At 42.0% G+C, this 72,089-nt stretch overlaps 1 long non-coding RNA gene across 1 annotated transcript; it reads right to left on the reverse strand.

Annotated features, from left to right (window-relative positions):
• Positions 1-7,437: 7,437 nt before the first annotated feature.
• LOC134356532 (uncharacterized) lies at positions 7,438-53,871 on the reverse strand. Its single transcript, XR_010020381.1, has 3 exons — positions 53,769-53,871; positions 50,070-50,176; positions 7,438-7,562 (listed from the first exon to the last, which is right to left on the reverse strand). It is a non-coding gene; the product is annotated as an uncharacterized LOC134356532 (long non-coding RNA).
• Positions 53,872-72,089: the final 18,218 nt, after the last annotated feature.

The following is a 72,089-nucleotide window of genomic DNA, read 5'->3' on the forward strand; positions in this document are numbered from 1 at the left end:
ACCATCTCTAAATAAATAAACAGAAGAGTGTGTTGTTAGATGAGCTGAAATAAGATGGCAGGAGACCTGTGTGACAGGTAAGTACAGGTATGTCACTGTTGCTCTCAATCATCGTGGCTATCCCTCGAGGTCGAGGATAATGGTCCTCGTTCTGAAGAAGTGGCCCACAGATTAAAGACGCCTGTGCATGTATTTGTTTAACGTGTACTTGATGTTGCACTCCAAGAAACACAAGATACTTTACAAATCAACCAACTGATTCCAATGGCATGGAAACCATGACGATTGGACCTGATGGATTTGTTGCAGCCTTCATCCGCCTTCACAGCTGTTGAGTTTGAAGTAACTTCGTCCGCCTGTTCCACCGTTGAGGTCTTGGTTGGATTGTTCTTTGTCAGGGACCTCACCCTCGACCTTACCACCATGGGTGACCCTACCAGGAGCCTAGCTCCAGACGGCATCGCTCTCGGGATCACAGGACCACACAAGCTTCTCTGTGGATTGTCACCTTGTTGTGGTGCTCTCAATGGCCTCTTCTGTATAATTTTACATTTACTTTCATAAGCCTCTAACTTGCAAAGATAGAATCTCTTTGGGAGTTCTGAATGAGCTGTGTCATTAAAGTGAAAAGAGGAATTTGCAAGGGTCTTAGAAACACAAGAATGTAAAATTCTGAGGGATTGTTTGTACTGCCTTCTCTCCGCTGTATTTCAAGTGGAAAAGGTCCCATGAGATCCCATTTATGTGTTGCTTTTATGAACTAAAAATGATTTGCCCTCTATCAATGTTCACATGGAATTCGGCATCAATAAAATCAATGCATATGTCACAAATATTGTCCGTGGTATCTTGCCGATGTGAAGGTTCATGCTGTGCAACCTTCAGTTCAAGGCCAAAGTGCCATAGGTGACACAATCCTGGGAATTTCTGTGACAGCAAATGCAGACTTTGATTTCTGATAGTATGTCGTCTGTAAAGATTTTGTGGAGCAGTGAGAGAAGTATTCAGAAGTCAAGTATCATTGCGCACACACACACACACACACACACTCACACTCACACTCACACTGCTCCACTCCTTTTGCAATTTTTGCTCATTTCTTTCTCAATTCCTGCTAAAACATTGTTTACATTGATTATATTTACTTTTACATCATTTATTATTATATTGCAATTTGTCCTTTACTGCGCCTATTGTCTTGTTTATTAATGATTGTACTGTCTTGCACTGTTTTGTGCACTTTATGTAGTCCTGTGTAGGCCTGAAGTCTAATGTAGTTTTGTGTTGTTTCACGTAGTCTAGTGTAGTTTTGTGTTGTTTCAGGTAGCACCATGGTCCTGGAGGAACGTTGTTTCATTTTTACTGTGTTCTGTACCAGCAGTTATGGTTGAAATGACAATAAAAGCCACTTGACTTGACTTGACAGTTACCTGATTTAATTCTTTTTGTTTAAACGATACAATTTTAACTTAGAAGTTATCTTTGCCTCAGTGGATATTGTGCTGGCTAAATGCGAAGAGCCATGGAGCAATAGGAGTATCAGGTATCTCAGTGCCATTTCCTAGACACCAACATGTTGTTTCAGCAACATAACAGCAGTGGTTGTAATTCACAAGTGATTCATTTGATATGAGCTCTCTCCCAACAGTCCCAGACTTAATAAACATGAGAAATTCTTCAGATACTGGAAATCCAAAGCAACGCACACAAAATGCTGGAAGAACTCAGCAGGTCAGGCAGCATCTATGCAAATGAAAAAGTAGTTGACGTTGCAGGCCAAGAGACAAAGGGAGAAGACACCAGAATAAACAGGTGGGGGAGGGGAGAGGGGAAGGAGGACAATAGAAAGTGATAGGTAAAGTCAGGTGGGTGGGAAAGGTAAAGAGCTGGAGAGGAAGGAACCTGATAGGAGAGCTGTGGTTGCAAGTCTGGGTGAGTATATAGTCCAAGCGTCAGAGGGCAGTAGAGATCACAGATGGAGAGCCATGAAAGAGGACCTTACTGAACTCCCATTCAAGAGACGATCTAATTCATTTTACCTCTCCCGAGGAGGAAAGTATAGGACAGTTGAGAATCTGGTCACGTGGTAATAAGCGTTCTCCGGTATGATTGGACAATAGGAACTTCGCACAGATTAATAAAGCACATTACAGAAGCATTTTCTTGCCTATAAAGAACTCTGGGAAATCCTGAAGTCTGAACGGTAGACTATTAATGCAAGTTTCTTTTAACTGTATGAGAGACGTTTATTTTACACCATCAGGTTTAAGGACAGTTACTTCTGGCACAACTCTAATTCCTAAAGTTTAGCAGCATTATGATCACCTTGATTTACTTCGCACGAAAGTGAACTATGTTTTTTTTCCAATTATGTTCTTTCTTGTAAAAATTGTGTATAATTTACATTTAATTTATGTTTTTATAGTGATCGCTGATTCCATGATGCTGTTAAAAGTAAGATTTTCATTGCACCTGCTCATACATGCACTTGTGTATAAAACTTGACTTTGACTTTGACTTTGAAATCTCCTTGACCAGCCTACACTTGAAAGGCGCCGCTAGGTCACAATGATGAACTGAGACTCAGGCTATGGGCCTACTCTGGCTGTTCTGGGATTTGGGACTAGGGATTCATATTGGTTCAGGACACCATTGTTTGCTTGATTTGAGTTTTTTTCACTCTTTCTCTGCGCATTGGGTGTTGGTCTTTTTATAAAATTAGGTTCTTTCAGGTTTCTTGCTTTGTGGCTGCCTGTAAAGAGGCGAATCTCAAGATTGTGTACGTTTATAATTTATACGCACCTTAAATTTACTCTGAATCCTTTGAATCCTTTTGAATCCTTTGAAATGGCCTCTTCCTCAATGATGACCAGACAAAAGAGATGGTTATTGGCTTCAGGAGAACTCGCACCACTCACATCCCTCTTTACCTCAGCGGCACAGCAGTGGAAAAGCCGAGCAGTTTCACACTCCTGGGAATGCATGTCTCACATAACCTCTCATGGTCTTTGAACACATTCCACACAATCAGGAAGGTTCACCAATACCTCTGCTTTGCGGAGGCTGAGGAGGGCTGGGCTATGCACACCTATACTCACGCCATTCTGCCGATGCACAGCAGAGCATCCTAACAAGTTGCATCACTGCATGGTACAGAAACTACACTGCAGTGGACAGGAAGGCTCTACAGTGGGAAGTCAAAACTGCTCATTGCATCACTTGCACCAGCCTCCCTACCATCAACAACATATATACATAAAGGTGTCAGAAAAGGGCTGTAACATCATAAAGGATCCCATCTACCCTGCTCATGGACTGTTTGTCCCACTCCTATCAGGAAGAAGACTACATAGTGTCGACACCAGAACTACCACACTAAAAAACAGTTGCTTTCTCCAAGCAGTAAGACTGATCAACACCTCCACCTCTCGCTTAAATGGAAGAATTTCTGATTCTAATCAAGATTTTCGAACACTATGGGGACACTTTCTGAACTATTTTGAAAATCTTTGCATTGTTATTGTTATTAAAGTATAGATCTGGGCTTGTATTATAAAACACTATATGGTAAAGTCCTCTTTTTTTTGTTTTTTTACCAACCAGCTTTGTCTTGGTAGTGGGTGTAGTTTTTTTTATATAGAGTAATTAACCATATTATTGTATTTCATAATCCAATTTATTTTCTATGATTGATTATGAATATGGGATACCATGATTGTATCAGTGTGATTTATATATCGTGCATTTTGTGCTACCTTATTTTGATTTATAATAAATATCTTTATGAATTCTGTATTTGTGTATATGAAATTTAATAAAAATATTGGAAAAAGAAAGAATACTTCCGTCCACTAAACCACCCCACCAGACCCCCTACCACAACTACTTTATCACTTCACTCTGCCTGTACCTAATGTCATTCTATGGACTTATAACCAATCTTCTTCGCTTCTTCTCCATCTTGTTTTACGGCGGTTGGCACCCAGCTTAATGGTGCATTACCGCACAATAATCAATCTATGTATATAAGCTATCTTATATATTTATAATTATTGTGTTCTTTATCTTACAATGTTTTTATTTCTGCTGCATCGGAGTAACAATTATTTCAGTCTCTTTTACATGTGTGTACTTGAAATTACATTAAACAATCCTGAATCATGATAGTGCAGACAGGTAAACTAAAATCCCGATCCAGCCGCCCAGAAGTAAGGATGAGAGGGCAGTCTGGGAGACAACCTCTTCTCTCTTCTGGAAGAGAACGTAGGGGGACTTGATTAGTAAGGGTGCAGATGACATCAAAATTAGTGGTGTGATGAACAGTGAGGAGGTCTGTCTAAGGTTACAACAGGATCTAGATCAACTTGGGAAGAGGGCTCAGCAAAGCACAAATAGATGTAATATGGAAAATTAAAGCATGGCAGGACTGTGCAGTAAATATGAGGTGCATGGAGAGTGTTGTAGGAGAGAGAGAGAGACCTAGGGAGATAAGTATGTAGTTCTCTGAAAGTAGTGATACGTGAAGACAAGATGGTGAAGAACTCATATGGTATACTTTCCTATAATGGCAGCTAAACTGACTGGTATATCAATTCCGCCCACAGTCCCAAGGGCACTATTCTTAACTGTGCAGACATAGTTCACGTCACTGGTAAAACCATAGATACCATGAATGTGGAGCACACTAGCCTGTGGAGTGTTGTGTTTGAGGTGTACATATCAATAGATGGGAAAAATTTACAGATATATAGTTAGAATTGGTAAACATAGAATGGAGAAGTATTCAACTGGAGTACAATCATCAACACCAGAAAATGGCAGTCTGACCCTGGGGAGGATGTCTGTAGATTTGTATGTTATATGTTCTATGGCCCACTGATTTCCTCTGGCAGTTTGCTTATTTGCTCTATATCCCAGGATTTGCAGTCCCTTGTATCTCCCTCAACTGATTTGGTAGAATGCTCCTGTGTTGCCAGAGAACTAGAGATTCAGGCCCCTCTCAAATTCTACTCTTTACTTTATTATTCAAATGAAGTCCATGCTGGAGAAAGTATGTGGGTCATAGTGAGATCCTGGTAATGGAAAATACCAAGGCAAAGGCCCTCAGCATAGTCTTCATTTTACAAGTATCTTTAATATCTCTTTCAAGCATGTAATAGAGATGGTTATTGACTTCGTCAAACCAAAGGACTGATCTTGGACTTCAAGAAGTGGAATGGTGCATAGGCTCTCATTGGCATTAATGTTGCTGAGGTGGCGATGGGTGAGACAACTGGTTAGGAGACATATTTTGGGGCCCAGATTTGTTGAGAACAGGACTGCAGCCAGACAATGGAGAGGGCACTCAATGATGTCAAAATAAATGGAACACAATTTTTCTTCTTCATATCAGCCCTGCCTCCCTCCTTCCACTCTCACTCTCCGCAACTGACTCATGTTCAGGAATGGCTGCACAGGGACACAAGCACATTCTGGAGCCTCATCTGAGTTTAGGCACGGTATGATAACAACAGGTGTAGTGCACCTGAACTCAACACATACAAACACACCATGTGGATAGCATGGAGGACTGTCAGAAGTTACAGCGGGACATTGATAGGATGCAAAACTGGGCTGAGAAGTGGCAGATGGAGTTCAATCCAGATAAGTGTGAAGTGGTTCATTTTGGTAGGTCAAATATGATGGCAGAATATAGTATTAATGGTAAGACTCTTGGCAGTGTGGAGGATCAGAGGGATCTTGGGGTCCGAGTCCATAGGATGCTCAAAGCAGCTGCATAGGTTGATGGTGTGGTTAAGAAGGCGGACGGCGTACATCAATCATGGAATTGAATTTAGAAGCCTAGAGGTAATGTTGCAGCTATATAGGACCCTGGTCAGACCCCACTTGGAGTACTGTGCTCAGTTCTGGTCGCCTCACTACAGGAAGGATGTGGAAGCCATAGAAAGGGTGCAGAGGAGATTTACAAGGATGTTGCTTGGATTGGGGAGCATGCCGTATGAGAACAGGTTGAGTGAACTCGGCCTTTTCTCCTTGGAGCGACAGAGGATGAGAGGTGACCTGATAGAGGTGTATAAGATAATGAGAGGCATTGATTGCATGGATAGTCAGGGGCTTTTTCCCAGGGATGAAATGGTTGCCACAAGAGGACACAGGTTTAAGGTGCTGGGGAGTGGGTACGGAGGAGATGTCAGAAGTAAGTTTTTTACTCAGAGAGTGGTGAGTGCGTGGAATGGGCTGCTGGCAACGGTGGTGGAGGCGGATACAATAGGGTCTTTTAAGATACTTTTGGTTAGCTACATGGAGCATAGAAAAATAGAGGGCTATAGGTAAGCTTAGTAACTTCTGTGGTAGAGGCATGTTCAGCATAACTTTGTCGGCCGAAGGGCCTGTATTGTGCTGTAGGTTTTCTATGTTTCTATGTTCAATAGTTCAATAATTCCATTTAATATCAGAGAAATGTACACAATGTACACCCTAAAATTCTTTTTATCGCAGACATCAATGAAAACAGAAGAGAGCCCCAAAGAATGAGTGATAGTTAAAACATTTTCCAGAACAAGGGGTCACAGTTTGAGGATAAAGGGGAAGCCTTTTAGGACCGAGATTAGGAAAAACTTCTTCACACAGAGAGTGGTGAATCTGTGGAATTCTCTGCCACAGGAAACAGTTGAGGCCAGTTCATTGGCTATGTTTAAGAGGGAGTTAGATATGGCCCTTGTGGCTACGGGGATCAGGGGGTATGGAGGGAAGGCTGGGGCGGGGTTCTGAGTTGGATGATCAGCCATGATCATAATAAATGGCGGTGCAGGCTCGAAGGGCCGAATGGCCTACTCCTGCACCTATTTTCTATGTTTCTATGTTTCTACGTTAGGACTCCAAAGCCCCCTCTGCTCCCACCTCTCACACACAAGCAGTAAAATAATAACCCTCCCCCACCCCTACCCAATTCCACAAAAAAATCAGCACCCTCTGCTCACCAAGCATGAAATAGGAAAGTTCCCAATAAAGACCATGGTCTACAGTACAATAAACTAGTCATTGACCCAACAACTGAAGTGCCACAGGCTCTCTCTCTCTCTCTCTCTCTCTCCTCTTAATAAAGGGAAAAAGAAGTGTCCTCTTTCACAGCGAGAGGGGAGACATAACGAAACAACTTACTGATTCATGGTGTTAAAAGTCTGTTGCACCGCCTGATTTTCCGAGTTCTGTGTCCCGAGAATTGGCAACAATCTCTCACCCACCAATGAGGGACAGCGAGGGGGGGTGGGGGAGAAAGCTCAACTCACCAAATACACAGTCTGCCTGCAACAGCTGACCTACTGTTCCTGATGTTTCGTTCTCTCCTGCGATGCTTCAGTCAGCAGCACCGGTTTAGAATTACCAGGTGCACAGGGCTGTGAAACTTCAGAACCTCGAAGATGTACTCGTCTTCTAGGCCACGTTCTTGGGATATCGAAATGCGTCCAGCTGTGAGGCCTCAGGAGTTAGTCTCACCATCGCAAAGAACTAAAGTCTCAATGTAATTCCAGATCAGGGTCTTCAACAGAACCCCATCCATCCTGAAAGGGAAAAAGAAGGGCATCAAATGTAGAAATTAAGCTGCTTTCGTAGATGAATATGAAGGAGTTACAATTTAAAGCCATCATGTCTCAGCCTCTGCCTATATCTCCATGTGGTACACCCATCAGCAACCATGGTTGATTTTTTTCTCTCTTAAATACTAGATACTGAAGCTACTTACTCTGGTTTTGTGGGAGAAGCCAGAGAGTTGTAGTAGGTAGTTTCCTCTCTGATTGGAGACTGTGACTCATGGTGTTCTGCAAGGATTGGTGCAGAGTCTGTTGTTGTTTGTCACCATACCAATGACCTCAATGATAAAGTAGTAAACTGGATCACCAAAGTTGTGGGTGACACCAAGATTGGGTGTAGTGGACAGTAAGGATCCTGGCTAGCTGGAAAAATGGATTGAAAAATGGCAGATGGAATTTAACCGCAGACAAGTGTGAGGTGCTGCTCTTTGGGAACACAAACCAGGGTAGGATTTACACAGTGAGTGGTAGAGCACAGAGGAGTGTGGTAGAACAGAGGGATCAAGGAATACAGAAGCATGATTCCTTGAAAGTGTTGTCACAGGTAGATAGGATCGTAAAGAAAGCTTTTGGCACACTGGCTTTCATAAATCAATGTACTGAGTACAGGAGTGGGGATATTATGTTGAATTTGTTGAAGACACTGGTGATGCCTAATTTGGAGTATTGTGTGCAGTTTTGTTCACATTGCTATAGGAAAGTTGTCAATAAGTTTGAAAGAGTACAGTGAGAATTTACAAGGATATTGCCAGGACTTGAGGGCCTGAGTTATAGGAAAAAGTTGAATAGTTCAGGAATTTATTTCACAGGATGTAGGAGAATAAGGGGAGATTTGATAGAAGTATACAAAATTATGAGTGGTATAGATAGGGTAAATATAAGTAGGCTTTTTCCAGCGATGTTGGGTGAGCTGAGGAGCAGAGGTCATGGGTTAAGAATGAAAGGTGAAATGTTTAAGGGGAACAGGAGGAGCAACTTCTTCACTCAGAGGATGGTGAGAGTGTGGAACAAGCTGCCAGGGAAGTGGTAGAAGAGGGCTTGATTTCAGCAGTTGAGAAAAATTTGGATGGGTACATGGATGGAAGGGGTGTGGAAGGCTATGGTCCAGATGCAGGTCAATGGGACTAAGCAGATTACTATTTCAGCATGGACTAGATGGGCTGAAGGGCCTATTTCTGTACTGTAATGTTCCATGACTCTACAACTCTAAATGACATTATTATCAAAATGGATTTCTTGGCAAAGCGGTCCTAAAGTAATATCATTCTCTTAAGATGTTAATTGTGTTTCTCTCTCCACAGATATTACTTAACCTGCCGAATATTTCCAGCGATTTATGTTTAAATAGCCTTCAACTGAAATGCCACAATTGCAACAAAACACACCTACTTTCGACAGGCTTTAAGATACAGAGGTTTTGAAAGCTGCAGATAAACCAATAAATCAGCACATAAGTGGTGAGGCAGAAATTCAATTCCAGAAAAAGTGAGCAGTTAAACAGGGTCAAGTATGTCTTATAATGCTTCAGGCACATAGGCACAATGCCAGGCATGGAGAAGGCAGGTGCAATCCATATGGTTGTCCAAACCCTAAGGCTAAAGGAACCTTATGTAATCCTGAGCTAAAGCTTTTTCAGTTTGGAAGACGAGAGCTTTGCACAAAAAAATAACAACTTGCATTTATGTGGTACAACTCATCAACATCCCAAAATTACACAAAACCAGTGATGTGACCTTTAATTGCAGTGACTGTTGCAAAGTTCAAGTTTAAGTTTATTGTCATCTGACTGTACATAAATACAACCAAACGAAACAACGTTCCTCTGCTATCACGGTGCGGACGCAAAACGCATATCACACACAGCACATAAAATAAAACACTACCACAAGTAAGTTAACAAAATATAATTCAAAATACACTTGAAATGCGCAGAACAGGGAAACAGTAAGTAATACAGTCAACAGTAAACAGACGTGAAGGAAGTCTATCAGACACTTTTGCGACCCTCAATGCTCGCAGAAGACCCAACACAAAATTTCAACCAATTTAAATCTGTCAGCCCTTCTGCTTAACACTCATAACTGTACAGAAACAAGAAGATAAATTTTACACTGAAGTACTATACATTGTTTGATAATCTGTAAATCACCATGAGGTAATTCCTGAGGAAGTGGGCCTCCACCGAGAGCTGTAAAGTGTGCTGACTGGGATTTCATGTGATCTTCTTTTGCTCATTAAAAAAAAATTACAGATGCTCTCTGTTCTCTGGGATTATTAAGTACTGTCTCCCGGTACTTTGGAGACAGAGTTGTCTTCAGTAATTTCTGCAAACTGAAATTAAACCTGCATTCTTCTATTTTTTAATTATCTCAATAGAACCCAGAGCAAGAGGAGAGGGAAACATAGGAAGGGGAAGAAAAGGAAAAGAAATCTAACAAGAAAGAGGGTGAGAGAGAAAAAGGCAAATCTAGAGAGGCAAGTGAGGCAAAAGAAGAAACAGGGACATAAAGAAAAGAGAAAGAAACAGATAGAGTGAAAAAGAAGAAAATGCATATTAGGAGGTTGAAGTGAAAAGAGAAAGAAAAGACAGATGAAATGAGATAAATAAAAAAAGAAAGGGAAAATAAGAGAGCGAAAGAAATAGGGTCAGAGAGAAAGAGGGGAGGAAGGGAGGGAGGGAGAGAGAAAGAGAGAGAGAGAGAGAGAGAGAGACAGAGAGAGAGAGAGAGAGAGAGATCCAAAACAGTACAGCACTAAATTTGTTTCAGCTTGTTTTTAGTTTTGGAATTGTTAATAACTGGGATTTTGAGCAATTTTGCAGACTGTACTTTAAATGGAGCAAAGTAAGAAAGTTTTTCCAAAGAAGTATTATTATAGACGCTAACAGCAGTTCCCAGGGTTCCTGAGTGTAATCGGTGCAGCTCAGAGCCTCTGTTATTTCAAAGCAAATGTTAAGGAAAACTCTTTGGAAACATTACCTCATTCCATCAGCTCCTGCAGCACCACAGCACTGAGCAATCATTTATCTCCAGCAGAGGGGAGAGCAGTACAACTTTGGCTTTCCGTGCATTTTTTTTTGAACGTTGCATTCAGCCAGCAGGGGATGCTGAAGTGTGATAGGAGCCAAAACTCCTGCCATTTCATTTCCCATCATTGTGTCACTATAATTCCCCTTCTTGTGCGTGTGACAGCACAAGGGCAACTAACATTTGGCCTTTTGTTCGGAAAGCTGTCAAGCTGATGCTGGGTTAACTCAATGTCACTGGACAGGAGCAGAAACACGAAGGCAAGACTACAGGGCATCATGGCAATGAAATGTACAATAAATAACCACAGGAAACACAGGAACAATACGAATAACTTTGAAAAGTTAACTCAATTCTTAATGTTATTTCTTTATCTTACATAATGAATCAATCACAGGATTCAAAGTAAATGGGTGGATATCTTCCATTCTCTGTCCAGTGCTGCCTGAATGTAGACAATAATGCAAGGAGAGGCATTCGTTCAAAGTTCAAAGTACATTTTATTATCAAAGTATGTATAAATTATACAGCCTTGAGATTCGTCTGCTTACAGGCAGCCACAAAACAAGAAACCTGAAAGAACCTAGTTTTTAAAAAAAGTCTAACACCCAATGCGCAGAGAGAGAAAAAAAAACAAATCAAATCAAATCATGCCGACAGTAAAGCTAGCATTCGCATTCAGAATGAAATTGAGGCCGTAAACCGAATCCGGAGCAGCCGGAATGGGCCCGTAGACTCAGTCTCAGTCCATCATACAGAGAGGCAAATCGCCACAAAGCTTGCAGACACCAAGCCCGGGGCAGCCAGGGCACGACACAGCTTCGGCCTCAGCGCCGAGGACAGTGAAGTAAAATGTCACGGAGCAGAACTGTTCCACCCTTGCCTCCGGTCCCAGCACCTTTCCTTTGCAGTCCACCTGGCCCAGTGTTTAAATTGTCCAAGGACCAGGACGTCCCCCACACTCGGATCCGGGCCCCTCCTCAGTGATACGCTCTAGACACTTCCACTCCATACCTGACCATTTCATATCGGCATGGCTCTTAGGTGCTTCAAACCTCATCCTGGTTTAGGTAGACAAGCTCTGAAGCAACTCTGCTTCAGCATTTATCAGTCTACGAGTGCTATGCCAATCAGATGCCCCCTCATTATTCTAAACTAAAAGAAGGAAGATGGATCTGTACAATTTGCAGAATACTATGAGAGTCTGCACAGTATTACATAGCAGAAAATATCTTGTACTAAACCAAATGATTTTTTGCCAGAATACCAATATTTTTCCCCAAATCTTTTCTTTTCTGTGCACTTATTTCCCACATTTTGGACTTGAACATCCACTTTAAGATCTCCTTTCCTTTTCCAATGGAGCTTAAATAAGAATCACAGTGGGGGTTGAGGGGGGACATAGGCCACCCTGGCAGAGGTCAGTCAGGCAGAGCAAATTTATTATCAAATTTTACTAGGATTATGCTCTGGAGTACATTTCCATTGGAAATTCTGCATCGGTGTAAAATTTATGGCAGCATTAATGCCAATTTTGTGAACTATTATCCATGGAATCAGATTAGTTTACAGCAGTCTTTAGTTGGCTGTTCTGACTAGTCATTATTGGATCTGTGCATGCACTGACGTGACGGCAACCTTATACGTTAAGCATGTTGGCAGGCTTACATTAGTAACTAAATCTACATAAGTGATGTCTGATGAGGATGATTACTAAAATATCTGTGGTTGTATATGAGCCTCACGCTGGGAAAGATAGTTACAGGAGGCAGCAGTAAATATTAGAGTTTGGCCATAAAACCTGCAGAACCATCGAGGGTGACTTTTGTTTTCAGTTGTTTGTCGTGTCTCAGGCATACCCACATTTATTGCTCAGCCCTGATCAGCTCTTCACTGTATGGCTTTTTAAGCCATTTCAGAAAGCGGTTACTTGTTCAGAGTTGTAGGCCTAGGGTCAAATACATGTCAGACCAGGTAGGAAAGATTGATTTCCTTCTCCAAGGAGCATTGCTAGGTTTTTTAATGACAATCCAGTAATTTCTTGGTTGTCTTTCTTGAAACTAATATTTTCATTAATTATCTAAAGTAAAATCTAATTCGATTGCAACTCAGATCTCCAGATTCATAGTTCAGGTCTGTGAATAGTGAACACTAATTTATGAATTGAGCCACAATATTACTTCACCATAATTTCTTGTTAGAAAGTATCTGGATTAATTCCTTAACTCTGTAAGTCCAATTTGTAAAAATAAAGGAAAGGCAGAAAAATAGGAAAACAGAAGTATTTACAATCACAATATCCAGCGGGGGGAACCTAATGAGCGAATAGTGGTCAAGGAAATCTACATCCTGCATCCGTATTGCGCTGTACCCATATCTGTTACATCCCGATTAAAGTTCATTGAGTCAAGGGTCAGGCCTGGGTGAATCAGGTCTGCAGCCTGTGGAGAGTACAGCTCATGTACCAATCTGCCAGCTAGTCAAAGCTAAAGATTTGTAAGGCATTGGTCAGACCACACTTGGAGCATTATGAGCAATTTTGGGCCCCTTATCTAAGAAGGAATGTGCTGGCATTGGAGAAGGTTCAGAGGAGGTTAATGAGATTGATCCCAGGAATTAAAGGGTTAATGTACAAGGAGTGTTTGATGGTTCAGGCTGTACTCAATGGAGATCAGAAGAACAAGGGGCTGGGGGATCTTACTGAAACCTATCAAATATTGAAAGGCTGAGACAGAGTGGACGTGGAAAGGATGTTTCCTCTTATGGGGGAGTCTAGGGCCGGGGGCACAGCCTCAGAAAACAAGGATGTCCCTTCAGAACAGAGATGAAGAGAAATTTCTATAGCCCGGTGAATCTGTGCAATTCATTGCCACAGATTGCTGTGCAGGCCAAATGACTGGGTATATTTAAAGTGGATGTTGATAGTTTCTTGATCAATAAGGATATCAAAGATTATGGAGAGAAGGCAAGAGAATGGAGTTGAGAGAGATAATAAATCAGCCATGATGGAATAGAGAGCAGACTTAATGGGCCAAATGGCCTAATCCTGCTCCTGTGCCTATGATCTTACTCTGATTTTCAATCGGCAGGACAACAGGTGAAGAATATGCACAAGGAGATGTGTGGAAGGTGCAGTGATTTGTGAGACTGGAGGACATTACAGAATAGCAGGCTGCTGGGGTGGGATGGCTGTTGAGACGATATAAGAATTGGAATACATGGATGAGAACTTTAAAACAAAATGAAACAGGATGTTAATGTAGATCAGTGAAGGCAAGTAATAAGGGAACAGGAATTTGAAGGAATTATGACACAATGTTAACAGACATCTGCATGAGTTGAGGAACCTGGAAGGTTTGGGTAGGGATCAGTCAGGCGAACAGTGGGATGGCTGGATTTAGATGCGACAAGTGTTTGGATCAGAGTCAGCTGGCACAGCTGAATTGAGACAAATGATGCTGTGTGCAATTTTCAGGAGAAGGCAAAAGCTGATGAATTAGAATCTGAGTTCTGAGAAAGCAGTCCCTGGACAAAAGAAACTGCAGGCACTGTAATCTGAAACAACAAACAGAACACTGCAAGAACAGATCTTGTATTCAATTCTGCTCACCTCTTTATAAGGATGTGGAAGCTTTAGAGAATGTGCTGGGGAGGTTTATCAGAATTCGGCTTGGATTAGTGAAAATGTCTTATAAAGAGAGGGTGAGCAAGTGAGAGCTTTTTGCTTTAAAGTGAAGAAGGATGAGCGGTGATTTGGTAGTCAACCTGATCATCCCACCAACCTGACAGGGGTGTACAAAATGATAAGAGGAATAGATAGAGTGGACAACCAGCACATGCGTAAAATGACTAATATCTTAGGGCATACTTTTAGGTCGAGTGGAGGAAAACAAAGGGGTTGGTTTGTAGGATTTTTTACAGAGAGGGTTATAAGTTCCTAAAACACACTGCCAGGGGTGGTGACAGAAGTGGTTACACTAAAGACATTTAAGAAACTCCCAGATAGGCACAGGGATGAAAGAAAAATGGATGTGGAAATGGAGCGTTAGATTGATCTTGGACTAGGTTAAAAGGCTGGCACAGAGCTGAGGAGCCTGTACTGTGTGGCATGGATCTATGTTGCATCTCAACACAACAGGTCCAGTAGCATCTCTCGAGGTGAGAAGTGTATATTGACATTTTGGGACAACTAAGATGTCTGCACTGTCAATTCAGCACAAAACTCTGCAGTGCTAAGGGATAAAATAAATGTCAGAAACTCATTAAAAAGAAAATCACCAGCTGTTTTCTCCCAGCCGAATTGAAAGCACAAGAACATCTTTTCTCTTGTTGTAAGAACACTTGTATTTAAAGCATTATAATATGGCTTTGCCACTTCTTAATGGCATTGTAAATGCCCACATTCAGATTTTTGCCTTAATTGATGCTTCTAAAAAGCAAGGACATGTTTACCATTGATTAACTTGTCCTGCTCCATGTCCATATTTATGGCCTTGAAATACATATCCATCTTTACTGGGCATAGAAGATACTCTTGTACAAACTGCAGCAATGCTATGGTGCATATTAATAACTATAGGCTCTTCACTTTTAATTAGGATTGAGGCAAATTTATAGCAAGATTCCAAGCCAATCTGAATGATTTCTGAACAGGCAGCACAAAGGTGTCTACTCCCAGGGAAATACTTTTGAAATCACTGTAGTAATGTAAAAGGTAGAGTAACTGATATGTGCACAGAAAGCTCCCATTCACAGTAGTATGATAATAAGCAGATAATCCATTTTGTGATGGTTATTGCATGGTATGATTAAATAAAGAGATTATCTTTATTTGTCACAAGTACATTGAAAATTTGAAACGTGAAGAGAAATGCATCGTTTCTGTCAAGGATGTGTTGGAGGCAGCCCACAGGTGTCACCATTCTTCCGGCCACAATGTAGTATGCCCGCAACTATATTGCCTCTGATAAAGTCCCACATAGGAGATTAGTGGGCAAAATTAGGGCACATGGTATTGGGGGCAGAGTACTGACATGGATTTAAAATTGGCTGGCTGACAGAAAACAAAGAGTAGCGATTAATGGGTCCCTTTCGGAATGGCAGGCGGTGACCTGTGGGGTACCGCAGGGTTCTGTGCTGGGACCGCAGCTGTTTACAATATATATTAATGATTTAGATGGGGGAATTAAAAGTAACATTAGCAAATTTGCCGATGACACAAAGCTGGGTGGCAGTGTGAAATGTGAGGAGGATGTTATGAGAATGCAGGGTGACTTGGACAGGCTGGGTGAGTGGGCAGATGCATGGCAGATGCAGTTTATTGTGGATAAATGTGAGGTTATCCACTTTGGTGGTAAGAACAGGAAGGCAGATTATTATCTAAATGGAATCGTTAGGAAAAGGGGAAGTACAACGAGATCTAGGTGTTTTTGTACATCAGTCACTGAAAGCAAGCATGCAAGTACAGCAGGCAGTGAAGAAAGCTAATGGCATGCTGGCCTTCATAACAAGGGGAATTGAGATCCTTCTGCAGCTGTACAGGGCCCTGGTGAGACCACAGCTGGAGTACTGTGTGCAGTTTTGGTCTCCAAATTTGAGGAAGGACATTCTTGCTATCGAGGGAGTGCAGCTTAGGTTCACAAGGTTAATTCCCGGGATGGTGGGACTGTCATATGTCGAAAGATTGGAGCATCTGGGCTTGTATACTCTGGAATTTAGAAGGCTGAGAGGGGATCTTATTGAAACATATAAGATTATTAAGGGATTGGACACGCTGGAGGCAGGAAGCATGTTCCCGCTGATGGGTGAGTCCAGAACCAGAGGCCACAGTTTAAGAATAAGAGGTAGGCCATTTAGAATGGAGTTGAGGAGAAACTTTTTCACCCAGAGAGTGGTGGATATATGGAATGCTGTGCCCCAGAAGGCTGTGGAGGCCAAGTCTCTGGAAGCTTTCAAGAAAGAGATGAATAGAGCTCTTAAAGATAGTGGAATCAAAGGTTATGGGGATAAGGCAGGAACTGGGTACTGATTGCGGATGATCAGCCATGATCACAGTGAATGGCGGTGCTGGCTCGATGGGCCAGATGGCCTACTCCTGCACCTATTGTCTATAACTTAGTAACCCTAACCCATACCTCTTTGGAATGTGGGAGGAAACTACAGCACTCAAAGGAAACCCATACGGTCATGGGGAGAATGTACAAATAGCAACGGGAATTGAACCCTGATCTTACAGCTGATGCTGTAAAGCATTACATTAACCACTAGGCTACCAGGACACTGAGGGAAGCTTCACTTCTATGTGCTTAAAAAGTGCCACGTGATCATTCTTGTCCACTAGGAGAATATGTGTGTGCGTGAGAGTCATATTGTGGGCAAAATAAATACAATCAGCACCACACTGTCACCAAGGACACATTCACTGCAAAAGATGTCAAGGGGATCAAGTCATATACAGATCCCACAGGAAACTAATGCCAATCAGGCACAATCTTACTGGATAGTGAAGAAGCATGGGAAACCATGTGCTCTATTCCTGCTTCTTACTTTTTATATACTTATTAATTATCCACTACAGCCTCATATCTAATGAACATATGGGTTACTGAAAGCAAAAGAAATGTTTGAGAAGATAAACAATGCAGAAATTTGTCAGGCTGTACCTAGCCCTAAAGAGTAGTTATGTTATTGGTCATCATTTGTACCCTATCTTCACATTGAATCTAATATTGGCAAGGCAACACAACAAATCCTTGATAAGCAGAGGGGGTGGTGTGGCTCTGCTGGTAAAGAATGGCATCTAACCATTAGAAAGATGTGACATATCTGAAGATGCTGATTCCTGTGGAAACTGCAAGGGTAAAAGGACCCTGATGGTAGTTATATACAGGCCTCCAAACAGTAGCTGGGAAGTGGACTACAGATTACAACAGGAAATAGAAAAGGCATGTCAAAGGGCAATATTATGATAGTCATGGGAAATTTAATATGCAGATATTCTAGACTGGGAAAACCAGGTTAGTAATGGACCTCAAGAGAGTGAATTTGTTGACTGCCTATGAGGTGGCTTTTTAGAGCAATTTGTCATTGAGTCTACTAGGAGATCAGCTATACTGGTTTGGGTGTTATATAATGAACCGGAGGCAATTAGGGAACTTAAGGTAAGGGAACCCTTAGGATGCAGTGATCACAATTTGATTGAGTTCAGCTTGAAATTGATAGTGAGAAAGTAAAGTCTGAGAGTGGTATGAAAGGGGCTTTGGTCAAAGTAAATTGGAAGGAGATGGTGGCAGGGATGACAGAAGACAGCAGTGGCTTGAGTTTCTGGGGAAAACGAGGAAGGTGCAGGAAGGACATATTCCAAAGAACAAAGAAATACTCAAATGGCAAAATAGTACAAGTGTGGCTGACAAGGGAAGTCAAAGCTGAAGTAAAAGCAAAAGGGAGGGCATACAACAAAACAAAAACTAGTGGGAAGATAGAGGATTAGGAAGCTTTTAAAAACCTGCAGTGAGCAACTAAAAGAATCATTAGGGGGCAAAAGATGAAATATGAAAGCAAGCTAGCAAACCATATCAAGGTGAATAGAAAAAGCTTTTTCAAGTGTATAAAAAATAAAAGTGAAATCAGAGTGGATATAGGACCGCTAGAAAATAAGGCTGGAGCAATAATAACAGGGGACAAGGAGACGGAAGATGAACTAAATGAGTATTTTGCATCAGTCTTCACAATGGATTACACTAGCAGTGTGCCTAGTGATAAAGGGTGTGAGGGAAGAGTGAGTGAGTGCAGTTACTATTACAAGGGAGAAGGTGCTCAAAAAGCTGAAAGACCTAAGTGAACATAAGTCACCTGGACCAGATGAACTGCACCCTGGGGTTCTGAAAGAGGTAATGGTAAAGATTGTGGGGGCATTAGTAATGACCATTCAAGAAACATTGGACTCAGGCATGGTCCTGGAGGACTGGAAAATTGCAAATGTCACTCCACCCTTTAAGAAAGGAGCTTATAGACCAGTTAGCCTGACCTCAATGGTTGGGAAGGTGTTGGAGTCAATTGTTAACAATGAGGTTACAGAGTACTTGGAGACACAGGACAAAGTGAGCATGCTTTTCTTAAGGAAAAATCTTGCCTGATGAACCTGTTGGAGTACTTTGAGGAGATTACATGTAGGATAGATAAATAAGATGGAGTGGATGTCATATATTTTGGATATTCAGAAGGCCTATGACAAGGTGCCACGCACGAGGCTGCTTACCAAATTAGGAGCCTGTGGTATTATAGGAAAGTTACGAGCATGGTTAGAACATTGGCTGATTGTTAGGAGGCAGCAAGTAGGAATATGAGGATCCTTTTCTGATTGGCTGCCAGTGAGTAGTGGTGTTTGCAGAGGTCGGTGTTGGAAGCGCTTCTTTTTATGCTGTATATCAATGACTTAGAAGATGGAATAGATGGTTTTTTTGACAAGTATGCAGATGATATGAAGATAGATGGATTGGCAGGTAGTGTTGAGGCAAAAGAAAGTCTGCAGAAGGACATAGACAGATTAGGAGAATGTGCAAGAAAGTGGCAAGTGAAATACAATGCTGGAAAATGCATAGTCATGCACTTTAGTAGAAGAAATAAATGTGTAGGCTATTTTCTAAACAGGAATAAAATCCAAAAATCTGAGATGCAAAGGGACTTGGGGGTCTTTGTGCAGAATACCCTAAAGGTTAACTTGCAGATTGAGTTGGTGGTGAGGAAGGCAAATGTAATGTTGGTCTTCATTTCAAGAGGTCTAGAATACAACAACAGGGATGTGATGCTAAGGCTTCTCCGAGGCTCACCTGGAGAATTGTAAACAGTTTTGGGCTCCTCATCTAAGAAAAGATGTGCTGGTCTTGGAGAAAGTTCAGAGAAGGTTCACAAGGATGATTCTGGGAATGAAAGGGTTATCCTACAAGGAATGCTTGATGGCTCTGGGCTTGCACTCACTGGAATTCAGAAGGATGAAGGGGGATCTCATTGAAACCTTTGAAATGTTGAAAGGCCTAGACAGAGTGGATGTGGAAAGATTGTTTCCCATGGTGGGGGAGTCTAGGACAAGAGGGCATGACCTCAGGACAGAGGGGCGTCCATTTAAAACAGAAATGCTGAGAAATTTCTTTAGCCAGAAGGTGGCAAATTTGTTACCACAGGCAGCAGTGGAGGACAGGTCATTGGTGTATTTAAGGCAGAGATTGATCGGTTCTTGATTGGCCAAGGCATCAAAGGTTATGTGGAGAGGACCAGTGAATGGGGCTGAGGAGGAGAAAATAAAAGGATCAGCCATGATTCGATGTTAGAGCAGACTTGATGGGCCAAAAGGTCTAATTCTGCTCTTATGTCTCATGGTCTTATATTAGTGGCAGCATCCAAAGTTGAATTTGTTCCCCAGTGTCTCCAAATAAAAGGCAAGGCCCCTTTAAGAAGGGAGAAGTTAAATCCACGCTGAAGCAGCATGAATTGGACTCAAGTGATTCCACTCACTTCCCTTATCTAAACAATAACACATCTGGTCTTCTGCACTCTCTGTCCATGGTACCAGCAGCAGTTTGTCTCATAAATTTCTTCTTGGGGGCCACAACATTTGTTTACTCCCAAGGTAGCAATTATCACACAGGGCATTAATTTCCCTACTGGGGCAGGATGGTGAGAATAAGTTTCAGCTTTATTGCTTCTGTGCATACCTGCCCCCCTGCTGAGGGTAAGCCAGGCAGAACCATGTGGTGTTCTGGTCTGCACTTGATAACCCCCTCTCTGTGCTTCCTGCTGAGCTAGAGAGAAAGAGGTGAAGTGTGAGCTTAGCTGCCACCCTTTGTAAGCCTTCCCACTGGTCCCTGGCTGCTGGAGTCCAGTAAGTCTGCCTTAATGGTGCATTTGGTTTCAATCAGGTCCCATCCATTGTGAAGCATCCTGTTTGCCTGCACTTATTAACCAGCAGTCACATCTGACAAATTACGTGACTGCTAAAATCTTTCCTTACTATTCCTTGATGCGTTTTTTGCTTTGGTTTGAAGCAACTGGTAGTACAAGACTTAATCAGGCCCAGCATGGGGAAAGCTCATAAAGTGCACACTGTTTCCTTTATCACTAAGCACAGCATTCAATGGAAGTGCAATTCCCATATGGCCTCTGCCTTTTGTTTTCCTTGCACCAGTAACATTGACATGCCTGAGAAAAATCCAAATTGAATGATTTAACTGATTTGAATACTTCAATTTCTTGATGTGTGTAAGGTGCATTATTCTACACTCAAAGATGTTAAGAAATATTTAGCAGTCTAGCTTACAGTTTTGAGCTGGCTTTGCTTCAGCATCAAGGATAAGTTGTTTATTTGCTTTAGATTGAGATTATTGCCAGTGTTAACCTAATGACAATTGGAAACTCCTGGCTTCTGTTTTCTATTGCTGGATATTGGGGCGTATTTGAATTTTCGTGATGCTGACAATCAGAACAATCTGTTCATTGGTGTATGTCAACTATCAACACATTCTTTCTTGACCCCTCTGCTATCCCTAGATAACTCACTCCAGAAAAAAACAGATCTTTTGTCTTCTTTCTCTGCCAAAAGTTCCATTCACTCAGCTTTAGATGAATTTCAAATTACATCTGTACTATTATATTGAACATCCGTTTTGTGCCAACTGGAATAAGTTGCAATGGATGTGGACTCAGCCAGCTCCATCACAGGCACAAGCCTTCACATCGCCTGGGACGTCTTCAAAAGGCAATGACTCAAGGAGGCGACATCCATCATTAAGGACCCTCACCACCCAGGATGTGACCTCTTCTCATTTCTACCGTCAGGGAGGAGGTATCGGAGCCTGAAGACGTGTGCTCAACATTTTTCCCCTCCACCATCATATTTATGAACAGTCTATGAACGTATGAACACGAACTCATTATTTTTGCTCTCATTTTGCAACATTTGTTGTTTTATATTCCTCATAATATAGTCATTTTTATGCATTTCACTGTACTGCTGCTGCAAAACCACTAACTTTACAACATATGTCAGTGATAACGAACTTGATTCTGATGCTGATTCTGATTTTAAATTGATGACTATGTTTTTGAAATCTTCCAAGGTTTACCTTTACCTATCACTGTAGTCTTTTCCAAGCTTACAACTCACCAAGGCATCTGTACTCCTGTAACTGAATGTAATCATTTAAATATTATTACGCCTGAACTTAATCACGCAATCATTTTTAACCATTTTGAGCTTCCAAGAAGCTCAGTTTAGAAACTCCTTCAGTAAACTTATCCTCTTCTCTACCTCTTTTTCTTCCATTAAAACACACTTCAAAATCTTCAAAACTGTATGATTATTATATTTATTATCTTGTCAAGTTGATCAGAAATCATGATGAACACATTCTTCTGAAGTGTGTTTTAGGACATTTGGAAGTACCAAAGGTGATATTATAGATTAACAAACAACCTGCTAAAAGAATTCAATGGGTCAATGGTTTGGGAGTGGAGAGGGATTGTCATTGAAACCCTGCATCAGTACTGAAAGGTTAACAATTCCTTGTCCCCACACCACAAATGCTGCTTGATCCACTGTGATCCTCCAGCAGACAGTTTGTTGCTCTAGATCGCCAGCATCTGCAGTATCTTGTGTTTTTGTGATATGATAGGTAACTATTGTTGTGGTTATTGTTGGTAGTGTTGTTGTTGTAGCATTCAACCATTGGAGAATACTTTCCACCCAACCTTGTAAGGGTCAAAGAAAGAGGCCAGAGCCTGCCTGAAGTACAGATCTCTTTTAAGTTGGCCCACAATTGTTGTGTTGGAAGACTGGTATTGTGGCAACCCATATATTTGTTGTGTGATAACATTGTTTTCCATATACACAACAAAAAAATGGATAATATACTCAATTAGGAGCCCTTTGGCAGTAACATCTAAAAAATTGAAAAGTGCACACATCATCCTTTTCTGTCCTATAGTGCACAACCAGAGACAAATCTGTTGCAAATGAAACACTCTGGTTTCCTTGGCAGTGTAAGTCTAGAGAAGGCAATCTCCAGCCCCACCAAACGTCTGAGATTGAGTCACGAGCCCACCCCAAAACCCTCTGTTTGTGTGCATGCCGTGTCATCTGCTACCCTGTTACAAATTAATGCCACAAAATAACAGCTAGTACTCTGCATACAGTTAAAGGAATTATATCTATGAATCTTAACTGAAGGGTTAGTAAAGAATAGCAAAAAAAGAAGGGCCTAATCTAATTAAACAGTCAAATGTGCACAAGTTGCAGCTCATCTTGAACTTCTCTGTCACTCACATGCTGGGCCCTCGGTCAATGTGAAAGCCCATACCACCTTCCAAATGTCGCTTGCAATCCATCTCGAACAAACGGGTCTCCCACTGGATCGTATGCTACGACCGGTTCTCCCCAGCGCCTTCCCTCTTCATCTCCTCTCGAACAAAAGCTCAAGACCAACCTTATTGTCCCTCATCAAGAAAAACCTCCCACTAATTGGATGGCACACGTTCCACATCATCCCTCATCTTCACCAATAACCCAAAAGGCTGAAAGCAGAACAAACAGCTCTTACAGAGCTGCTAAATGAAATACTTACAGCATAACAGTAAAGATGTGAACCAGGGTATTACACGAGAAATTATGCACACATTTGCATAAAAGCTATTATTTATGAAATTAAGATATCACTAGGAAAGACATCCTGAATACCACATCCAACAATACTAAACAGATTATAGCAATGCTATGATCAAACCATTGCTTATGGGAGATTCTTGTTTACAAATTGACAACCAAGTGTGTATGGGATACATAAGAGTAGATTTTGGATGTATATTTTATAAGTTGCAAAACAAATACAATCTTTTCACTTAAACTGGGAATAGGAAAATTGGTGGCATTTTTTGTTGGTCTATAGCTTTACCTTATGCTTGAGATAACAGTTTCTTACAAGAAATATATACTAATGCAAGTTTGAAGGACAATTTGAGGATAGAGTGTGGAATTTTCTTTAATCTGGCCAAAGGAAGGAAGCACTGTTTGTTCCTTAACAGAAAAATCTCAGAGTAGTGGTGTGCCTCAAGGACCAAGACATACTGTTTGTAATTTATATCAATGACTTCATGTTGTACATCTAATATAGTTTGGCAAAGCTCATAGATGATATCAAACAACAGGAAATTGAGTCTAATAGAAAGACCCCGGGCCTGTAAAAAATCTGTGAGTGCTAAATGGTGGAATGTGAGATATAATAGAGCTAGGTGTAAGATAATCTGCTATTGAAGAAAATGTACAGGATGTAGCAGGAACTTTATATATTGGTCTAGACAATGGGTTGACTGTAGCTGCTCACAAGACTGGATTAGATCAAGTGCTGGGTCCGGATTAACCCCAGCCAGTTGCTACAGGCTGAGAAGCAGCCTCCACCCATCAATAAAAAGCACTGGTCCTATCACTACTTGGACTCTGATGAGGAATAATAGCTGAGGAAGGCCAGCAGTCGCAGAGGTATCCGTTAGTCTTGCGAGACCATGGATCTGTGCCTGGAAAGTCTTCACTCTCCAGGGTCCAGGCCTGGGCAAGGTTGTATGGAAGACCAGCAGTTGCTCATGCTGCAAGTCTCCCCTCTCCACAACACCAATGTTGTCCAAGGACCCATACAGCTTGGCACCAGTGTCATCACAGAGCACTGTGTGATTAAGTGCCTTGCTCAAGGACACAACACGTTGCCTCGGCTGGGGCTCGAACTCACGACCTTCAGGTCGCTAGTCCAATGCCTTAACCACTCGGCCACGTGCCCACACTAGCAGTCACAAGATAGGAGTAAAATGTACATTGATGCCAGGACAATAATTATAGATGATTTTGATTCCCTCGGCGCCAAAAGGCCTATTTCTGTTCTGTAATGTTCTATGGTTCTATGGTTCATATTATCTGGGATACAGATAATGTAAAAGGTAAAGAAGGGAAGAATTCTTCAATTGCATTCAGGAAAAGTCTTAAGGTGGTATGCAGCAAACACAACAATAGATTTATGGAAGGTAGAGCAAGAGTGAGTGGGTACTTGTGATAATGAGCATAATTCATTTAGATTAAGTAGTTATAGAGAAGTACAAAGATAAAATAGGAGTAAAGGTAATATCTGTCTTACTGGTCACAGGATTTATTTCATGAATGTGGATTACAAATAGCTACTTGAAGGTACTGTATCTCCAAGGAATGAGGGGGTTCTTCAAGGGAATCGGGTTAAATACATTTTGCATAACATGGAGGCAGGCCTGCCAAATCTATGGGCTCCTGGAGGACGAATTAAGTATTACACAAAAAGATGAATAAGGGATGCTAGTGTAAAATACTCAGTTTAATATGACAGAATGCTAGAGGAATCTAAGAAGTGAAAGGGTGAGGAAATTGAAAGGGAAATTAGGAAAGGAAAGTATGGGTATATACGAGGGGTGATTGATAAGTTTGTGGCCTAAGGTAGAAGGAGTCAATTTTAGAAAACCTACCACATTTATTTTTCAACATAGTCCCCTCCTACACTTAGTCCAGCAGTCATGCAGCATACGGATCCCTTTTTTGTAGAAGTCGGTGTCCTGGACCTCCAGAAAGTGGTCCACAGCAGGGATGATTGATAAGATTGTGGCTTGAGGTAGAAGGAGATGATTTATTAACTTCAAACTTTATGAGTTTTCACTCAAAGAGTTGAACTGCACGTGCATGTAATAAGAAGGTCTTGGACGTCCAGGTGGTCCACAGCCGGGGTGATTGATAAGTTCGTGGCCTTGGGTAGAAGGAGATGAGTTATACAGCTCTCGTTACATGCACGTGCAGTTCAACTCTTTGAGCGATTATGCAGAAAGTTTGAAGTTAATAACTCATCTCCTTCTACCATAGGCCACAAACTTTTCAATCACCCCTGCTGTGGACCACTCTGGAGGTCCAAGACGCTGATTTTTACAAAGAAGGGATCTGTATGCTCCACGACCGCTGGACTAAGTGTGTAAATGTAGGAGGGGACTATGTTGAAAAATAAATGTGCTAGATTTTCTAAAATTGACTCCTTCTAGTTTAGGCCTCAAACTTAACAATCACCCCTCATAAAGACACAACCGAGTTGAGCCAATGACAAGCAGAGGTTTTATAAGTACCTAAAGAGTTAGAAAATGACTAATTAAAGAGAAGGGCCTAACAGGAGCTGCAAATGTAATTCATTTATAGAGTCAGTGTTCTAAGTCTTAATCAATATCTTGCAAATTTTTTCCCATAAAAGGGGGAAAGACACTAATGATATACTTATGAAGTATATGCTTGAAGTACTGAATTAAAGAATTTAACATGGATAAATTGCCAGAATTGAATAAAATATACCCCAGGATGCTAGATGAAGCAAGGGAGAACATTGGCAGGTACTCATCTTTGTTTTTCAAACATTCCTGATTACAGGACTGGTGTCAGAAGACTGAAGGTTTGAATTAGTTAGAGAAAGGATAAATAAAGAATTGAAGGCCAACCTGTCATAAAGTAATAGAGCAACAGAATAACACAGCATGGAAATGAGCCCATGGCCCAATGCCTATGTTGACCAAGGCACTAAGCTAGTCCCATTTGCCTGTGTTTGGCCCATATCCTTTCTAAACTTTTCCATTTTAATTTCAGATTTCCAGTATTTGAGGGTTTTGTTGGCACTTTATAACTGCTGCCTAGCTTTAAGTTTCCATTCATTCTGATGCTTGAGGGCTTTCAACTAAGGTGGCCGAAATCCTGCTGCTTATGTGAGGAGGCATCACTAATGAATGTTATTGAGATGAGATGAAGTAAAAAAAAATGGCTGATAAAGTATTACTCCCACCCAGTATACTGTATATGGGAAACATTCCAAATGTAAATTAATGTGATCCTCAGCTATAGCTGGTTTGCCAGTTGTTTCTTGTTATTTGCTGGTGAATGACTTGTCTGCAGCCAGGCCAACTGTCTCGTAAATTTTTCCAAAATAGTGTTACATGTTTGAAGGGTGAAATGCTGATAAAGTTAAACATTCCTCTGAATCTAGTCTAGGGAAGGAAACATGGTTTGTTCATGGACAAATATGTCTCAGAATAATGGAGTGCCCCAAGGACCAACACTTGTCTTTGCAATTTGACCAGGAATTTTATTCCAACTTTTGACTTTTGATCGCCTTTTACTTGGAAAAGTATTTCCTGTGACCTGTTCCAAATTTACCTTTCATAAGCTTGAACCTATAGCATTTTTGTTGTACTATGGCTGAACTTGAAGATCTGATATACAACATAATAATTTTTCTACTTAACCACTTACATTCTCTCAAATTTTCTGAAGTCCTATCACATTTCTTTTTCATAGAATATTAACATAGAGGCCATTAGGCCCATTTGCTCCCATGCCAATCAAAAATTGAACCACTTTGGTCATACCTAGCCATGATAAGTCTCTTGAAGTGGTTTGATGTGATGATGGTTCTATCTCTGAAATCTTTTCAAATAACCAGTCCCAAAAAACTACTGTACTTCTTTTCCTCCTCAACTTCTCTCCAGCCATTCCACTGATTAACATCTCTGAGCCTTCTGTTTATTTATTTCCTTGTCAAGGAAAGTAGTACCTTCCTAGTAACATTGTTTAGCTCTCTTCTAATTCAATACATCTCAGTTTAATTTCTCCTCAGTCTCGTTTGACCTTAGTCTTTCCACATTCTTGCAATTTTCTACTCTTGACATGTTACTATATTTTGGAAATACCTGAGAGACAGTTGGCCTGATTGCAGACAAGTCAAACACCATTAAATTATATGAAACAACTTTTTGTTAATCTTCTCTGCACTTTACGCTATACCTGCAAAAGAGAAGCCAAACAGTGCTTTTGTGTGAAGTATGTTTCTGAATGTTTTATTTTGTAATCCACCAACATAGATTCATAATGTTAGACAAAACTGAAACAGGCCCTTTGGCCTAGCTGTCCCTGCTGATCATTAACTATTAATCTCATTTACCAACATTTGGTCTACGACTGGTCCAACATTTGGTCCATGACTTGGAGATTTAAGTGTTCATCCAGATACTTCTTAAATATTATATGAGATCATATTCCTCTACCATCTTCCCAGGTGGTGCATTGAAAATTGGAAATGACCTCTAGGTGAAAGCATTTTGACTCCTCACATGCAACCTACATCTTATTACTTTAAATACTTCTGCCTTGGGGAAAATCTTCTTACTGCTTGCCTGACCGCTTCCTCTCATTACATTAATGCATTGCATGTTTTATAGAGGCTAAGGAAAGGAGAGAAATCCTGGTTACTTTTATGTGTCATGTGAAGAAAGGCAGATTGGAATAAAGAGCAGTGTAGAGTGAAATTAAAATTACTGAATATCAGCCTTGCATCTTTGGAGTGAGTACTATATTAAGTACCAGAAACATTATATTCAAGCATCTGGACTTAATTTGGAAAAATTATTAAGTTCAACCTGTATTTAAAATTGTACTAAATAATTCCCATTTGATATATTATATTATTCATTTATTTACGATTTTATATTTTATGAGAAACTTGCTCTGTTATTTTTCCATTAATATTTTAGTCCTGAATGATGTAATCATCTCTCATAATGGTAAGAAATTGCTTCCATCCTGCTTCTCCAAAGATATTATTGACTGATTAACCAATATGTGCCTGTCTATTTAAATTGGCTTTTTAAAGAGTATTAGCATAAAATATGAAAATACGTTAGTCCTTTAAAAAGGCATTGTGAAGACAATTTTGTGATTATCATCAGTGTTTAATGTTTCACTGGGGATCCAAAGACTGTAATGTTTGATTTAACACTGATCATCCAATTAAAATGAATTTACAAGACATCATCTTATTGTTTTGAACATAATCATAATGACTTATGATTGTTTCCTGTGAAACTGTTTAAAATTATTTGATAGTTTAAAGACAGAACAGATTTTGAAGTAGTTTAAAACATTGAGGGAAAGTACCACTGACACTGGAAATTTAAACTGTAAAACATAAAATGTAGGGCACACTCAGCAATTCAGTCAGCGTCTGTGGAGAGGTTATATCTCAAGTCAATGATCTTCCATCAGTACTGGAAGAAAAATAGATTCATGCTTTACGGCCACCCAGGAAGATATGGTGGTAGAGAAGGCAAATCATATACCTGTCTTTTTCAGTTGGGACAATGAGTATATGAACAATGAAGGCATATTAAACTTTGCTAAGACTTCATTTGAGGCATCATGTGCAGCTCAGGGTGCACCACTACAGGAAGGATTTGGAAGCTTTGGAAAGGGTACAGGAAGCAGGATGCAGCCTTGATTAGAGGCAATAAGTCATAGAGAGAGTTTGCACCATCTTGGATTGTTTTCTCAAGAATGGTAGAGGCTAAGGAGAGACCTGATGAAGTTTATAGAAGTATGGGATCATAGAAAGGGTAGACAGCATCTTTTCCATAAAGTAGAAATGTCAAATATTAGAGAATATGCATTTAAGGTGATGGGGAAATGTTTCAGGGAGATTTACAGAGCAAGTTTTCTTTAACACAGAGCGTAGTAGGTGCCTGGAACAGACTGTTAGACATAATGGGGGAAGCAGATGTAATAATGGCAGTAAACAGGCTTTTAGAATATTCAGGGAATGAGGGGCAATGGATCATATGCCTTCAAAAAAAATTTAGATTAATCTTGGTGTCACATTCAGCACAATGATCGTGGTGTGACGAGTTGGTTTTGATGTTCTACTGTTCTACGTTCTATATGTTCTAAGTTAGAAGTTGCAGAGAAAGAGAGCAGAGGTAAAAAGGGTCACAGCAGTACGTCAGCGAAAGGCTAGAATCTAGTAAAGATTGAATGACACTTGTGGTGGTGGTGGTACAGGTAGGTCAAGAGGACATGTAGATAGGAAGAGATACTACATGAAATAAAATCAGAAATGCTGCAAAAGGAGAAAGAAATAGAAAAAAAATCAGATGATGAAAATGTGAGATACAAGACTGGAATGGTTGGTAACCTGAATTGGATGTGAAGCCAGAGGGCAATAATATTAAGATCTTACCCTCTCCTGACCTGTTTCTGTGAGCTTGCTGGCCTTGAACTCCTGCTTATTCAATGCTCCTTCCCTGTTTTCAAATTCCACCACAGTGTCGTGAAAGCCTTAGCATGGTGACCTAACACTGCCTTATAACACATAAAGATCATTAAGAGCAACAAATTTCTTGGTGTTCACCTGGCGGAGAATCTCACCTGGTCCCTCTACACCAGCTCCATAGCAAAGAAAGCCCAGCAGCGTCTCTGCTTTCTGCGAAGGCTGAGAAAAGTCCATCTTCCATCCCCCATCATTACCACATTCTACAGAGGTTGTATTGAGAGCATCCTGAGCAGCTGCATCACTGCCTGGTTCAGAAATTGTACCACCTTGGATCACAAGACCCTGCAGCGGATAGTGAGGTCAGCTGAGAAGGTCATCGAGGTCTCTCTTCCCACCATTACAGACACTTACACCACACGCTGCATCCGCAAAGCAAACAGCATTATGAAGGACCCCACGCACCCCTCATACAAACTCTTCTCCCTCCTGCCATCTGGAAAAAGGCACCGAAGCATTTGGGCTCTCATGACCAGACTATGTAACAGTTTCTTCCCCCAAGCCATCAGACTCCTCAATACCCAGAGCCTGGCTTGACACCGACATACTATACACTCTACTGTGCCTACTGTCTTGTTTATTATTTATTATTATTTATTGTAGTGCCTGCACAGTTTTGTGCAATTTATGCAGTCCTGGGTAGGTCTGTAGTCTAGTGCAGATTTTGTGTTTTTTCTTACGTAGTTCAGTGTAGTTTTTGTATTGTTTCATGTAGCACCATGGTCCTGGAAAACATCTCATTTTTTCTATGTTGTGGACCAGCAGTTATGGTTGAAATGACAATAAGAAGTGACTTGACTATTACAGAGAGAGAAAACTACAAAAAAAAATCCCTTGGTGGTTGTCCCTTGGCAAATGTCCTATCCTCCAGCTGTGTACGTACATCTATTGATGCTTCTGGACACATCTTCAGTGATGTTCCTGGAATCATCGGGTGTTTCGGGTCTTTCAACATCATACAACCTCCTCCAGGTGACCCAGCCGGGGCTGATCAGACCCCAGCTTATGTCCAGATGGCTGCTACTTATGACTCCATGGCTCCCCTCCTTTGAGCCACAGCCATCTTGAGGCCCTCTCTGCCGCATCGGTGGTACTGCTGATGGCTCTCCTCTTCCTCTCTCCCTCGATGCCCAAAATGCTGAAGGCCCTAACTAAAGAATGAGAGAAATAAGCATAGAAGGAGAAAGAAATATTCAACTGGTCAGCTAATATCTGTGGAGTGAGAAAGAGAGCTTACTTTTCAGGTGGATGTGCTTTGAACAAAGCCAAGCTGCAGAATTCCCTTTGGAATCCCCCTCCACTTCTTAAGCTTTCTTTCTTCCTTCAGAATGTTTATTAAAATATGCTTCATTGATGAACTTCTGGATAACTGTCTGAGCTTGGTGTATATTTTTATTTATAAATATTTCTTTGAAGCTTCTTGGTATGTATTGCAACATGAAAGGCACTTAAAAATGGAAATTATTATTTTTTGCTTAAGCTATTGTAACTCTCAGTTCAGCTAGTGGCTTAATCTAGGGGAAGACAGCCCCTGACCCAGCCAAATTTAAGAAATCTCGTTTTGGTGGATGCTGCGCGATGTGTCTCCTGTTACCAGTCAGTACCATGAAATAACAAACAGTACAGAGTATGTGATTAAACGATTGAGCATTATAGTTCTTAATTTGACTATATGGTTAGTAAAGAAACAAAAAAAAGGTTTCATTCTCATGAAACAGTCTAATGCGCAAACGTTGGAGCTCACTGATAAGGCCGTTCGTCCGTCATCGACGTCCTCCCATCGTCGCTGACCTTCGGACCCTCTCTCCAAGTTCACTCCATCTGGCAGTCTACCAACTATCTCCATTCGCTTCTTCTCTCCTCATCTCTCCCTGGCAAAAAAATTGCAAAATCCCTCTCCCAGACACATGAGAAAGAACAACATCTGCTCATTGGCTAACATGCCCCGTTATCTCTAGTCATAACCCAAACATTGCTGCTACAGAGAACCCATTACCTTAGCAGTGGAACATTATAGAGAGGCCATTACATCAGCAGTGAAACCTTACAGTGTGTTACAGTATGCTAACTGTATTTGTTTAACCTCCTAGTAGGAATGTAGTAAGGTTAAGGCATAAATTTCCTTTAGGGTATCTTATGTTGGAACCTTGTTGGTATATTGAGTAAACTGAACAAGTTCTGAATGGAATTCCTCAAATTTGATCAATGTTACATAATGGATTAAGGGACATGAGTATTAACTAGCATTCATTCTTTCCCTTTTTCATTATCACTTCTATCAAGCCCTAGATAAAAATTGCTAAATTTGACTTTCACAGCTATATAGAAATGCTATGCCTTATATTTCATCTGGGTAGCTTCCCACCTGATGGCATGAATATTGATTTCTCCTTCCAGTAAAAAAATCCCTCCCCATCCCCTCTTCTTCTATTCCCCACTCTGGCCCCTTACCTCTTCTCACCTGCATGTCACCTCCTCCTTCTCTTTCCCTATGGTCCACTATCCTCTCTTATCAGCTTCCTTCCTCTCCAGCCCTTCACTTTTTCTATATCCACTTGGCTTCACCTATCATCTTCTAGCTATCCTCCTTCCCCCTCCCCATCTTTTCATTCTGTTGTTGTCCTCCTTCCTTTCCAGTCCTGAAGAAGGGTCTCAGCCTGAAACATCGACTGTTCCTTCATTTCAATAGATGCTGCCCGACCTGCTGTGTTCCTTCAGCATTTTGTGAGTGCTGCTTTGGATTTCCTGCACCTGCAGAATTTCTTGTGTTTAGAAATGCTGCAGTTTTCTTTCTCTTGGCGCTGGCACACCTAACAGAATAAGTCCAGCAGACCAGGGACAAACTGAAGTACTTTAGGTATGTTATCAGGGTTTTGGGTTATTGCACCAATTAAATAGTTGAGAAACTTTGTTTTGCTGTATAAGTGGACACAATCAATTCTGGCCTGTAGGTGCCTTCTCCAATCTATTGTATCGATAGACTACATGATTGGAAGTAACTGAGCAGGACACAGGATACTGAGTATGTTAGACTCCAGAGCATAAAAATAAACTTTTGGAAGAACTCATTGAGACAGATCTGTGAAGGGAAATAGACAGTTGACTTTTTTTAACTGAGACCCTTCCCCTGGACTGAAAAAAAAACAGAGGGGAGATAGCCAGTATAAAGAGGGAAGGGGGAGATGGGGGGGGGGGGGCGGTGGCAAGAGATGGCAAGTAACAGGTGATGATTTTATATCTCTTTTTAAAATATTCATTCATGGGAAGTGTGGGTAACAGGCTGGTTCAGTGTTAGCTGCCCATCTCTATCTCTACTCTGCCCAAGGTATTGCAGAGAGCTATGAAAGCAGCCATTTCCACCAGGAAAATCAGTCTCCTCTCTATTGATGCCATCAACCTTTCCCACTGCCTCCAGACCCCTCACAACCTAGTGATCCTCTGTTTTCCTCCTTCCATCAGGCAGAAGATACAAAACCTTGAAAACATGTATCATCAGGATCATGGACAATGTCTATACCACTGATAAAGTCTCTTGAACAGACCTCTTTTTTGATATAAGATGAACTCTCATTCCCTCAATCCACCTCAACATGGCCCTCAGGTCGACAGACACTGAGGAGACCAGCGACTCCCAGGTTGAAAGTCTGTATAGACAGGAATCACAAGAGTCAGTGACCCCCCCACCACCCAGGCCTCCAGGATCAATATCTGTGTGAGTTTGAAAGTCAAGGTTCAAAGCACTCCAGAGTTGATCGCCAGCAATTCTGGAGGTCAGGTCGGTTGAGGTCCAAATTTTTAACCTGTGATCTGCGGGTCCTGGGGTTGATACCCACAGCTCAGCAAAGTCGGAGGGCGAAGTCAAACGTCAAAGTCCAGAGCTCTGTGCGCCCAGAGTAGAAAGGTCGAAGACTGAAGTTGGTGAGTCTAGAGGTAGAGGACCGAATGTTAACTCTGCAAATCCAGCCCAGGGATTAGAGATTTAAGACCTGATATCTGTGAATCTGAGAGTCCAGGTCCAAGGACTGGAAACCTGGAGAGGATCTGTCTGGGGGCTGGAGGCCTGTGTGTGTGTGTGAAGCAGCAAGTGTGTGCGAGGATGGGAAACGTGCTTGTTTTTCTCTCGTCTTGTTTTGTTCTTTTAGTGTTTTTGTTACCTGTGTTTTTCTGCTGAACATTATGGTAAGTATGTTAAGTAGTAACCAGAATGTGTGAGGACATTTGTGGGCTGCACCCAGCATATCCTCGTTTACACAAGCTATAAATTTCACCGTATGTTTTAATGTACATATGTTAAAGAAATAAAGTGCTCTGCAAAATTCTGAGACACATATATACATATAGCTAGGGTGCCCAAGGCTATTGCACAATACTGTACTAATTTTATGTATTGCACTGTACTGCTGTCACACACAAAACAAAAACAAGTTTCATGACATATGCGAGTGACCATAAACCTGATTCTGATATTGGTCTCTATTGTGGACTGAAAGTGGAAAGGGGGCAGGGAGATGGCAATCACAGTTGCAAAAAGGGGAAGCACCATAGAGACATTTTGTGATGATCAATAACCAAATGCTTGGCATCAAGTGACCTTGTCTGGTGTGCCTGTCACTTCTTCTCTGCCACCCGTCCCACACCCCTCCCTTGGCACTCCACCCTCACCATCCTCTGTCCCTGTCAGACTTACAAACTCACTCTCCGCTCCAAGTTAGCACGTACAGTACTGTGCAAAAGCCTTTGACACCCGAGCTATGTATATGTGCTAAGACATTTGCACATTACTGTATGAGTAATTCTGATTCTGCATCTTATTTGTCTAGCAACACTGCACTTTCTTTGTAAGTGTAATGTAACTGTAACAATTCTGTTGTGGCTCTATCCTTTGTACTACCTTGGTGTACACATGTTAAGAATGATCTCTTTGTTTGGCTTGCAAGTCAAAACTTTTCCCCCTGTCTCAGTACTTGTGACAATAATAAACCAATTACAAATTACTTGCCAGGCCATTCCAGACATCATTAAAAAAATCAACCGCATATAGATGGGGAAAGAACATTCGGTTTTCTCCTCTGAAGGATGTGTGCGTAAGAGATGGCACAAGAGGTTCCTCTGGTTTAAGGTCTCCACTGCTGAGACGAGGTCCTGGAGCAGCCTCCTCCACGTCAGTGTAGCCTGATGCAGATTGGGGGACCACTTCATCGAGCGCCGTGAAAGGTGATATTTCCTGGAAGCCACCCATTTCAGCTGGGCCCCCCAGTCCCATTCCGACATGTCGTTCCATGCCCTCCTCTACTGCCACCACGAGGCCACTCTCAGGTTGGAGGAGCAACACCTCATATTTCTTCAGAGGAGACTCCAACCTGACAGGATGAACATCAATTTCTCTAATGTTCAATAATTTCTCCACACTCCACACCTCCCCTTTTTTCCACTCCATATTCTGGTTCTCATCTCCCATCATCTCCCTCTGATAAGCCTCCTCCTTCCCTTTCATCCATGGTCCACTGTCAACTCCAATTAGATTCCTTTTTTGGCAGCCCTTTCTCTCTTCCACCAATCACCACCCTGCTTCTTACTTCAACCCCCACCCCCACCTACCCACCTTTAACCATCACCTGGAATCACCTTTCACCCATTGCTTGTACCCGTTCTCCTCACTCCACCTTCTTATGTAGGCTTCTGTGCCCTTACTTTCCCCTCCTAACAAAGAGCTTCAGCACAAAACGTTGATCATTTATTCGACTCCATAGATGGTGCCTGACTTGCTGAGTTTCTCCAGCACTTTGTATGTGCTGCTCAAGATTTCCAGTATCTGCAGAATCTCTTCTGTTTATAATACTAATTTTGGTATCATAAACATAAGCGATTCCTTAATGTTTCCTTAAGGGTGTCATAGCCAGGGTGGGAGGGGGATAAGCTCACACAGGTTACTGGCATGTTAAAACCAGTCGGTTCAGGCAGATGGGGCTCATCAGCCATGGTTGGCAGCTCATCTAGGAGAAGGAAATCTCTGAACTCTAGCCTCCGCTGCCTTGCGGCTATACCTTATTCATGGTAAATGAAATAAAATCTGGAACCGGAGTCCCTAAAGCAGTCTTTTGTTGAATTCAAAGCTGACTGGGGACTCCTGTGATGCTGCAGGTGCCAAACTGTATCGGCCTCTGCCATTCCTTTGTATTCATCAGCTGTGAAGAGAAGTTGAGCTTGCTACATGGGCAAAGGCTTGCTCTCCATCTCAAACTGCCCTGGCTTTTCGACTGCCTTGCGTATCACATATCCAGCTAGGACGATCGACCCCGAACAATGGAGGATCTCATTTGTTTATATGTTCAATTTATATAAATTTAAATCTTCCTGCTGAAGCAGAAGGATTGAACTCTTGTCACTAAACATTGATGGAGGCCTCCAGGTCACTGGTCCAACAACAGAATGGCTGTGTTGCTGGTACCTTTTGATGGAAATTCAAAACCAGGATGAGAATTTTAAATTGCAGTCCCTGTGGACCTGGGAAATGATGAGATCCAACAAGCACATAGATGATATGAAGTAGAACCATGTGTGAGACAAGACATCATAATGCTGGATAAGTTCAGGTTTATGAACAGTGGGAGACTGGAGGTGAGCCAGAATTATTTCAAAATAGAGGAATTCCCCACATTTGGAGAATCATTTGGAAAAAGGTCTAAATGTATGACAATACAGGCAGGGGAATACCTGCTGTTACAGTTACATTAAAAAGACATTTAGTTAGGAACTTGGATAGGAACAATTTCAGAGGATGCAGACCAAACGTGAGCAACTTGTTTTTTCGTGGATGAGTTGGGCTGAAAGACCTGTATAACTGTATGACTCTATGAATCTACTTTAAAGCTTCCTATTACCGCTATAGCTAGAACATGGGGCTGCACGCTAGCAGAGAAGTTAACAAAATGCTATTACAGACCCTGTGACCATGGTTCAATTCCTGCTGCTGCCTGTAGAGAGTTAGTATATTCTCCTCATGACAGTGTCGGTTCCCTCCAGGTGCTCTGGCTTCCCCTCACACTCTAAAGACGTACGCATTTATTGGTTACCTGGTCACATGGGTGTGGTTGGGCGGCATGGGTTGGTTGGGCCGGAAAAGCCTGTTTCTGCACTGTATCCTAAATAAAAGGAAAAGATAGCTAAGTATTTCTTCCGGTTCAATATCCCCTACTCTCAAACTCATCACTGCAATTGAAAAAGGGAAAAAAGGGCAAATGAAGAATAAATACTCAGTAAAATTTCCTGTCTGACTGACTTGGGCCATCTGAATCAATCTAGAAGATTACTAGGACTAAATGTTCCCTGTAAGGACACTAATCTGCACGTTACAGCATCCACACCTGTTCAGTTCCATCTAGAAGACACAGAATGAGTTGAATCTCACCAAAATGTTCCAGAAGCTCATAACGTACAAAAAATAAAATTTCATTTTCCTGTCTATTCTGGCTTTTACATAGATGAGACCCATGCTTCAGTGCCTTCGTGATCTGTTCAACTAATATAATTCATGAATAGATGCAAAATCCAGCTCCTTAACTATTTTGTAGATAATATCTGGTCATCCCGATGTAATGCCCTGACTTTTACTGCTATGCTGTAGGTATTTCTTTTTAGCAGTTCTGTTAGAACAGTCTGTGCTGCATTCAGCATGTTTGGATTTGAGCTAAAAATAAAGGGTTGTGATGTTTATGCTTAGAAATGTAGTGTCATTCAGTCAGTATAGTAGAATTAGGAGAAGGTTCAAGAAACTGCAGGGTGGAGAGGTTTTTTGTGACGGATACTGGTGAGGGTTGAAGTCTTTTTGGCAGGAGCACAGAGAAGGCAGGAGGGAAGATAGATGAGGATGTTGTCCCTGTTGCACAAGGTGATTTGTGAAGATGAATGGCTTCAAGGAGGAAGGATCAATAATCCTGGGGGGGTGGGGTGGGAGAGCCCATTTTTTTTTTAGATGAATTTCAAGCAATATTCAGAAGGTAGTGTGTGTTTTCATGCCAACTGTGGGTCCAGCGCATCAGTTAAAGACAACCTCAAGGTGAGCTCCAACTTGTGTGCATGTTTGGACTGGGTTAACTGTAATGGGTCCTTTCTATATTTTTAACTTTTTCTTTTCCTACAAACTGTTCAATAAAGCAGAAATTTGTAAATATACTTTTTTTATAATTGTATGCAGTGTATGATCTATTATTTCTTGCTGACAGGTGGGCAGCATTTACAGAGTATTTGCTTATTTTGGGGTGTGGGTGGTCAAAACATCCCGACCTGTTGGGACCCGAGACATAGCGACCCTAGACATAAGGAATTTGAGAAAGGTGGTTTTCTCGACGCTGAGTCCTTTGACTTGTTAGCGAGGGGTTAAAAACAAGCTATGTTTCTGGAGATGCCCTGTAAAAAGGGGTTTCACCTAAATCTGACGCCAGAGAGTAGTGGTGGATAACTGTTTGTCAGATTGGAGGATGGTGTGTAGTGGTGTGCCTCAAGGATCTGTACTGGGTCCAATGTTGTTTGTAATATATATTAATGATCTAGATGATGGAGTGGTAAATTGGATTAGTAAGTATGCATATGATACTAAGATAGGTGGTGTTGTAGATGATGAGGTAGGTTTTCAAATCTTGCAGAGAGATTTAGGACAGTTAGAAGAATGGACTGAAAGATGGCAGATGGAGTTTAATGCTGAAAAATGTGAGGTGCTACGTTTTGGTAGAACTAATCAAAATAGGGCATACATGGTAAATGATAGGGCATTAAAGAATGCTTTAGAACAGAGGGATCTAGGAATAATGGTGCATAGTTCCCTGAAGGTGGAATCTCATGTGGATAGGGTGGTGAAGAAAGCTTTTGGTTTGCTGGCCTTTATTAATCAGAGCATTGAGTATAGGAGTTGGGATGTAATGTTGAAATTGTATAAGGCATTGGTAAGGCCAAATCTGGAGTATTGTGTACAGTTCTGGTCACCAAATTATAGGAAGGATGTCAATAAAATTGAGAGAGTACAGAGGAGGTTTACTAAAATGTTGCCTGGGTTTCATCTCCTAAGTTACAGAGAAAGGTTGAACAAGTTAGCTCCTTATTCTTTGGAGCATAGAAGGTTGAGAGGAGACTTGATAGAGGTGTTTAAAATTATGAGGGGGATTGATAGAGTTGACGTGGCTAGACTTTTTCCATTGAGAGTGAGGAAGATTCAAACAAGAGGGCATGGGTTGAGAATTAGAGTACAAAAGTTTAGGGGTAACATGAAGGGGAACGTCTTTACTCAGAGAGTGGTAGCTGTGTGGAATGAGCTTCCAGCAGAAATGGTTGAGGCAGGTTCTATGTTGTCATTTAAAGTTAAATTGGATAGATATATAGACAGGAAAGGAATGGAGGGTTATGGGCTGAGTGCAGGTCAGTGGGAATAGGATAGGGTAAGAGTTAGGCACGGACTAGAAAGGCTGAGATGGCCTGTTTCCGTGCTGTAATTGTTATATGGTTATATGTGTGGTTGTTGTATTTGAGAGGTGTATGGACTTGGAGCTTATCAAGTCATGATGTGATCTGCTCAGTGATTATTCTGATGTTTGCTGAATCTTTTTATTATTATAGCCTATTTGCTAGCTTTTATCTTGGGTAAAATTTTGGAGTGGGAATTATGATAATCATGTCAGGGAAAACCACTGTATAATTTCCATTGTCTGGCACCCATTTGAGACAGGGCTTTACACAGGGTTTAGTAGCTAGTGTAGTACAAGCAACTCCCACCCAGCATCCAAGGGAGTTCATGTTTATGCCATCTCTGCATTGGATAATACGTTTGTAAGTCTTCCACAGCATAACTACATTCCAAGGATCCTCTGTGAATAACACCCCCTTTGTAGACCCACCCTCTCCTTCTCCTGTGAGAAGCTCGTCCTGATCTACATAGTCCTGGTCAATTTTCCCAAGAATTGAACAATACCAAGAGGAAAGTTTTGTGGGTTATCCATGTCCAGATGCACTAGGAAAGGTATCTATATTCCAGCAGAGCTGAAACCTTTGAAAATAAGGCTACAATAAAATCCCCCTTCTCTCACTCATTATGTCATTGTACACCAGTCATTGAAAGTGGGCATGCAGGTACAGCAGGCGGTGAAAAAGGCGAATGGTATGCTGGCATTCATAGCAAGAGGATTTGAGTACAGGAGCAGGGAGGTTCTACTGCAGTTGTACAAGGCCTTGGTGAGACCACACCTAGAGTATTGTATGCAGTTTTGGTCCCCTAATCTGAGGAAAGACATTCTTGCCACAGAGGGAGTACAAAGAAGGTTCACCAGATTGATTCCTGGGATGGCAGGACTTTCATATGATAAAAGACTGGATCGACTAGGCTTATACTCTCTGGCATTTAGAAGATTGGGGGAGGATCTTATTGAAACGTATAAAATTCTAAAGGGATTGGACAGGCTAGATGTAGGAAGATTGTTCCTGATGTTGGGGAAGTCCAGAATGAGGGGTCACAGTTTGAGGATAAAGGGGAAGCCTTTTAGAACTGAGATGAAGAAAAACTTCTTCACACAGAGAGTGGTGAATCTGTGGAATTCTCTGCCACAGGAAACAGTTGAGGCTAGTTCATTGGCTATATTTAAGAGGGAGTTAGATATGGCCCTTGTGGCTAAAGGGATCAGGGGCTATGGAGAGAAGGCAGGTACAGGGTTCTGAGTTGGATGATCAGCCACGATCATACTGAATGGCGGTGCAGGCTCGAAGGGCCGAATGGCCTACTCCTGCACCTATTTTCTATGTTTCTATGTTTCTATCCCTCATTCTCATCTTTTCTCATTGAGAATCAAATGACATCTTCCTGTATAAAACTACTGAAATGGAAAGGCATCCCAAGACATGTAGAAATACAACGATAGATGGAAGGGATAATCCTAGCGTGTATGTAGATTGTTGATTCCTTGGAGTGGCTCCCATTGGTGGTCCTTCACACCAAATGATATGTGATCAGTTATGGGATGTTAAGAGGTGACAGAGGCTAGGCTATGGATCACCAATCTAATAAACAGTGGCATTGAAAGAGTTCTGCAGAAATTGTTGGGCACAATTTCAAATGTACTTCACTGGCTGTAAAACACATTGGCATGTCCTGATTAATGGCATGTTATTGATAGTAAAAATTCAATGCCACAAAGCACTGTCACTCTGAGCATTAAATCCCCCTAGAGTCCTGACCCACCTTACCCCACATGGTTATCATTCCTCTGATCCATTTTGTCTCCATCCTTTCAAACCGTGAAGCCCTCTATATCTGTCTCCGATCTTCACTCTTTGCATTTACCTGATTACACCCTGATGAAGGCCAGATCGAGCCACTAACTACCAGTCTGTCCTTTCCACCCACTCTCCACCATCGTTCTCTATCCACCCACCCCAGCATCTACCCAGATGGAAATACAACCATCCAGTTATTCTGTGCCTTAGGATCTAATGAAACAATGGTCAGACAGCATGCTAATAATGGAACATCAGATTTTCTTGGCCTATGTGGTGTAATTAAATCACTCACTGGGGTATTTCAGAATGCAGAGGGTAGTTAAAAGCCCTCTGCATTCTGAAATGTGGATTGAGATATAAGCCAGAATTAATAAGGGCAGTGAATTTTCTTCTGAGAAGAACATCTTTGCATTTTCACAAAGATCCACAAGATGCACGATCATCACTCCCCATCACGCTGTAGACTAGACCAGCTCTTTAAGCCAAAAATTCAGGTCAGTATTCAAGTCATGGCTGAACTTACCACTTTGCATTATTAGTACAAACTAATAGATATGTCTAGTAAATTTAAAACTTGCTACAGCTTCTGACTATTTGTAGTGCCAGACACAAGGACAAATTGCAGCAGATGCTAAAACTCCAAAATATATTAAAAAAACAAGAAGCATTGAAAAATGCTCAACAGGTCAGAAAGCATCACCTAAGTAACGAAACAACATACATCAAAGTTGCTGGTGGACGCAGCAGGCCAAGCAGCATCTATAGGAAGAGGCGCAGTCGACGTTTCAGGCCGAGACCCTTCGTCAAACGTCGACTGCGCCTCTTCCTATAGGTGCTGCTTGGCCTGCTGCGTTCACCAGCAACTTTGATGTATGTTGCTTGAATTTCCAGCGTCTGCAGAATTCCTGTTGTTTGCACCTAAGTAACGAGTGGTTCTGCAGAGAATTGCTGGTCTACTGCAGTGTTTTCTGGGCACTGGAACATAATGGAGGCCAGGCATGCTCTCACTCCATCCTACCGATTACAAGTGAGTCCAGGGACATTCTGTTGAAGTCTGAGCAGAGATGCTGATATACTTGATATCAACTTCATTAGCACTTTAGGCACAGTCCCTTTCATTTGATTGGGAACTAGATGCGCTATGTGTATGACTGTATAATCTGTGTTTTGCACCTTGTCCGCAGAGGATCACTGTTTCATTTAGCTGTATACATGTATATGGTTGAATGACAATTCAACTTGAACTTGAACTCTGAAATTCATCATAAAAGTACATGTCATTTTGCTCTATTTTTAATTAATATCAATATATTAATTAATGTTACTTAAATGAATTTATATTTATTTTAAAAATATTAATAACTATGAAGACATACGCTCAATGTTTTAGGAACAGCCTCTTCTCCTCCACCCTCAGTGCCTGAGGAAGACGGTTGGCTTTACTGTTGAAACGTTACAATCTGTATCTAAAAGTATGCGTCAGTTAAGGCCAAAGGTTAGTATGGATAGATCTGATAACCAGTCACAAAGCTTCCATAGTCAGTTAACTTCTAGATACCAAATAGAAGTGGGCAATTGCTTGCATATTTCTGCTTTTAATGGTTTGCGGGTAATTTCTTTCTCATAGCATCAGTTGGGCTAATAGTGCCAATCATTGTTACAACAGTTCTAGGGGATTATAGTGATAGTGCAACTAAATTTGTATGGAATACAGGGTGTAATATGCTTTTCTGAGCCTGATTGTCTGCCTTCCAAAAAAGAATGTTCATCTACCTCTCACAGGCTTAAATATTGTTCCAAGCAGATGTATTTACAGAACAATAGCTCGATGATAGATGAACATTAAATTCCTGTCCTGTTTTGCAGCAAGTTCCCAGAGAAGGCTTTCTGAGAGTTTTTAAACAGGTTTTTATCTTCCCAAAACATCAATGCTTTAAGCTGGTAATAATTTATCAAGTAAAAATTCTTTGAATGAAACAGCCAACCAAATTGGCCTCTAGTGAATCTCTTCTGTTCTTAATTTTGTTACATTGTGAGTGTAAGTGTGTTTAGAATGTTAAGTAGGTGTAGATAAGGCAAGACTGCCCTCTTTTATTCTGCCTGATAGCACTTGTGTCAATGCAGTTCCTTACTCTGGCCATATCCAGTAACAGGACTGTATTCACAAAAGGATCAACTTTATTCAACTTTATTCTTAATACATATATTAGCAGTTTGCTGTGGTGTGTTGGCATAACACGCAACAAAAAGAACAACAACTACTAATTATAAAGAATAAAGAAATGTATAAAAGTAAAGTTTGAAGTTGAAGCACAGGCATGGAATAAGATGTGCATAAATACATGAATACCAGCATGTGTTTACAATTTAATTAGTGTTATAAAAAGTGGATTAAAAGTGATTTTTCAGTGCAGTGCAGTGACTGAAGAAATAGTAGAGGGGTTGGGGATGGGGGAAATGTCATCAACTGCAGAAAATATCTGGATCACTCACATTAGCCTTAGGTTTTAAGTAGTCTTGCATTGAACATAAAGGACTGAGAATCACATTGTGTTTTTTATACATATTGCAATATTTACTTATTCCTAGTGTGACTTCAGTGAAAACCCTAACCCTATTAGCCAAACAATACATAAATGGCATTCCCCTGACAGCAAGTGGACATAACTTTTGCACCCCCTTATCTCGTTGATCTTAGGTCATGATCTAAGAATTTGAGTAATAGAGCGGGAATGTTGGATTACTGAGGTGTTAGATTTTCAACACAATATGAAAAATGAGTAAGTTCTAAAATAGATTGCCAGTTTGCCATCCCTGTTTAATGGCTTTGGATAATTGTAATTCTATCTTTTAGATAGTTATAAAATAACTCAAGGCATTATGTTCAGAAGAACATGGAGTTCTCCCAAGGTCCTGACCAATACTTTTCATTCAAACAACAGCACCAAAATTAAATTTGACTCTCATTCACCCTTCTGTGTTTATGGGACTTCTCTGTGTGCAAATTATCTCCCCTGTTTTCTAAAAGAATATTGATCAAATTTCTACTGTAATCTATTGTGTTTGAAGCACTTTGGGATATTCTGATAAGATGCTATTGAAAAGCAAGTTTAACTGTAACAGTGTGCTTTTCCAATTCTCTGCCATTCAGTCTGTATAAATTAAAATGCCAATTTAGTGCAGTGTGTTTCCTGAACAAATATTCCACCATGGAGCCAAAAGCAGCATTTATCTATAGAGAATACAAAACTCCTGTTCACATCAACTTAACTGGTTTTCGAATGCTATGCAACAGCAAAACTCTGAGGCCCAGGCTGTTCTCTCAGCTGGCCACATTATTTCAGAGATGATTGGATGAATTATCCCCGTTGTTCTGTTGAATAACTACCCTTCAATCAGTGTTAAGACAATTTAAATGCTTGCTATTCGAAGATAGAACATAGACGAGCACAGTACAGGTCACTTGGACCATGATGTCCTACATCATGACAAATCTAACCCTTCCCTCCTACATAGCACATAATCCTCAATTTTTCTTTCATTCATGTGACTATCTAAGAGTCTTTTAAAGGCCTCTAATCCTCTAATGCATCAGCCTCTACCACCTCCTCTGGCAGTACATTTCAGGTACTTGTCACTCTCTGTATAAAGAAACTAACTCTGGCATCTTCCCAAAACTTTCCTCCACTCACCTTAAAAGGATGTCCTCTGGTTTTAGCCATTGCCACCCCGGAGAAAAATGGTGCTGACTACTTACTCTATCTATGCTTCTTATACATATCTATCAAGTCACCTCCCATTCTTCTTCACTCCAAAGGGAACAGGTCATTATACCTACACTTCTAATGTGTTTCAATATTTGTAAGAAATTTTATGACTATCTTATTTCCAAATGAAATTTATAAATGATTTAATGAGAGTCAAAGCATGCTAACATTTAGGCGTGGCATTGCTTTGTCAGGGCATTCTGCGCAATAATCACCTTAGCATAACTGATATCTTTTTAACATCAGCTGTGTTTTTTATGACACCGTATATGTGCACTATACGTCCAGCAAGGCAGAAGTTAATTGCAGCTCTTATGTATGACTTTGAATTTCATTGTACTGAGAGAAATACACTGTGCAGGGGCGGGAAATGAAGTATCAATTACTGTGACCTCAGTACCTTGCATAAATCATCTTTCACCCTCTGGCTTCAATGCTCAGGATAATGGAAACTGCATCAGTGCATCCAGAGCGTTTAATAGCTCTGGGCCAGTACTTGCTGGAGTTCAGAAGAATAAGGGCGAATTTCGTTGAAGCCTTTTGAATATAGAATGGCCCAGATACAGTGGACATGGAGAGGATGATTCCTAAGGTGGGGGAGTCTAAGACTAGAGGACTACAATCTCAGAATAGAGGGTCGTCCATTTATAACAGAGATAAGGAGGAATTTCTTTAGCCTATTGTTGGTGAATCTGTGGAATTCATTTGCAGAGATGGCTGTGCAGGCCAAGTTATTGGATATATTCAAAGTGGAGGTAGATAGTTTCTTAATTAGTAAAGGCTTCAAAAGTTAAAGGGAGAAGATAGAAGAATTGGGTTGAGAAGGATAATAAATCAGCCTTGATAGAATGGCAGAGCAGACTCGATGGTCTGAATGGCCTAATTCTACTTCTATGTCTGGTGTTCTTATGGTCTTATGGACCTTTTTCTCCTTATTACATTCTCATACAAATTCATTCTGAGCTGCATTCTGGAATACTGCTCATCACCAAGCCCAATCTCACAGTCATGTAGGGCACCCATGGTGGTCAATTGGACCAATCATCCGGAGGTGTACAGACATACAGAACATAGTGTATTCCTTCCCTCACTACGCCATGACTGCCAGAAAGACAGCTCTTAATGTGCTGACTCACTTAGCAGGAATGGTGTTGCCCTATAATCTCTGTGTACCTTACCCACCGGGAACTATGCAACCTCCATTCTAGCTCACAATACAACACTACTGCGTTACTTTTCAGATAGGGTTAGCCAAACCAGAGCAATTTTGTGCTCATATCTGGATGCCTCGGCATAGATTAGAAAATTTATCTCCCCATATTTTAGTAGGATTTTTGTCTCTGGAGCACTATGCTCTTCAAATGTTATATGTGCCTAAACAACATTAATATTACTGGCATCTGTCGTGAAATTTGTTGTATTTTCGGTAGCAGTACTATGCAATACATACATGCATAATAATAGAAAAGATGTGAAATATAGTAAGTATATAAGTATATTAGTCATATTAAATAGGTAGTGCACAAAATAGAAAAAATGGTAGAGAGTTAGTGTTTATGGGCTCAATGTCCATTCAGAAAAGTGATGGCAGAGGGGAAGAAGGTGTTCCTGAATCATTGAGTCTGTGCCTTCTAGCTTCTGTACCTTTACACTCCTTCCTGATGGTAGCAATGAGAACAACGCATGACCTGGGTGATGGGGGTCCTTAATGATGAATATCACCTTTTTGAGGCTTAGGGTCTGTCAAAGCTCCCCTGTAGTGAGATTTCCAATCTCACTTGACTGAAAGCTGATGCATTTTTATTTAATTACAGCATTTTTTTCTGAAACCATGCTACTTAATGGGCCAATACACAAACTGCACTGGCCTCACTGAGATCTCTGACCTCTTACAATCTCTAGCACATCTCACAGTTTAATTACTTCTATGCCATTAATGATTATTTCTAACCCTTAAGGAAAGAAGACCATCAATTTTTCCTTCATCCACAAGAGCAATCAGTGTGTGTTTGGATATTTGCACGCATTTCTTTAAAGTGAAATAGTTTGGATACCATGTCCATGTGCTTACTGAGATTTACCAGGCAACTTGCATTCAGGAGCATCCAGCTCTGGAACTGAAGAATTTCCATGGTCTGCATTTACAAAGGATATGGTCCTTGCAAGTACTGTTCTTCACTTGTCAGTGCAAGTCCCTATGAATCTCTGGAAGCTCTACTCTACCCTTTTCTTATCATTACAACATGAATTTGTTTATTGGTAATATTCCCTTACTGATGAGTGCTACTTACACTGGTTCCCAGTCTTTAAGAGCTGACAGAAGTCATCTACTGTGCCAAATGCAATAAATTAAAAGAAACAGCTTCATATCAAAAAGAAATGCAATTTTCAAAATGTTTCAGCAAGGCATTACACAACAAAATGTGTCAATACCGTTCTTTCTGTGACTTTCACACACTGCAGTAAGGTGGAATACAGTGCTGTCTTACTGCCAAAAAATGGTGTGTTGCAATGTGTATCTCATCTGTTGGCATGTTCATTTTTCCCACAACCGATATGAGATTCTCCACTTCATTCTGTTCTTTTAAAGTCATAGATATCATGAACATCAAATTCAGACACAAGACCAGTCTGTCCATGCCAACCATCAAGTACACATTTCTGGGAGCTTGATAGAACATGCCAATATTTTCTGTTTTTCTTTCATATTTCCAACATGTGTAGTATCTTTTTGTAGTATATTGCTTCTGCAATTTGCCCTTGCTATTCTGCCAGTGGTATTATCGCATGTAAGACCAAAAGCTGGATATCCTGATGTCATGAATTGTGGAGGTCATTCTTGTACTGTAGTAATACAAGACAATTGTGTAATATTTCTGGATAAATAAATGGGGGCAGCATCTACCGACAGCTAGTTACTAACTTCTCCAGTGTATTCAATGTTATCTTGAATTCCTTCCAGTAGCCACTGGGTGTAATGTCTGGAAGGAATTCTTTGTGGCAAGGAGCAGCATAGTAAGAGGCCCTATTATGCAATAACATCACATTGGGGTAATGAAGGATGAGGGAAAGAAAGGCCAAATTAAGAACTGGCCACGAAGTGAAGAAAATTTATGACAATTGTCTGAACTACATTCAGTCAGACTGCCTGAGAGTCTATGAAGTACATACTTTCTTTCTAAAGCACTCACTGACGTGAGGAAGCAATTAATACATTTTTATAAATTCCATAAAGGTTAAGAAAAGATAAAACAGGCTTTAACATTTTTAAACCTAAATATTGCCAAACATTTTAAGCCCTTATAAATATTTTGAGGGTAATTCTAAATTAAATATCCATTAAAGAATTTGAGTATTTTGTTACAAAAGACTTAAAAATGTTTACATTATACAATACGAAGAACTTTACATTATACAATATGAAGAAGTTACATTTAAAAAAATGCCTGTGGTATTTGCAAGAATACTCTTCTTCAAATCAAGATGATGAACTTGCTGCAATTGATTATATTAAAATTACAATATCTTAACTCCGGTTTGGTGGTTACTAATTCACAGTTTAAAAGTAGCACATATGGATGTCTGAAGATATGGCAAGTTTTGGCTCCAGCTGACCTGCATTACATTAGGTTTAGTGTGGGAGCCCTAGAAATAAAGGGAAATGCCATAAGTGCCAAAAATGTATTAGTATTCCATTTAACTATTGAAATCTATGAAAGGAATAACAGGCAGATAAATTTGTTTATATTTAGTAAACATGGGAAAGACATCAAAACTATCCCATAAGCAATTACTGTTGCACAATTCCCATCACCACCTTCAATCCTGTACTTTTACAATTCCCTCCCAACAAATATTTAAAAAATTTGGTCTCACTGTTTGCTAGAAAACTCAGAAAAGCAACAACTTCTGCAATGGCATGTTTGAAAAATTGTATGTGTTTATTATTGAACTGAATTTTTGCAATAATTCCATTCAAAGTGTTTATTGAAGTGCATTAGTTTCATGTGGTCCACATCTCTATAATCCTACACAGATGGGACATTTTATTGACTGCACAGAACAGGAGAGTATAGTGCGGCAAAATGAAATGGATCTTTGTGGCAAACTAGGGTGTCTCTAATGTTACTGTGGAAATAACAGCTGGAGTGAAAAGAATTACAAGTGTCAATTCTTCAGCTTGTGGGCTGAAAATGGCACAAAAAGAGTTCAAAATTTCACCATCAATTAATGCTGATTCACTTTACCTACCTTCTACTGCATATGTTACTCCAGAATTAAGTAAATCATTACCTCTGAAATATTGTTTTCTATGCATTGAATCTTAGCTGTGATTTTTGTCAGGATAATAGAAGCCAGAAATTTTTTGAAGTTAATCCTCAAAGTAACAACATGCATTTCAAATTCTAACAGCTTCCTTATCTAAAACTAAAGTTCAGAAATTCGAAATCTTGAATTGGAATAATAAATTCAATTGGAAAATTAACATTGCATTCTCATTCATTTTTGCTCTATTAACCATTGCAGTCACTGGTCTTAATGGGAAATGTTAACAGGCCACATTCTGCTCTTCAAAGCAAATAGAAAATCTACCCTCTAACTCAGCTCCACCCTTGTCCTGACCCCCAATTCAATCTCCTGGGGGTTAGCATTATTTGGTATTCCATTAGGGTTCTTACCATGGGGCAAGGGCTTCCCAGGATCTGCCTTCATATGTACTCCAATAGGACCAGAGGACACAGCCTCAGAATAGAGGAGCGTCCTTTTGGAATGGAGATGAGGAGGAATTTCATTAGCCAGAGAGAAATGAATCTATGGAATTCATTGCCACAGGTGGCTGTGGAGGTCAAGTCTTTACATATATTTAAGGCAGTGGTTGATAGATTCTTGATTAGTCAGGGCTTGAAGGGATATGAAGAGAAGGAAGGAGATCAGGGCTGAGAGGAAAAATGGATCAACCTTGATGAAATGTTGGAGCAGACTCAATGGGCCAAATGGCCTAGTCTGCTCCTATATCTTATGGTCCTATGGCCTTATGAGATCTAACAACTTACTTAAGAGTTAACAACAGACATCCTAGAGAGTGAACAACAATTATTACAACCATTCCACAGGATACACAGTAGGAATGTGGTCATAATGCCAGGATACTTACTCAAGGACTTGTATACAGTGATGTGCAGTGACAATCAGTAGATGAAAACTGTGAGGTCCAGGTAAAAACAGAGAGGCAACAATGCATCTTACCTCCAAGTTCTGTCTCACTTTCCTCTAATCTGAATCAGGTTTATTATCATCAACATGCGACGTGAAATTTGTTAACTTAGCAGCAGCAGTTCAATGCAATACATAATCTAGCAGAGAAAAAAAATATAAAATAAATAGTAATAATAAATAAACAAGTAAATATATTGAACAGATTTTTTAAAAAATGTGCAAAAACAGAAATACTATATATTTTAAAAAAAGTGAGGTAGTTTCCAAAGATTCAATGTCCATTTAGGAATCGGATGGCGGAGGGGAAGAAGCTGTTCCTGAATCGCTGAGTGGAATCCACCCGATTCCAGGCAGAGATGCATCTCTGACAAAGATCACTTGTGAAATTGCTTCCTGACTAGGCTTCTGTGAATGCAGAAATTATCATTGATGTCTTGTTAATATACTTGAACAGGAAGGAGAGAGAGAATCTTCATGGTCTTTCACATTCAGAATAACCTGCCCAGTGGGAAAATCAGCTAATAAATCATCTCTATCTAAACCTGCTGTAATTAATCAACAGTAGGTTTATAAAATTATTTGGATTTTGCTTAGAATATTGCATTTAAAGCCCTTGGCCGCCCAGACGGCAGAAAAACAGCATTCTAATGAGTGCCTATGGCTCTTGGTTGACCGAATAAATACTCTGCTTTCCGATACACAGCCACTTAAATCTGTGGGTATTGGCCTTGCTTTATTGGAGTCACTTTAGTGGAAAATAGAAGATGGTTTTAAAACATACCTATCTATCACCACAGATCTGGTAAAACTGAGAGCAAGCATTTGATGGCGAATGGAAAGGGGCTGTGATTTCCAGAAGATTAGCATAGCCGCTGAAACTCCCTGCTGAACGTCTTTGTGAAAATGAGCAAAGATTTCATGTCAAAACTCATAGTTACATTTTTCTCCTTTAATATTTAGAAACAATTTGAGGAAGTGAATGTGCCAGATGGACTCCCCTCATTCCCCAGTCTTTCTGTCAGCATTAATAAGCATTGCATAGGTGCATATTTAACACCATCGAAGGTGCTCTGCTGGGACTTCACCCAGCATTGTGACCCACATTACAGCCTTCGGCATGTAACTTTTCCAGCAGTACTGTAGTAAACCTCTACACATGTATATTTCCAGTTTTGCTTCACCCTATGTAAAGTTGCTTGACTAAAGTGGAAGTCTAGACAGTTGCAAGGACATCAGTGGTCTAACCCTGACACTGATTGAAGTGCACCACATATAGTGCACACACCAGTCCTCAAAGAGAGATCAAAAGTGGAAAGGGTGAGAAATTACAAGTTCTTGAGTGTCAATATCTCTGAGGATCTATCCTGAACCCAACATATTGATGCATCTACAAAGACAGTGGCTATATTTCACTATGAGTTTGAGAAGATTTGGTATGTCTCCAAAGAAATTCACAAGTATCTACAGATGTACTGTGGCGAACGTTCTGACTGGCTGCATCACTGTCTGGTATGCGGGGAGTGGACTACTGTACAGGATTGAAATAAGCTGCAGAGAGTTGTGAACAGCATTCAGCTCTATTGTGGTCACTAGCCTCTGTAGTATCCAGGACATCAGCAAGGAGAAAAGCCTCAAAAAGGCGGCATCCATCGTTATCAACCCCCATCACCCAGGTCATGCCTTGTTCACATTGCTGCCATCAGGAAGGAGTTACGGAAGCCTAAAGGCAAACACTCAGCAATTCAGACAGCTTCTTCCTCTCTGCCATCTGATTTCTGAATAGACATTGAGCCCATGAACACTACCTCACTACTTTTTAATTTTTATTTTCACACTATTTATTTAATTTAACTGTTTAGTATATAAATATTATTTACTGTAATTCACATTTTTAAATTATTGTGCATTGAGTTGTACTGCTGCCGCGAAGACAACAAATTTCATGGCATATGCTGGTGATATTAAACCAGATTCTGATATAACGAGGAATCTTGAATTGTAGCATTCTATATTTTCACAATCCTCTAACAAGTACTTTAGTTCATTGTTAGCACCCAGTATCATTGGTGACATTCAGTTTCCGGATAAATGTACTTTATTACCATTCACTTTCATGATAAGGGTGTTTCCAGCAAGGAAAGAAGGAATTTCTCACATTCCTTCTTCTTCCTAAACATTGTGGACGTGGTGGGAAGGTGACTCCTTCACTAGGGAGCTTTGGGCTAATGATTGAGTATTGATGAAGGAATGGGTATCAAGACGGTGTAAGACTTCTTGGGAAAATCGATAATATCAATGTTGCCAAGCAACTATTGTGTTTCTAGACGTGTTAATGCAATCTACAGTAATTTTTCTGGATCCCAGAAGAAAAAAAATTGTCCTTTCTGAAAGTGATCTTGTTATGCAACAACTTTATGTCATTTTCCATTAAATGTGTAGCTTAAACTAAACAAGAGGTAGTTTTTTTTATATATATAATAAACTATACCCAGAATGCTGGCTGGAGGTAGAAGAGAGAGAATTAACATTTGCACCTATTGTTCAAACAATACATTTACACTGTAAAAACCTCATAAACACACATTAAGAAAGTTGTATAGGAGCCTTGTTAACTATCTCACTGAACAACTGAACGTGCCTTTTGTAAATTTTCTCTTACCCTGTGATGGTTAGGTTAGTCATTTATTTCAATGCTCCGTAAAAATAAAATTTGGCCTGAATTTGAAATGAAAGTGTAGAACTCTTTGATGTTGGCAGTAGAATGAATTTAAATGTTAAATACCATGTGGTGGGATTTAATGGGCCTTACCTAGTCACGTAAATTAAACTCTAGGTGGTCCAAAAGACTGAGAAAAAAAATGAATCATGAATAGCAATAATGGAAATATCAATGTTCTCCTTTGCCCCAGTTACATCAAGAAACAGTCCTTTTAAAATACAGTCTAATAGGTAGAAGAAACATACACTCAGTAACCACTTTATTAGGTACCTTCTGCACCTAATAAAGTGACCACCGATCTTCTGCTGCTGTAACCCTTCCATCTCAAGGTTTGACATGTTGTTCATTCAGAGATGCTCTTCTACACACCGCAGAGTTACTGTTGCTTTTCTGTCAGCCTGAAAAAGTCCGGCCATTCTCCTCTGACCTTTCTCATTAACAAGGCATTTCTGCCCACAGATCTGCCGCACACTGGATGTTTTTATTTGCTTTTTGCACCATTCTCTGTAAACTCTAGACTGTTGCGCCTGAAATCCAAGGAGATCAGCAGTTTCTGAGAAACTTAAACCACCAACAATCATTCCATGGTCAAAGTCACTTAGGTCCCACTTTTTCCTCATTCTGCGTTTGGTCTGAACAACAACTGAACCTCTTGACTACTTGTGCATGCTTTTCTGCATTGAGTTGTTGCCACATGATTGGCTGCTTAGATAATTGTGTTAATGAGCAGGTGTAGAGGTGTACCTAATAAAGTGGCCACTGACTGTATATCATCCCAAGCTTAGATGGTGACAATCAGTTCAACGCCTTTTCAAATCCAAAATTGACTTTAATCCAATAGAAAATGCTTCTGCAGGAGATCATCTGTCCTGCTAGAGAGTTAAGCAAATTTGCAAGTGAGCCCGAAGGCACTTAAACTGTCATGGGTGTTTTCTACATTTTGACCTTGATGACTGCAATCTTGCAAATTCTACTGCTTTTCCAACTGAGAATAATTTCCAGGCACTTACCAGAGCATGGTGGGCTTTTTGACTCCTCACTTCTGCTGATAGATTTTTTGTTTTATGTCAAAACAACCTGTCAAGTTAAATATTGCCAGAGTCAGTGACAGAAAGCATGAGGCAACTGAAGTGGTGCAAGATAAAAAAGAAGGCATGACAAACACTCAGAAACAATGGTTATTTTCCGCAGTTTGTTTCAGGAATCCTGTCGGTGCTGGCTCCAGGTTCTTTCTGGGAGTGTGGTCTTGCTTAATTTGGCACAATTGTGGAACAGATGGTAATTCACAGCAACACTGCCAATTAGTTATTGTGAAACATGCAAACTGTGACCCAATTTTTGAAAATACTCAGATTTTGAACCGAATCATAGAGTCATAGAGCACTGCAGCACAGAAGCAGCCCTTCAGACCATCTAGTTCATGATGAACTATGATTGAATACCTGCAGAGACCTCACTGATTGAATATGCTTTGAAATAAAGCTGGATCATTTCATTTCGATCTGCAACAAGTTATGAGCAATATCTACTACTCCATATTGTTCTAATGATTATATAAGAAAACACTATTTAAAGTGTATTTTCATTTTCAGTTATGTTGTGTCCGTGCACAACTACATTAAATTAAATCACGCTTGCAGGAGATGGCTTTAACTGGTGTATTCACATTGCAATGAGAGAGAGAGAGCGAGAGAATAATGTGCATGCACAGACAACAGATCAATACATAGTGCTGGGGAGGTGTCACTGCTCTTAAAAAAATAGATTGATATGTATCAAGTTACACTATTCTTTATAGATAATTTTAATCACTGTAATAGCCTGATGCAAGATGGCACTCAATCTATGAGTTTTTAAAAAAACAGTTTTTAATCAAGTTAAATACATTTTAATATTTTAAAATATGTTTTAAACACACATTGTTTACCTTAATAGATTGACAGCTTATTCAGGTACACCAAGATCTTCTGAATTTATTTTCTTTTCTATGTGCTGAAGCACCAAGTGATCATGGCAGAATGATATGTAATAGAATGAATTATAGACATACAAGTTTGGGTACCTTTTAAGCACTTGATGTCCAGCATTGTTTCATGGAGAATTTTCATAGTTTAATTAAAGAAGAGTGTGGGAGAGCATTCTTAGGCCTCATTTAATTAAAACCTGATACATGTATTTTCAAGCATTCTGCCGACTTTTAATTCCTCCTCCGTTATCAAATCCCTGAGACCAGTCACAAAAAGATTTAGCATTTTGTGGTCTGTAGTCTGACATTAGTCTGATGTGCTCAAGTGTCCCCCAGGGCAAGAGATTTTGGTAAGTTTACTGCACTTACCTATAAGTCCTTTCATTTTGTTATGTCATTCAGGCTACTCAAGACAATATTTACAACAGTTTAGAAAGGACACATTGGAAGCCGTGAGGTCCTGGAGGCTCTTATCAAGATGGGTAGGGAAAGGATGTTTCCTCATGTGGGAGACGTAGGAGTCAGTGTTTACCCATTGAAGATAGTAATGAAGTGAATTTTGTGCTGTCCGTGAGGCACAAATCTTTGAAGCTCAGTTTTTCAAAGATTGGTGGAAGCAGACTCTTTGAAGACTACCAAATAAGTCGTAGATAGAACCATAGAACCATAGAAACTACAGCACAGAAACAGGCCTTTTGGCCCTTCTTGGCCGTGCCGAACCATTTTCAGCCTAGTTCCACTGACCTGCACACGGACCATATCCCTCCATACACCGCCCATCCATGTATCTGTCCAATTTATTCTTAAATGTTAAAAAAGAACCCACATTTACCACCTCGTCTGGCAGCTCATTCCATACTCCCACCACTCTCTGCGTGAAGAAGCCGCTCCTAATGTTCCCTTTAAACTTTTCCCCCCTCACCCTTAATCCATGTCCTCTGGTTTTTTTCTCCCCTTGCCTCAGTGGAAAAAGCCTGCTTGCATTCACTCTATATATACCCATCATAATCTTATATACCTCTACCAAATTTCCCCTCATTCTTCTACGCTCCAGGGAATAAAGTCCTAACCTATTCAACCTTTCTCTGTAACTCAGTTTCTCAAGTCCCAGCAACATCCTTGTAAACCTTCTCTGCACTCTTTCAAACTTATTAATATCCTTCCTGTAATTTGGTGACCAAAACTGAACACAATACTCCAGATTCGGCCTCACCAATGCCTTATACATCCTCATCATAACATTCCAGCTCTTATACTCAATACTTTGATTAATAAAGGCCAATGTACCAAAAGCTCTCTTTACGACCCTATCTACCTGTGACGCCACTTTTAGGGAATTTTGATTCTGTATTCCCAGATCCCTCTGTTCCACTGCACTCCTCAGTGCCTTACCATTAACCCTGTATGTTCTACCTTGGTTTGTCCTTCCAACATGCAATACCTCACACTTGTCTGTATTAAACTCCATCTGCCATTTTTCAGCTCATTTTTCCAGCTGGTCCAAATCCCTCTGCAGGCTCTGAAAACCTTCCTCACTTTCTACTACACTTCCAATCTTTGTATCATCAGCAAATTTGCTGATCCAATTTACCACATTATACTTGATAAACAACGGAGTGAAAAGGATAGCACAAGCAGGCATGAATATAGAGTTGAGATTAAAGTTAGATCAACTATGATTTTGTTGAATATTGGATTAGGTGTAAGGGGCTAAGTAACCTACTCTTATCTAACCGATACGTAATCAAGGTGATATAATCAGATGCCATCTTTATATTTCACCCATGTAACATTAGGGACCACCATGAGTGCTTAAGCAATTATTGTTGATTTGGCAATATTCAAGGAATGGATGTTTTCCGGAGTGTGTTGTGAAATTCGGTAGGTTAAAGGGTATCATGAGCCTAGCCATCATCAGGGTGGGAGTCAGGATCATTGACAGATAGGAGAGGGTAAGAAATGCAGAAGGTCTCAGGTAACCCAAGGGTTGAGGAGAACATGTACAGTTTATTTGGGAACAAAGGAGATACTGCTGTTGCCCTGAAGCACTGAGGATATCACGGGCTTCGGAGGAACCAAGGATCATTGAAGCATGATCCAGAAGCAAGTGACAAATGACTTTGAGAGGGAGTCAGTGTTCAGATGATTATAAAGGAGAATCTCAAGATTCGACCATTTGGTGTGAAATATCAAATACCTTTTCCCATGCTCCACTCTCCTCTCCTATTAGATTCCCTTTTCAGCCCTTTATTTCTTCCACCCATCGCCTCCCAGCTTCTCATTTCATCCCCCTCGCAAACAACCCACCTTTCCCCTCACCTGTTTTCACCTATCGCCTGCCAGCTTGCACTCATTCCTCTCCCTCTAACTACTTCCCCCTTCCTTTCCAGTTAGAGTCTCGGGCTGAAACACTGTCCGTTTATTTCTTTGGTTGCATAGATACTACCTGACCTGCTGAGTTCCTCCAGTATTTTGTGTGTGTTGCTCTGGATTTCCAGCAACTGTAGAATCTCTTGTGTGTTTGACAAGTAAGGGATTGCTCTGGGGAATACAAACATTTGGATCAGAACTTTGCATCCAAAAGGACTGAGTTTCAATAGAAGGTTAGGTCCTGTGGAACTAAGAGCATACAGGACTGTTGCACTACTGGTAACACTAAAGTAATTCCCAGATCTTTTAAGTCCTCATACCCTTCATGGTATTTTCGTATCACCCTACTCTCTGATTATTCTGCCACCTGTTTTGGCCTTTCCGAATTCTTTCTGTGACTCCAGGCCATCCTCACACTTTGTTTAAAGTGCACTATGTGCTTTTAATATCTGAAGATTCACAGAGAGACTGGTTTTTCAGCTGTGATGTATTAGTGTGTTTATACCACCAGGACTCTAAGCAAGCACAGGAATGTACAACTAGGTGGAGTTTCTCTCTTTTCAAAATTAAGTTCCTCTGCAAAGAAGAATATTTTCAGAATTGATTTTTAATGACATTAGTTCAGCAAAACATGCCTTTCAAAATTTCAGTCATGGATCAACCTCTTGATTCATCCCCTTTTTTCAGTTGACTCAATCCCTCAACCTCCTTTGTCAGTTCTTCTCCCATTAATTGTCTCCACCTATTCCTATGATTGTTTTTTGCACTGCAGCAGGCCATTGTCAATTTTCTGATAGGATATTTTTACACATTTTGAATTTGTGAGAAATTCCTATAATTTAATTGGGAGAAAGATCCCCAAACTTCCCTGACTAGGATCAGTAAGCGTCATCAATTCTTTTGGGTAAAGACATCTAATCAACATTGACTTTAGAAAGATTAAGCTTTGAAACAAGTTTTGGCATACAAAACCAAATACACAAGAGACTGAACCAGTTCCTCTGTGCTATTGTGAAACATATAATTGTTTGAGAGTTATCATTGGGTCAAATCAAGCTGGATTGAACCTTCTGCCTAGTCTTTAAATCCAGAATGTTTGCCCAATTGTGCTTCTTTAGGTGGGATACAGAGGGAGGATTGAATGTGCCCCCATAGTTAACAATTGTCTGGCAGAATGTGGCAAGGCCTATATGCTGACAATGTCTCTAGCGAGGTCTTACTACCACTGCAAGAGGTCAGACTGTTAGAGAAACTTTGTTCCTTTTGGAGTAAACTAGTAAATTGATAAATTGTTTTATTATTGTTACATGTACTGAAGTACAGCAAAAATATTTGTTCTGCATGTTTTCCATACAGATCATTTCATCACATCAGTGTATTGAGGCAGTACAAGGGAAGAAACAATAATAGAGTGCAGAATAAGGTGCTACAGTTACAGAGAAGGCGCAGTGCAGGCAGACAATAAGGTGCAAAGTCATAATGAGGTAGACTGGGAGGTCATGAGTCCGTCTTATTGTACTAGAGGACCATTCAATAGTCTTGTAATTGTGGGATATAAATGTTCTGAATGTGGTGGCACATACTTTAAGGCTTTTGCATCTTCTGTCTGAAGGGAAGGAAGAGAAGGGTGGATGTCCAGGGAGTGTTGGGTCTTTGATTATATTTTCTGTTTTACAGAGGCAATAAAAAATACAGATAGAGCACCTGGAGGTGAGTTTGGTTTCTATGATGTGCTCAGCTGTGCCGACAACGATCTGTGATTTCTTGCAGTCTTGAGCAGAGCGGTTGCTATATCAAGCCATGACGCATTTGGACATGATGCTTTCTATGATGGATTTATAAAAAGTTGGTGAGGCTCAAAGGGGCATGCCTAATTTCACTCTGAAGAAGTAGAGGCATTAGTGTGCATTCTTTGACCAGGATTCGTGATGTTCACCCCTAGGAACTTGAAGCTCTCAACCCTTCCAACCTCAGTGCCCATGATGTAAACAAGAGCATGTGACTGCCACCCTTTCCTAAAGTCAATCATCAACTCTTTAGTTTTTCTGACATTTAGGAAAAGATTGTTGTCATGCCAGCATGTCATAGGCTTTCTATTTCTTTCCTATATTCCAAGCCATCATTAAAATTGATGCAATGCTACTTTGTGCACTTTTCCAATTCTACTGAAGTGTTAGACAATAGACAATAGACAATAGAACAATAATGTTCTTATCCCAAGACATCAGCATTGCTTTTCTCCTCATTGAAGCTGTTCAAGTTACTGAGTTTCCCAAAATTTCTGTTTTCGTCTACGTTTTGGTAGGAGTTATTCACCACACAGTAATGGTCACTGATGAATCTCTGAGTGGAATCGACACCAATGACTCCATGAGGGATTAAGTAGGCATTAGGAAACTTGTGTATATAAAATGGGGCCTAAAATATGCCTTAGGCATCCACAAAGTTTGTCTGTAAAGCTACCATTGAAGATAACTGTGTTGCAAGTATGAGTAAGGACATTATGCCCCTAAAATTGATATTTTCCACAAATTTTCACCAAGAAGATAAATATAAAAAAGACCATTTCCTACTTCATAAACTTCAGGTTACTACTTTCATCAACACAGGCTATCATATTCATAACCCACCAGCCAATCAGAATATATGGAACCATATCAAAAAAAAATCTTTTTATACTTTTTAACACAAATTAGTCAATTATGTACAGCAACTTAATGCATAAAAGCATGCAAACTTGGTCACGAATCTCAGTTGTTGTTCAGACTAGACATCAGAATGGGGAAGAAATGTGAATGAAATGACTTTAACCGTGGAATGACTGTTAGTGTCAGGCAGGATGGGTTTGAGTATCTCAGAAACTGCTGGTCTCCTGGGATTTTCACACACAACAGTCTCTAGGCTTTACAGAGAATGCTGTGAAAAACATAAAACATCCAGTGAGCAGCAGTTCTGTGGGTGAAAACACCAGATTAATGAGAGATGTCGGAGGACAATGGCCAGACTTGTTCAAGCTGACAGGAAGACAACAGTAACTCAAATGGCAGTATCTTAAAACAGTGGTGTGCAGAAGAGCATCTCTGAACAAACAACATATTGGTATAGGTGGTACCTAAAGAGGCAACTGAGGTGAGTGCATATTGAATCCTTAAATGTCATTTATAAAGAGTACCTTATGTATCATGGTGAAAGACAGGAAAGGCAAGATACCTTTGTAACTTTAGATGATCATCAAAGTGTAAACTCCCAATGCATACAATCTATCTCAAGAGCTGGTTGAGTAAATAACGAGTTCAATTTCAAGTTAAGGTTCAAGTTTATTGTCATCTGACTGTATGTATATAAAATCAACTGAAACAATGTTCCTGAGGACTACGGTGCACCAACAACACATATATCACACGCAGCACATAAAACAAAAGATTACCACAAATACATTAATAAAATAAAATGTACAGTATAAAATAACAGCATACAAATGTGCAGATGCAAAATTCATAAAAGGAAACATTTTTCCGCATGGTCTCTGCACTTACAGTGGGGCTAAAAAGTTTGAATCCTGCAGAATTTTCACAATTTCTGCATAAATATGACCTAAATATGATCAGATCTTCACATAAGTCCTAAAACTAGATAAAGAAAACCCAATTAAATAAAGAACACAAAAATATTATACTTGTTCATTTATTTAATGAAAAAAAATCCAATATTACATGTATTTGTTGGGGAAAAGTATGTAAACCTCTTGGGTAATGCCTTCTACTGAAAGAAAATGTTCCACCTCTCAAATTTTCAAAAGACAACGTGAATGTTCTACATTGCTTCTGGGACAATGTTCTGTGGACAAATGAGACCAAAGTTGAACTTTTGGGCAGAAATGCACATTGCTGTGTTTGGAGGTAAAAGGGCACTGCCAACCTACTCCAAAACCTCATCCTAAATGTGAAGCACGGTGGAAGGAGCATCATGTTTCAGGGCTGCTTTGCTGCCTCAGGACCGAGACTGTTTGCAATCATTGAGGGAACAATGAACTTAAAATTGTATCAAGACAGTTTACAGGAGAATATCAGGGTAGCAGTTCATCACCTGAAACTTAATGGAAGTTAGATGCTGCAAGATGACAATGATCTGAAAGATCATAACAGAATGGCTTAAAAAGAAGAAAATATGTGTTTTGGAATGATTGAGTCAAAGTCCTGAGGTGTTGTGGTAGTTTGTGCAGGGAAGTCCAACAACATCCCAGAGTTGAAACAGTTTTGTAAGGAGGAATGGCCTAAAATTCCTCCAAGCCAATGTGCAGAACTGATCAACAGTTACTGGAAACATTCAGTTGAAGTTATTGCTGTACAAGAGGGGTCATTCCAGTTACTGAAAGAAAGCAAAGGTTCACATACTTTTTCCAACAAATACACGTAATATTGGATCATTTTTCCAATAAATAAATGAATGAGTATAATGTTTTCTGTGTTATTTATTTAATTGGGTTCTCTTTATCTAGTTTTAGGACTTAAATGAAGATCTGATCACATGTTAGGTCATATTTTTGCAGAAATAGAGAAAATTCTACGGGGTTCACAAACTTTCTAGCACACTGTATGCTGAAGATGCCTCATTAGTAACTGACTTCATGTAGGGTCATTGGCAAAGATAAATGTCATGACATTGAACTAAAATTAGTAAATTAGTAGCAAGGGGTCTAAAAGACAATCTTTGTTTAAAGAGAAGAAATCTTTTCCTTTGCTTTTATATTCCTCTTTAAGGTGTAGCTGAAAATCTGTGTTTGTACAGAATATGCAGCTGTTTCTCATTACAATTGCCTTTGCAAAGGGGTGTGGAATTATTTATACTGATGTGAGTGAGAGTAGAAAGGCTCCTGTCTCTCGTATGCCAACTTGAAGCTGGCTGTGATTCAAACTGCCTCAAATCAGATTGGTGTAAACAGACACAGAGTCTGATTTTCAATTCCCATTACTCTCTGGCTGTGGAAACCCTCCAAGTCTTCAGATGATTGTAGCCAGGTCCATGACCAAGCTTACTGCAGACCTGAGCTATCACATTCCATTCAGATGAACCCCTTGCACATCTTATTAAAGGAGCACTTCTGCATAAGAAAGCACAAAGTCTCACCACATCACAAAATAGGCAAATTTCCAAGATAAAAATGGAACCAGTTGGCTTAATTTCACCCAGCACCCTCAGGTAATGAAGGATGGCAATGCGTTTTTTTGGAGGTCACTCATCTCAGTCTCAGGTTGTCATTGCATAAGTTCCTCATGGCAGTGTCCTTGGTCCAACTATTTTCAAAGTGTCATAGTGAGGGTGTAATCTGGAATTCTGATATATAGTCTATATACTACTAAAACTCTCATGCTCTGTCTGTCTGTTTGTGACCTCCACTTAGTGCAAACGATGCATTACAGCGGCACCTTTTTTGGTTAAGTCGAATTAAAATGCGTTAACTTACAGAATGCAGGCAAAGTTCAGGGTTATATATTTGTATAAAATTGCTGATTTGCCAAAATAAACAGGCTCCCTTTTAACCCGAGACCCGATCCGCCATCATGGAAATCGGGACGCGACAACCCAACGCATGCACACAGCCGGTCTCAGCAGCGACACCTACCGGAGCAAAAGGGCAGGGCAGCTCTATTTCGCAGGGTCATATTCCGCTAATCCCCACCATCAGCATGTGCAGGATTGGGATAGATCTAACTGCCACCCATCAATAAGAGATAATTAAATCTTATTGTAATGACATACTTCGAGACACCCATAAAACCCTTTGCTGCAGTCAAAATACAGCGGTGACTATATCACGTCTATTTAGGAGAGCGCCAACCACATCAAGAATAATCAGCAACCTTTGTTGTTACTGCTTTGTATCTTCCATCCAGCACTAGGGTAAAAAAAAAAGTTCAGCCTAATTATGGAAAGGGAAGGGGGACATTATGGTCAAGAGATGTGGCCAAATGTTGTCAGGAAGCGGCAAGGAGAGGGAGAGAACAAGAATCAGATGAGACCAGGGCTGCACGACTCCAGGATCAAAGAGTCAGGACAAAAAAAGATGAGAGAAGAAGAGACAGAGGAGGAGAGGCATGCACGTCTCCAGGATCAGAGACAAACAACAAACAGCAGAAGAGATGACGAGACGAGGGATGAAAGGGCTGCATGTCTCCAGAATGACAATGAGAGGCACAAGGGTGGCAGAGCAACACTCACAACACGGTGGAGGAACTCAGCAGGTCAGGCAGCATCTGTGGAAATGATCAGTCAATGTTTCGGGTCGGAACCTTTCGTCAGGACTGAAGAGGGAGGAGGCAGAGGTCCTATGAAGGAGGTGGGGGGAGGGTGGGAAGGAGAAGGCTGGTAGGTTCCAGGTGAAAAACCAGTAAGGGGAAAGATAAAGGGGTGGGGGAGGGGAAGCAGAGAGGTGATAGGCAGGAAATGTGAAGAAGGAATAGGGGAAAGCACAATGGGTAGTAGAAGGAGGTGGAACCATGAGGGAGATGACAGGCAGCTGGGGGAGGGGGCAGAGTGAAACAGGGATGGGGTAAGGGAGGGGGAGGGAATTACCGGAAGTTGGAGAATTCAATGTTCATGCCCAGGGGCTGGAGACTACCCAGACGGTATATGATGTGTTGCTCCTCCAGTCTGAATTTAGCCTCATCCTGGCAGTAGAGAAGGCCACGTATGGACATATCTGAATGGGAATGTGAAGCGGAGTTGAAGTCGGTGGCAACCGGGAGATCCTGACTGTTGTGGTGGACGGAGCAGAGGTGCTCAACGAAGCGGTCCCCCAATCTGCGTCGGGTTTCACCGATGTAGAGGAGGCCGCACTGGATGCAATAGATGACCCCAGCAGACTCACAAGTGGTTTAGTGGTGGGGTCATGTTGAAGGTGGCGGAAGTTGTGGAGGATAATGTGCTGGATCTGGAGGCTGGTGGGGTGGTAGGTGAGGACAAGGGGAACTCTGTCCCTGTTGTGGTTGCGGGAGGATGTGGTGAAAGCCGAAGTGCGGGAAATGGAGGAGATGTGGGTGAGGGCATCATTGATAACGGCAGAAGGGAAACCATGATCCTTACAGAAAGAGGACATTTGAGATGTTCTGGATGGCAGATAAGCCAGAAATGATGCCATCAAAAGTGTTCTTCGTTAAACGAGGAGGAGCTATATTTGCTTTGCTATGCGTGGTTCTTCTTTAATAAACTGAGGTTTACTACTTCAGTTTCCAAAGCAAAGTGATACCAATAACATTCAGCAAAATTTAATGTTCATTCTGGTCACATCAGACTGCACTACCCTTCTCTTAAAGGGTGTCCCAACGGGTCACCCCGTTGTCTAGTAAATACTAATTTTAACATTGGCCAGTCTTCAGACCTGAACATGGATTGTAGTGCGGTGGTCCGCACACGCGGGACTCGAAACCGCCATCAGGAGCCGCGGGCAGACTCGCGGTAGCGCGTTTGGAACTACCCGCTCGGGGCGGACCTTCCGGGGAGAGTCTGACATCACATCAGCCCCATGGGTCACAGGGCCCCATGGGAGGGGAGAATTAAGCACACAATTTTGAATCAGTAAAGGCATTCTGAGTTTAGCACTCTCTGCGTCCGTGTGTTTCTTTAGTAGCATTTTTGCACGCGACTACATTGGTGACCCCGACATTCCAGACGGCATCTGGAGCCGACGACTCAGCAACCAGCCATGAGTTCGAGCAACTCGCACAGCGCGGTCTCTCCAAAGCTCCTGACTTTCTGGGCCACTCAGCCCCGTGTTTGTTTCGAGCAGGCTGAGGCCCAGTTCAATATCAGAGACATTACAGTCGACGCCACGCGGTTCTACTACGTGGTCAGCAAGCTCGACCAGGAGATGGCAGGCCGGATCATCGACTTCCTACGCCAGCCACCAACGGAGGACAGGTACACTAAGCTTAAGGCGTTCCTGATCCATACCTTCGGGCTTTCCCGCTGCGAACGGGCACGCGGCTCCTACACATGGACGGCCTGGGCGACCGCACATCATCCGAGCTCATGAATGATATGTTGGCGCTCATGGACAGCCATAAGCCGTGCCTTTTGTTTGAACAGTTGTTCCTCGAGCAAATGCCAGAGGACATTCGCCTCCTCCTCGCGAGTGAGGATTTCGGCGACCGACACAGGGTCGCAGCTAAAGCAGACATCCTTTGGCAGAGCAAGCAACCTGGAGCAGCCTCCATTGGCCTAGCCATGATTGTGCGCTCCAAAGCCGTCGAGACCCACGGGGGAAAAAGACGAAAGTTCAGAACAATGGTGTTTCTATCACCAAAGATGGGGCTCAGGCACGTGCTGCTGCCGTCCACCATGTGCTTTTCCGGGAAATGCCGGGGACAGCCGTCGCTAATTGTTACGACGGCTGGCCACCAAGACAGCCTCCTGTACCTCTGGGACTGACACTCTGGGCAGTGCTTCCTGGTAGACATCGGGGCCAAAGTCAGCATATGTCCCCCCTCGAACATGGACACTCGTAACGCGGTCCCAGGCCCCGAACTCACCGCTGCAAATGGCACCAGTATTCAGACGTATGGCCCGTGAACTATCTCACTGCATTTCGGGTCCAGCCGTTTCACTTGGTCTTTCACGTTGGCAGTGGCGTCACAGCCACTACTAGGGGCAGATTTCCTATGAGCCAACTGCCTCCTGGTCGACCTTAAAGGCCGGTGTTTGGTCCATGCTGAGACATTCCAGACTTTCCAGCTTGGAGAAGCCAAGCTACCAGCCCTCCACTTGGATTCTGTGACTCTCTCGGGTAACAAATTTGCCAGGGTGTTGGCGGAATTCCCCTCCGTTGTCACCCCGCAGTTGTCCACGGCCGACCCCAAGCACGGTGTGCAGAACCACGCAAGGACCGTCGCTGCATGCCGGAGCTCGCAGGCTCCCACCCGACAAGCTCCACCTCGCCAAGGAGGAGTTCCGTAAGATAGAAGAGATGGGAATCGTACGCTGTTCATACAGCCCGTGGGCATCCCCACTACACATGGTACCCAAGTCCGCAGGAGGATGGAGGCCCTGCGGAGACTACAGAAGGCTCAACGACGCCACGACCACCCACAGATACCCAGTACCCCACATCCAGGACTTCACGGCGAACCTGCCGGGAGCGATCATCTTCTCGAAAATCGACCTGGTCAGGGGATACCATCAGATCCCAGTGCACTCCAACGTCATGCCCAAGACAGCCCTCATCACCCCGTTCGGCTCGTTCGAATTCCTGAGGATGCCTTTTGGTCTCAAGAATGCAGCCCAAACTTTCCAAAGGCTCATGGACTCGGTGGGACGCGGCCTGGATTTCGTTTTCATTTACTTGGACAATATCCTGGTGGCCAGCAGTTCGCACCAAGAGCCCGTGGCACATTTGTGTCAGCTCTGCCAATGCCTGAGCGACCACAGACTGGCAATCAATCTGATGAAGTGCCAGTTCAGGCTGGCAGAGATCAACTTCTTGGGCCACAGAGTCAACCGACATGGCACAGTTCCCCTACCGGATAAGGTCCAGGCCATCCGCCAGTTCCCCAAGCCCAGCATGGTCAAGGGCCTGCAGGAGTTTGTAGGGATGGTCAACTTTTATCATCGGTTCATGCTGGCAGCGGCACACATCATGAGACCCTGGTTCAGCCTGATGGCCAGCAAGGCCAAAGAGGTGGCAGTGGGACGCGGAGTCCACAGAGGCGTTCGAGCAGGCCAGGGAGGCGCTGGAAAAGGCCGCCCTCCTAGTGCACCCGAGAGTCGATGTACCCACAGCACTCACAGTCGACGCTTCCGACACGGCAGTCAGCGGAGTCCTGGTGCAGCTCGTTGAGGACCAGTGGCGACCACTTGCTTTCTACAGCCGGCACCTACGACCACCAGAGGTGAAGTACAGCACTTTTGACAGAGAGTTGCTAGTGCTCTGCCTGGCTGTCCGGCATTTCCGGTACTTCCTCGAGGGAAGGGAGTTCACTGTGTATACAGACCACAAGCCCCTCACCTTCGCACTGCCCAAGGTATCGGACCCATGGTCGGCTCGGCAGCAGAGGCAGCTGTCCTTTATTTCAGAATTCACCACGGACGTCCGCCACATCGCAGGGAAGAACAACGCTGTCGCCGACACACTGTCTCGTCCCTGCCTCCACTCAGTAGGCATATCATCCTCAGGAATAGACTACGCAGCACTGGCAGAAGCACAACGATCAGACACCGAGATCCCGGTTTACCGCACTGCCGTTTCGGGGCTCCAGTTGGAGGATGTCTCCATCGGCCCGGCAGCGGATCGACTTCTGTGCGACGAGTCTATCGGCAAACCCTGACCCGTGGTACCAGCAGTATGGAGGCGCCAGGTGTTCGACATGCTGCATGACTTGGCCCACCTGTCCATCAAGCTGGTAGTGGGCAGATTCGTCTGGCACGGTTTATGCAAACAGGTCGGACACTGGGCCAGGACCTGCGTACACTGCCAGATCGCCAAGGTCCAGCGGCACATGAAGGCTCCCCTCCAGCAGTTCCAGCCGACCCACAGGAGGTTCCAACACATCCACGTGGACACCGTCGGCCCCCTGCCAGTCTCCTCGGGTACCAGGTATATTTTTACCATGGTAGACAGAGGTTGACCAGATGGTCGGAAGCCGTACCGCTCGCAGACACGTCCACTGAGTCCTGCGCCAGGACGTTCATTGCAAACCGGATCGCCATGTTCGGCCTCCCAACGGACATCACCTCGGACAGAGGGGCGCAGTTCACGTCAGGTTTGTGGACAGCACTGGCGCAGCTCCTGGGCACCCAACTTCATCACACCACAGCGTAACATCCCCAGTCCAATGGTTTGGTAGAGCGATTCCACCAGGATCTCAAGTCGGCCCTGATGGCGCGCCTCAGGGGCCCGAACTGGACAGATGAGCTTCCCTGGGTCCTACTGGGCATCCGCACAGCCCCCAAGGAGGACCTGGACACCTCTTCGGCGGAATTGGTCTATGGCGCCCCCCCAACGGTCCCAGGCGAGTTCGTACCAGAGGCCCAAGGTTCGGAAGAAACTCCAGCAGCGGTGCTAACAGGGCTGCAGGACAAGGTAGGGACCCTGGCACCAGTCCCGACCTCCAGGCATGGTCCCACGCCATTCTTCACCCCTAAAGACCTCCGAGACTGTGAGTATGTTTTTATTTGCAGGGGCATGCACAGGTCACCTGTACAGTGGCCGTACAAGGGACCCTTCAAGATGATCCAGCACAATGGAACCACATGTGTCGTGGAGTTGGGTGGCCGGGAAGAGGCTTTTACAGTGGACCGCCTCAAACCGCCGCACTTGGACATTGAGCAACCAGTGAGGGTACCCCCACTGCGCTGGCGAGGCCAGTCATCCAGACTGGGGGCTGTACTCCCCCGATGGGGGGGTGGGTGGCGGTGTGGCGGCCTGCACACGCGGGACTCGAACCGCCATCGGGAGCTGTGGGCAGACACGCGGTAGCGCAGTTGGAACTACCCGCTCGGGGCGGACCTTCCGGGGACAGTCTGACGTCATGTCCACCCTATGGGTCACAGGGGCTCATGGGAGGGGAGATTTAAGCGCGCGATTTTGAATCAGTAAAGGCATTCTGAGTTCAGCTCTCTCTGCCTCCATGTGTTTCTTTAGTAGCGCGTTTGTGCGCGACTATAGTAGAATGAATTTAAAATGCAGCTCTGAACAACGGCCTTCCATTTGACCACAGAAGCCTGCATTTGCATGAATGCAGCCCAGAGCTGGTGGGAATTAACATTCATTTTGGGTAGCATATCTCAGAAAGGATGCGTAATCATTGGAGAGAGGTTCACGAAGATGATTCCGGGAATAAAGGGGTGAACATATGAGGAGCGTTTGGCAGCTTTGGGGCTGTACTTACTGGAATTTAGAAGAAGGTTGGAGGGTTGTTGGGCAGGTCGGGGATCTTATTGAATCCTACTAAATGTTGAAAGGACTAAACAATTGTTCTTGACCTTCTCAAGAACAATGATCACTGGGCAATAAATAGTGACCATCTGAATAAAGTCATCATCCAAAATCAGTAGGTTAAAAAAATTTCCTTACTGACAAAATTTGGCTGCTAATACAGAAAAGCCCAAATTAAAAAATTCACAACTTTGTTTACAAATTGCTCTTTGACTTCAGCCTTCTCTAATCTTTGAGCTTTTCTAAATCCAAACTTCGTAATTTTCAATATCCCAAGTTGCCATACTTTCAATAGCCTTGGAGTTCCTTTCCAAAATCTCTGTGGCTTTTCTACCCATTTGACAGGGTTAACGACAGGATTTTCAGCAGTGTGGTGGAACAGAAGGATCTTGAAATCCATGCCCATAGATCTCCCTAAGCTGCCGCACAAGGTGGTTAAGAAACCTCCAGTAGTCAGAGGATTGAGCTCACGAGCTGTGAGGTAATATTAGAAGAAAGCCCTTAACTTCGAGTGGAGTCATTGGGAGGCCGTCACGACGGTGTTTATTTTTGGCAGGCTTTCTTATTTTTATGAGGCCGAGTTGCTAGCTCGACGCTCAACCCAGCACGGATGGAAAGCGTGCAAGGGAGCCAGCTGGATTCCAACTCAGGAGCCTTCGCTTCGAAGTCCGGCGCTGATGCCACTATGCGACCAGCCGGCTGTGAGGTAATATTGTAGCTCTATAAAACTCTGGTTACACCATACTTGGAGTAACATACATCAAAGTTGCTGGTGAACGCAGCAGGCCAAGCAGCATCTATAGGAAGAGGCGCAGTCGACGTTTCAGGCCGAGACCCTTCGTCAGGACTAACTGAAGGAAGAGTGAGTAAGGGATTTGAAAGCTGGAGGGGGAGGGGGAGATGCAAAATGATAGGAGAAGACAGGAGGGGGAGGGATAGAGCCGAGAGCTGGACAGGTGATAGGCAAAAGGGGATACGAGAGGATCATGGGACAGGAGGCCTAGGGAGAAAGACGGGGGGGGGTGACTCAGAGGATGGGCAAGAGGTATATTTAGAGGGACAGAGGGAGAAAAAGGAGAGTGAGAGAAAGAATGTGTGCAAAAAAATGAGTAACAGCTGGGGTACGAGGGGGAGGTGGGGCCTAGCGGAAGTTAGAGAAGTCAATGTTCATGCCATCAGGTTGGAGGCTACCCAGACGGAATATAAGGTGTTGTTCCTCCAACCTGAGTGTGGCTTCATCTTTACAGTAGAGGAGGCCGTGGATAGACATGTCAGAATGGGAATGGGATGTGGAATTAAAATGTGTGGCCACTGGGAGATCCTGCTTTCTCTGGCGGACAGAGCGTAGATGTTCAGCAAAGCGGTCTCCCAGTCTGCGTCGGGTCTCACCAATATATAAAAGGCCACATCGGGAGCACCGGACGCAGTATATCACCCCAGTCGACTCACAGGTGAAGTGAGGCTTTTATATATTGGTGAGACCCGACGCAGACTGGGAGACCGCTTTGCTGAACATCTACGCTCTGTCCGCCAGAGAAAGCAGGATCTCCCAGTGGCCACACATTTTAATTCCACATCCCATTCCCATTCTGACATGTCTATCCACGGCCTCCTCTACTGTAAAGATGAAGCCACACTCAGGTTGGAGGAACAACACCTTATATTCCGTCTGGGTAGCCTCCAACCTGATGGCATGAACATTGACTTCTCTAACTTCCGCTAGGCCCCACCTCCCCCTCGTACCCCAGCTGTTACTCATTTTTTTGCACACATTCTTTCTCTCACTCTCCTTTTTCTCCCTCTGTCCCTCTAAATATACCTCTTGCCCATCCTCTGGGTCACCCCCCCCTGTCTTTCTCCCTAGGCCTCCTGTCCCATGATCCTCTCGTATCCCCTTTTGCCTATCACCTGTCCAGCTCTCGGCTGTATCCCTCCCCCTCCTGTCTTCTCCTATCATTTTGCATCTCCCCCTCCCCCTCCAGCTTTCAAATCCCTTACTCACTCTTCCTTCAGTTAGTCCTGACGAAGGGTCTCGGCCTGAAACGTCGACTGCGCCTCTTCCTATAGATGCTGCTTGGCCTGCTGCGTTCACCAGCAACTTTGATGTATGTTGCTTGAATTTCCAGCATCTGCAGAATTCCTGTTGTTACCATACTTGGAGTATTATGTTCCGTCCTGGTCACCACATTCTAGAAAGGATGTGGTAGCTTTAGAGAGGTGCAGAGGAAATTTAACAGGATGCTGCCTGGATTAGAGAGCATGTCTCATGAGGAAAAGTAGAGTGAGATAGTGCTTTTCTCTTTGGAACATAGGAGGGTGAAAAGTGACATGATAGAGGTGAATAAGGTGATAATTGGAATAGATATAGTGGATAGGCAGAAACTTTTTCCCAGGTTGTCAGAGGTATGTGTTTTACACAGAGAGTGCTAGGTGCAAAGAATACGCTGCCAGGAGTGGTGGAAGAGGTAAGTACATTATTAACATTTGATGATGACGTCGACTCAGACCTGAGAGACCAGCATTGGGCACTTTCATGTCTTACAAGGCGCAGTTCGAAAGGCTGTGTGGGGTGTCACTCCTCACACAGACATTTCACAGTATTATTTTACAAGGCCAAGTTGCGAGCTCAACATCAACCCGGCGCAGATGGAGAGCGCGCACGGGGGCGGTCTGTCACGGGATCGAACTCGGGAACCTCCGTTCTTGAGCCTGGCGCTGATCTCACTGCGCCACCAGCCAACCTTATTATTAACATCTAAGAGACCCTTAGCTAGGCACATAGGTGAAAGTAAAATGGAAGGATATGTGGGAGGGAAGGGTTAGATTGATCTTGGAGTAGGTTAAAAGTTCAGCACAACATTGTGGGCACCTTCTCAGTTGTAATTTAATTTTCACTGCACCTACTTCATCTCCCTGACACTCTTAAATGTCCGGTATACCTCAGATGTCTTTCACTGTGAAGACTGATCAGTTTCTGAGATGGTGGTCCTGGCATGGATGCTACATAGTCTCTTCCCTGATGGAAGTGGGACAACAGTCCATGAGCAGGATGGGTGAGATCCTTGA

The sequence above is a fragment of the Mobula hypostoma genome, chromosome 14 (genome assembly GCF_963921235.1).
Source record: "Mobula hypostoma chromosome 14, sMobHyp1.1, whole genome shotgun sequence".
Classification (NCBI taxonomy): Eukaryota; Metazoa; Chordata; class Chondrichthyes; order Myliobatiformes; family Myliobatidae; genus Mobula; species Mobula hypostoma.